Raw genomic sequence first — 72,089 nt, 5'->3', positions numbered from 1 at the left:
AACTGCATGCGAATCTAGGAAATAATGGAAAATGAGTAATTAAGTGACTTTAATTGCTAATTAATTATGTGACATACATGTTTATATGTTAAATGAGATTTTTATTGTCATCGTGCATAAAATTGTATTTTTAGGAATATTCAAGTGACGATCGAGGAACGGGGACCGAGGGCTGAAAAATGTTTTTATTAAATAATTATTTTTAATTATTTAAAATATGGTCGATTCTTTTTAGTATTTTTGAAAATAAAGGGTTTTGAGGTGATTTTATACGCCGGGACGAAAGTTTTATCGGTGTTGATTTTTTCCACTAAAATACGAGCTTCTTGGCAACCTGGCTGATAAATTCACATATTTAATTAAAGAAAAATTTTGATAATATTTTATTTATGTCCTAATTAGACTAATGGGCCTAATTTAAGGCTTAATAGGCCTAGCCTAATTAGCAAAGCCAATTAGTATTTAAAGTATTAATTAATCACAAAACCCTACACTTGTTACACAACCTCTCGGCCACTCAATTTTATTTTTGAAAAACACTCTCCACCCCTCTCACACACACACACACACACACACGGCACATATACAAAGCAACCTAGGAGATATTTTTCGAAGGGCAAGCAAGAACAAGCCAAAGTCGTCTCCCGTTCTTCGTCGTCAACGGATATTCGAGCGTATTTAACGCAAAGGCAATCCATACATCTCCTTTTCTCATCCATCATGTCATATTATTGTTTGGATAATTGTATGCATGAAGAACATGTAATATTTTTATGAATTTTCGGTTTACTGCATGTTTGCATGAGGAAGCATGGATTTCAAACCCAATATCTTCTTTATTGTTTAGTTAAGGGGCTGCAATGACGTGGGTAAGATCAAGGGTGGTTTATACATGTGTTAGAGCCACACACACGCACCCTAAGAACCAAAAATTCGGCAGGGACAAGAACAAACGGAAAACGTATGTTTTGCTATCAAGGGGCGCTGGGATGTTCGGGTTCCAGGGAAAGGGGATGGGCTTGGTCTTGGCTTGGGCCAGGGCACGGATAGGGCATGTCACGGGTCAGGGGGAGAGTCCTAGCCAAGCTAGTACTCACGATAATGGCTGGGGAGGAGTCCTAGCCACGCTAGGACTCTACCCGAGAAGCATGGCAGTTCGAGTACAGGGGGTGTGCGGCTGCGGGGAAGGGAAGGGCTCGTTCCAAGCTTGCTGGACAGGGTTAGGGCGAGTCCTCAGGGTCCTAGGTAAGTGCTAGGTACGCTGGTTTGTGTCTAGAGTGTCGGCTAGGGTCCTGATTGCATCAAACATAGAGTCCATGCAGGATATAACTCTCGGCCAGCATAGGGTCACTTGGGAGGGGCTCGTTTCTGTTGTTTGGGCTGGGTTCTTGGTGGTCTAAGGCTCCAATAGGTTAATTTAGGACGTTGGTCAAGTTTTGGACCAACATGGTTTGGGAATAACTCGTGAAAATCGGATGTTGGCTCGGGGTCGAAATTTAGTTGTCAATTAAAGTTTTTAAATAAAGAAAAAATTGGAAAACGGCTCGCGGGGGTCAAGTCGTGCTCCATAAGGGCTAAAAAAAATATAAAAAGACTAAATTTAGAATTTAGGAATTTTATATTAAAGTTTGGGATTTTTTGGGATTAAAACACCGTCAAAATAGTTAATTAAAGATAAATAAAAAGGTCTAATACTTAAGCTAAATAAAATTATGGAAAAATTTATGTAAGCTTAAATAATTATTTGGGACATGTTAGAGTCATGAAATGAAGAAAAAAGGTCGAAATCGAAAAATGTCGAGTCCAGGGGTAAAACAGTCTTTTTACACCAAAAAATTAGTAAACGTCATGGCAGTGAATGTTCATGATTAAATCACGATTTTTAAATGTCTAAGGGATTTTTATGATTTAAGGAAGACATTTAAAATACATGTTGCATGCTTGATTTCAAAAAGGAAAATGTAATGTTATTCATGATTTTTCTAAAGTAATGAGAATGAAAATTGTTGAAGGACGTGAAGTGATTGTGACTACTTCGTTAATGTTGGCGACGTCGTGACGGTGATGGTCCCTGTGGAAGCCCGATGATCGTGTTTCCATCATTGCGAATATGTGGTAACGGTTATGTGGTAACGATTTGGTGGTAACGATAAGAATGGGAATGTCATGAGGGGAAAAAGCCCAGAGGGAGCCCATTTATGGGAAAAGTGTGACACCTCGGATGGGCTTTAATAAAATCACAGCGGAATTTAAAATTTTTCTTGAAGGAAAGAAGGATTCAAAAATTAACTACCATAGAACATTTACAATAAAAAGTAAATAAATGATCATTCAAATGACATAACAAAATACAAAATATCATTTCTAGGATCATGTCCAAAATGTTTGCAAAATGGCCTTCTTCCTTCCAACTATATGCATATGACTCCGGCCCCAATCAACGTCCCGGCCCATCCCTCTTATCTGCATCACATGAAATAACTGAAATGAGTATAAAACTCAGCAAGTGGAACTCTTACATATCAATGTACATATCATACTCTGAAAACATAGCTTTGAAATCAATAAATACCATCAACTCTTGGATCATGAATAACATAGCAATAAAACAATAAGATGGTATTTCTCTTTTCTCTGTTGGATTGATATCTATATAGTATCTCTGTCTCTGTACCTATATCCCATCGATATAAATCGATAACTCTGAGGGATATAAGCCTATGGTCGTTGATCAACTAATTGCATGCAATCTCTGACTATGTATCTATCAATCCATAAAACATTTGAACTCTCTCTTGGGCATTTTATCAAACACTTTGCATACTCTTTCTCTTGTATTCCCTTTTTCACAATTGAGACATAAAATGCCTCCAATATATATAACAAGTGTATCAATACATAATCATGAATCAAATGAAGGGAATAGCACATTAAAACCATTGAAATACCATGCATATATTATCATGTGAGTACAATAAATGAGATTCCACTTACTACCAACAAGAACACCTTCAACCTAAACCCTTGGTTGAATTCCTACAACAATAAACCATAAATAACACCATCAATAACCCAATAATAAAAAACCCACATCAATTAATCCATTACACCAACACACCAACAAACCCATAACAATTCTCACCCCAAAACCAAAGAATAACTATACCAAAATGCTTACCTTAGCTCCTAGAATCCAAGAGAACCTTGCTCTCACAACAATAATCCAACTAAGAGCTTGAATCAAAGGCACAAAATGAAAGATATGAGAACCCTAGGTCTCCCTTAGCTGAATAAATCGAGAATGAGGGGAAAGAATGAGGAAAATGAAGCCAATCCATGAATTATATCACTTAAAAACTCGAAACACGCTTCTACTGTTCATGCACCGCGGGTGCGCTCCAACATGAACCGCGGGTGCGGTGTGCCCTCGGCAACACAACCAAAAAATCTGAAAATTACGCCCGTAGGTGCGGTACAAAACTCACCGCGGGTGCGGTGCCTCCACCGCGGGTGCGGTACCTACCACACCGCGGGTGCGGTGTCTGTTTGGCAATCCTCCTAAAAATGCTGCAATATAGACCGCGGGTGCGCTGCTCAAAATACCGCGGGTGTGGTCTGGTCTCTGCCAAAACAAACTCTTATGCAACTAAAATCGACTCACAACGCTGATACAATACAACTACCATCAATTAATATCAACAATGCCACAAAACAATAATAACCAACAATACTATGACCCATAATCACAACTCTTAACATCTAAACTAAATAATCCATAAACATACGAAAACTTAAACCGTCCCTTACACCAGGCTTGGCTATTACAAAAAGGCCCCAGAGGGAGCCCCGACGATCGTATTTCTATTCGAAAAATGATAGGTTAGGGCCCAGTTGACCAGTGAGAGTGTTGTTGGTGTCCCCCGCCACCCAGTACTGTGGTTACATGTAGATGGATCCATCGACTCTTGAGGTTTATGATCATGATCAGGAAATTCACAATTATCGATCTGAATTCAACAAAAGAAAAGGAAAAGGAAATTTTATTATCATGTTAAAATGTTTTTATTTCATGATAAGGAAAAAGGGTTAAGGTTATTTATGCATGCCATGAAATGTTATTTTTAGCTAAAAGTATTTTCACTGTTGCATGCGATTTTATACGTATTACTTGTTATAAAGATTATAGTGTGTTGAATCTTTAGACTCACTAGGTGTTATTGATGCATGTGAGGTTGAGGGAGGCTTGGCGGATGATCCTACTGGACTATCGGTGCACACAACCGAGGACCAGCGTTACTATTTTCCGCATTATATTTTATGATTACTGATTTAAGATAAGATTTTTAAGACTATTTATTTATGCTTTTGAGAGATTTTTGAGAGGTCTAGTATGGGCTTTACTTTTCAAATTATTGCTTTTTAGGTTTGGTAAACAGTAGACGATTTCAGTTTTTTGACTATTTCACTTGATTTTTAAGATGCTAGTTGGTTGATGATTTATTTTTAAGGGGCAAAATATTTTATAAAAATATTTTAGTGAAAGCCGAAAATTTTAGAGGAAAAAAATTTTCTAGTACTTTTAAAGCAATAAAAAGGGCAGAAGTTTCAGTTGGTATCAGAGCAAAGTTCCTGTAAAGGGTTGTGCCACCATCAGCACCAGGAAGAATAGTCGTCAAGCCTCAGAGTTGTAAGTTTTACATGCTTTATGTGATTTAATATGTTGTTACCTGCATGATGATATGAATATTATGTGTATGATACATGTTTATTAGCTTTTTGAGCATTTATGCTTTGCATGCTTAAATTGCTAAAAAGAATTAGGACATGTCACATGATTAGAGAACTTAGATTTAACTGCATGTTGGTTACGTTAGAATTTGAAAACCGTTCGGATAAAATGCCTCCTAGACGTGCACCCGTTATCGAGAATCAAGAAAAGAACAGTGTTAATCGTCGAGGGAATAGTCAAAGAAATGCACCACCACCACCTCCTCCGCCAGGGGATCCTGCTACTCGTGCATTAGAGGGTATGGCTCATCTCTTCGAGCAACAAATACAGCAGCAGCAATTACAACAGCAGCAGTTAAAACTGCAGTTACAGCAGATACAGTAACAGCATCTACAGCAGCCACCCAGGCCACAACAGGATATTTATTTGTAGTTCCGGAAGCTAGGGCCGAAGGAATTTTCTGGCACCACCGATCCATTTGCTGCTGAGAGTTGGATCCGTTCACTCGAGGTACATTTTCGCTATCTGGACATGGGAGACGCCGACCGTGTGAGGTGTACTACTTATCTGCTTAGGGACGATGCTTCTTTATGGTGGGAAGGAGCCGAGCATGGTGTTGACCTTGCTACACTCACTTGGGCACAGTTCAAGACAAAATTCTATGAGAAATACTTTACTACTGATGTCAGAAGCCGGATAAAGAGAGAATTTATGACTCTCCGTCAGGGAGACATATCTGTTGCTGATTTTGTGAAAAAGTTTGATAGGGGTTGCCACTTCGTACCCCTTATTGCTAGGCATGCGGAAGAAAAGCTTAGACATTTCATGGATGGCTTACAACCTACCATTCGGGATAAAGTTATGATGATGCGTCAGGGGAATTATGCTATGGCAGTTACTTACGCATATCAGGTTGAGCAGTCCTTGAAGGACATTGATTTTGAGATTCAGCACAAGAGGCGGCACTACCAGAATAACAATCAGCTGAATAAGAAGCCATATACGGGTCCTACTAGACCTCAAGGGCCTCAAAAGCCCCAAGGTCCAGTCAACAAGCCAGCTCCACCAAAGCCACAAAATCCTGCAGCACCAAAGCCTACTGAAAGGAAACCATGCAAGGAGTGCAACCGTCTACATCTTGGCAAATGCGAGTTGGGATCATTTAAATGTTTTTACTGCAAGGAGGCTGGTCACAAAGCTATTGATTGCCCAAAGAGGAAGGCGGGTACTACGGCCCGAGCTTATGTTATGAATGTCGAGGAAGCTGAGGAAGAGGCAGACACTACACTCATCATGGGTAACCTAGTAATTTAACATTTTTATATTGCTTATTATTGCTTGAAGTGTTAAATTGGTTATTAGAATTTATTGGGAATCAAGATTCAACCTAGTGAAAAATTAGGTTGCATTTTCTACTTAGTTGGACTTAAGTTATGATTTTAGAAACCATGGAAAATGATTTGCATTTCGTGCCTTATTTTATGTGAAGGATGAAATGATTCCAAATAAAAATTTTTAGGGCCAAAATTAAAGGAAATCATAATTAAGGGGTTTAGGAAGGATTTCGAATTTTTGGAGGGGTTAACATGCAATTTCGAAAATTTAAGGGACCAAATTCCAATATTTCAAAATATAAGGGACCTGAGTGCAATTTCAGAATTCTTAAGGATCAAAGTGCAATTCTCGAAACATAAAGGACTAAAACAGAATTTCGAAATAGTATAAGGACTTAATTGCAATAATTCGAAAATTTGGGGTCAATAATGCAAATTTCAAAAAAAATTGACTAAAGTGCAATTTGTTTCAAGAAATGTTTAAGTTCAACACGAAATTTTCATATAACCTTGGGAATTAATGATAGTAAATCCTTAAGATTCAACGCGAAAAAATTTAATTGACATCTTCACCGCAGGGAGGATCATCATTCTAGGTGTAGCTACCTATGCTTTGCTAGATTTAGGAGCTGTATACATTCATTCATATCTGAAACCTTCATCAAAAGACTGAAAATTACTCCTCAAGATATGGGTTTGGGTTTCAAAGTTACTATCCCTTCTGGTGAACAAATGCTCACGACTAAGATTGTTAAGAATCTGGAGCTTCGTTTACTCAAAGATGTTGTCCGGGCAGATCTTATTGTCCTTCCTATGCCCGAATTCGATATTATACTTGGGATGCATTGGTTATCAGCGAATGGAGCTTCGATTGATTTTCGTCAGCGATCAGTATCTATTAGGCCGCCTAGTGGTAAATCTTTTGTCTTTGAGGCGGCGAGAAACAAGCAAATGCCGCACATCATCTCTTGTCTATGTGCGAGGAAGCTTATTAAGCATGGATGCCAAGCTTATCTAGCATGTGTCACTACTACACATGCATCTACCAGTCAGAAGTTAGAAGATGTTGATGTTGTGAGAGATTTTCCTAGCGTCTTTCCCAAGGACGTTTCTTGCATTCCGCACAATCGTGAAGTGGAATTTTCTATTGATCTTATGTCGGGCACTGTTCCTATATCAAAAGCACCATATCTTCTAGCACCTGTCGAAATGAAAGAATTGAAAGATCAAATTCAAGAATTGCTAGACAAGGGTTTCATTCGCCCTAGTTACTCTCCATGGGGCGCTCCAGTATTGTTTGTGAAAAGAAGATGGTAGCATGCGTCTTTGTATCGATTATCGTGAGCTTAATCGGGTTACCATCAAAAATAAGTATCCACTACCTAGAATCGAAGATTTATTTTATAAGTTGCAAGGAGCATGAATATTTTCTAATATTGATCTACGATCTGGATACCATCAATTGAAATACAAAGAGTCTGATGTTCACAAGACAGTGTGTCGCACGAGATATGGGCACTATGAGTTTATGGTCATGCCATTCGGGTTGACCAATGCGCCAGCGATCTTCATGGATCTCATGAATCGCGTATTTCAGCCGTATCTGGATCAGTTTATTATTGTCTTCATTAATGACATATTGTTCTATTCCAAGAGCAGAGAGGAGCATAGTCGCCATCTGAGGACAGCACTTCAAGTACCGCAAGTTAGAAAACTCCATGCAAAGTTCAGTAAGTGCGAGTTTTGGCTTGATAAATTGGCATTCTTAGGCCACATCATTTGCAGTAGTGGAGTGGAAGTCGATCCAAGCAAAGTGGAAGCAGTGAAAGAGTGGCCAGTACCGAAAAGTGTCACCGAGATTCGCAGTTTCTTGGGACTAGATGGATATTATCGCAAGTTTATTCAAGGTTTCTCATCTATAGCGGTACCTATGACCGCCTTGACGAAGAAAAATGCAAAATTTATTTGGGGACCGAGTGCCAAGACAGTTTTGACAAGTTGAAGCAAGCCTTGATATAAGCACCAGTATTACCTATGCCATCAGGGCAAGAGGAGTATGTTCTTTATACCGACGCTTCTAAACTTGGTTTGGGCGCAATTCTGATGTAAAACAATCGAGTTATCGCCTATGCATCAAGACAGTTGAAAATTCATGAAAAGAACTACCCTACTCATGACCTTGAGCTTGCAGCAGTAGTCTTTGCACTAAAAATTTGGAGACACTACCTTTATGGGGAGATGTACAAAAAATTCACCGATCATAAAAGTTTGATATACTTCTTCATCCAAAAAGAGTTGAATATGAGACAACGCAGATGGCTTGAATTGGTAAAGGACTATGATTGTGACATTAGCGGGGAAAGATAATGTAGTGGCAGATGCATTGAGTAAAAAAGCAACAGTTATCACTCATTTATCACTCCAAAGACCGTTGCAGTCCGAGATACAGCGGTTTGAGCTTACATTGTATGCTAGGGGCGAGGCCCCTAATCTTGCCACATTATCATTGCAGTCGACTTTAAGAGACAGAATTCGTGATGGACAGTCTACTGATGAGCAGTTGTAAAAGTGGAGAGCAAGAGATGAGGCCAAGGGCCGGAGTTTATATTCAGCAGTGGATGGTTTAGTCCGTTATCGAGACCGTCTATGGGTTCCTAGTGACGATTCTTTGAGAGATCTTATTATGAAGGAAAGAGATCTTATTATGAAGGAAGCCCATGACTCACCATATTCCATTCATCTGAGCAGTACAAAGATGTATAAAGATTTGCAGTTGTTATATTGGTGGCCAGGCATGAAGAGGAACATTCTGAGATATGTATCCGAGTGTTTGACTTGTCAGCAAGTCAAAGCAGAGCATCAGAGACCAGCGGGAAAATTGAAGCCACTCCCTATTCCCGAGTGGAAATGGGAGAATATCACTATGGACTTCGTAGTGGGATTGCCAAAAACCGTCAAAGGATCGAATGCCATTTGGGTGATTGTGGATCTTCTTACGAAATCAGCCCATTTTCTACCTATTAAGACAACATTCACCATGATTCAGTATGCAGAGTTATATATTCGGGAGATAGTTCGTCTGCATGGGATTCCAGTGGCTATTGTTTCTGACAGAGATCCGTGATTTACGTCATCTTTTTGGAAAAGTCTGCATGCAGCGATGGGGACTGTAATGCCCGAGATTTAATTACTGTAATCAGATGTTGATTAATTGGTAGACTTGAGGTTATAGGAGCTCACGTGGAAAGGCCGGGCGTAGGTGCAAGAAAAACAAGATTTTGTACAGAACTCGTGACGCCCGAGCGGTAGAAAGAGACCGCCCGAGCGCCAATGCACCATAAAAATGATACTCGAACAGAAAGTTCGGCGCCCGAGCGGTAATATGAGCGCCAATGCACCATAAAAATGATACTCGAACAGAAAGTTCGGCGCCCGAGCGGTGGAATATTACCGCCCGAGCGCCAATGTGTGATAAGCCAAGCATCCGGGCAGAAAGTGCCGCGCCCGAGCGGTACTTTCTTACCGCCCGAGCGCGAGTCATGCAGAAGGTAAGTTTGCGACTTGGTTTTGGGGTGCAACGTGGCTATATATATATACATATATGAACAAGCCAATTCCCTCAGAATCGAGAAAAGAAATACGAGGAAGCTTCGCGTTGGATTGGAGACTTACGAAGGAGTTATCCGTCTGATTTTGAATCTGAACACAGCCTCGTGTTTCTATTGACGTAGGCTACAACTGGACGTAAGTTTTGCTACGTTTTGATATGATTTCAAATTATGGTATTGTCAGAATCTGATATGATTCATATATGATGTTCTTGGTATGTTAGACATCGTATAATTGGAACTGGATTGAGGAACATATACCATATGAAATTGTTATGATTTTTAGAGTTGAGTTGATTGAGAATTGATATCAGAATTGAGTTGTTATTAATTATGAGATGTTGGGATTGATATCTGACTGATATGATTGTGCTGGATATATTAAAATTATAACGTTATGTTGTTGAAACATAATTTGATTAAATTCTGATTATATCCAATATTGATTGAGTGATGTATTGATACCGTACACTCGATATCGTTATTGTCAGACTGAGTATTGACAGGCTTGGGGTTCGAGACTTCGACAGAGTCAGAGTATCAGAAAGAAAGGTATAAATTAATGTTGAGTTGGGATTGCACAACTCGAGTGAAGTTTGACTCGAGTTTCCCTAAATCACATACTTAGTTTATTACATTGATATTTGTAATTGATGAGATTGATGTTTGTAGGCTATTGATTCATAGCCACTGCATGTATTGATTACTGAGTCGTTTAGTCATGGGCTGATTCGCCTAGTCACCGGTTGATTCGTCTGGTTATTTGCTGATTCACCTAATTGTTGACTGATTCGTCTAAACTTAAGCTGATTCGCTTAATTACAGGCTGATTCGTCTGGTTATTGGCTGATTCACCTAATTATTGACTGAGTCGTCAATTCTGCGGCTGTTTCGCCCAGATACTGATATATGAATTATATCGATGCCGTTTAGGGATTGATTCATTCCTATCGACTGAGATTCGATATAATTACCTATATCCAGACATCGGGATCCCTAGGTTAGAGTTGAGTCGAGTCTGAGACGACGCGTCAATGGAGTCGAGTCTGAGACGACGCGTCGTTTGAGTTGAATCTGATATGACATGTTGATTTACAGTTTTATATATCATTCATGTTTGTTGAATTGCTACATGTTAATGATAACTGATATATGCTTTTGTATATGTTTCTATATAATTGCATGTTTACATTGTTTATACTGGGATATTTATATCTCACCGGAGTTATCCGGCTGTTGTCTTGTTATGTATGTGTGCATGACAACAGGTGGGGCTGGATCAGGGTCAAGAAGAGGATGAGAGAAGATTAGATAGCGTGGAGATCCGGGCTTCGAAGCAACATAGGATTCAGCACTGATATGTAGTTGAACCTAGTTGAATTCTTGTAGAAAACACAAGATTTGTATGTTCATGTTTTATATGTAATTTGAGTAAATTACATTACGTTTCCGCTTTGTATTTTGAAAAAAAAAATTTAGACCCTATTTTATAATTGATTAATTAGTCCCAATAATGATTTAGCACTTGATTAGCGTCCGGGTCCTCACAATAGGTGTTATCAGAGCCGTAGGTACTAGAACTGTAGATTTTTGAGACTGAGATAGAAGTTAGTGAGTGGGGTAGATTGAACTTTCTTTCCTTGCTTGTGATTTCTAGCATGATTTACTGCTTTGACATACATGTTACTTGATTTATCTGATTTGATTGGTAATATGTATTATTGAGAAGGATTCAGAACCGATTCTCGATCAGCAGTAAGATGATCGGAAGAGGGGATTGAAGTGAAACAGGTTTATTGGATTGGATTACTAATCCATTTGAATTATCAGATATGCCTCCGAGAAGAGTACCTGAACAGGGTAGTACCTCGAATCCTCCAATGGATGTAGCACCGACTCCAATGGAAACCTTGCTGAAGAGGTTTCAGTCGTTCAAACCACCGACTCTTAAGGGTACTGAGACATCAGTTGAGTGTGAGAGTTGGTTAGGTAACATTGAGATGCTGTTTGATTCACTAGAGTACAGTGATGAGCGCCAAATTAAATTGATTGGGCACCAGTTGCTTGATGTTGCAAAAAGCTGGTGGATTACGATGAAGAGGGCCTTGGAGCAACGAGGTACGATTATTACTTGGGATGTATTTAAAACTGAGTTTTATCAGAGATTTTTCCCAGTATCGTACAGGAAAGACAAGGGGGCGGAGTTTGCCAATTTGAGACAGGGTCAGCTGAACATTGAAGAATATGTGACCAAGTTCTCTACCTTGTTGAAGTTTGCTCCACATGTGTCTGAAAATGACGAAGCCGTTGCCGATCAGTTCATCAATGGCCTGAACCCCGATATTTTTACATTGGTGAACACAGGGCGACCGAATAACTTTGCTGATGCCATGAATAGAGCAAAGGGTGCTGAAGCGGGCCTGATAAGGCAGAGAGGAGCTGAATTTGTTCCTCCAGTATAGAGACCACCGCAACCACCTCCCCGATTCGAGAGTGGCAGTAGCAGTGGTGGAAGGAAAGATTTTCTGAAGGTTAGAGGAAAGCAGTTTAAGAAGTCTGGCGGCAGTTTTTCTAGCTCCAGTGGTCCCCAACAGAGTTATACCGGGGCTTACTGCGGAAATTGTGGAGGGAGACATGCCACTGAACAATTCCAAGGAGTACTTGGTAGCTGCCACTTCTGCAAACAACAAGGACATTTTGCCAGAGTATGTCCACGGAGGGGTTCCCAAAGATCCCAGGGAGCCGAATCATCTGGATCAGCAGCATAGTGGAGTAGACGATCAGCTACTGGTCTTTCATTTCAGCCAGCACCATCTCAGTCACAGCAGAGGCCAGGAGGAAGCCAGACAGTTGGCCAGCCTCCTAGACAGCAGGCCAGAGTATTTGCTTTGACCGAGGAGCAGGCTCAGGAAGCACCAGATGATGATGTTGCAGGTAACTGATTTGTTTGATTTTCATGCATAGGTATTGAGGGATACCGGTGCTTCACAAATTTTGATGTCTGAAAGATTTGTATTGATTCATGCATTATCTGTTGAGTCCCTATTTACTGTAGTATTTGTTCGGTTCCTTTGGGAAAAGATCTTGTATCAGCGATTTCTGTTAGATCTTTTATACTACAGTAGGACAAGAATGAGATCGAGTTAGATTGTGTGGTAGATGGTATTATACTGGTGTTCTATGATTTTGGAACTGCATTATTGATATTTATATGATGATCAAGTACAGAGCTACCATAGATTAATTCCAGAAGATGGTGAGAATTGGACCTGAGATGGCCAAGGAATGAATATTGTACGATAAAAATTCTAGATTGAGAATTCCTTTGATATTCATACTAGCTATGACTCAATTATTACAGAAAGGAGCAGAGTGACTCCTTATGTATTCAGTTGATTTACTGAAGTTGAGTTTATCCTTGGCTGATTTACCAATGATAAGAACGTTATTAATGTTCTCCTCAGATAAGACTTCAGATCTGATTCCAATCAGACAGATTGATTTTAGCCTTGAGTAGATATTAGAAACTGTTGATATGGTAAATCCTGATTGAGCCAGATTATGTTCAGGGATTTTTATATCTGAAAATGATGTATCTGTTGATTTTAGCAGAGTTAAACCATGATTAGTCAGCCGAGGTTGACATCGGTGTCAGACATTTGCGGTTGTATGAGTTTAGCAGATCAGTACCGATGAGCGATGTTTTGAATCGGAGTGAATATTGCTGTTGTTCTGAATTCGTGTATGAATCAGGTAAGCAATACTGTATTGTATGTTAATAACTGACTTGTTGGTACACGATATTTCGAATTTGAAATGCCAGAGATTGTCAGAAGGGTGCAATACTTGATTTCGTAGGCATCCTGATAGCAGCAAATGTTTTGATAGAAACAGATGAGATTAGATATGGCAAAGTTTGGACTGAAATGTCTGAACGACAGACAGATAAAGATAGAAAGAAAGAAACCAAGAGATTGGTTATGTAACTTGTCGGTTCCTGAATGGAAATGAGATTACATTTCCAAGGATATCGTGATGAAGTTACTACATTCCTTCCGAAATTGAGTATTGATTGAGTTAGGAATGACTGACTGACCCAGTCTGCGAGTGCTAAACCGTACATGAAGATGTATAAATATGATATATTACTGAGATTCTATCAGAAAAGTGATTAGATTACACGGAGTGTGGAGAGTTAAGTATATTAAACCGTGATTTTAGTTGATTTTGCACGTTTGACAGAATGTACAGTAAGAGTTGGATACTAGATAATATCTGAATACTGAATAGTATTCACTACCTGACAGACAGTCAGAGGGGATTATCCGGATTTCAGAACATATTCTTAGAGTTATAGTGCTTGGTTTAACACTAATTGGCAGGATTTCTTGCCATGTTGTGAGTTTTCATACCACAACAGCTATCAGATGAGTATGAGAATGGTACCATTGGAGACGTGGTACGTTAAGAAGTACAAATTTCCTCTTTATTGACATGATATCTCTGAGATTCCTGAGATCAGACCTGACATGATCAGAGATATGATTGAAAAAGGGAAGCTAATTCAGAAGAAAATGAAACCAGCTCATGATAAACAGATTGAATATGCCAACGTCGGACGATGACTGTTGGTATTTGAGATCAAAGATCGAATATATCTTTGATTTGGGATAGCATATTCGGTAACAGCTGATGGTGTTGAGTTGTTACGGACTGTTAATTGGTATATACGGATATTGTAAGGCTAGTATTGTGAGATTGATTCTATCAGCAGTTATTCAAGTGGTATTATGCGATTATACTTCTTGAAGCATTATTCCAGATTAAAATTAGAAATCTGTGACAGACAGATAACTCAGAACAAAGACTATTCCACTTGTAAAAGTTCAGTGGAGTCATTATGGCATCGAAGAAACTACTTGGGAAACAGAATCAGACATGAGACAAAGATTTCCCGAGTTACTTAATTGATGTGATACCTTCTTATTGATATGATTGATTGCCTGTGATTTCGAGGACGAAATCATATCTAAGGGGGGGAGAAATGTAATGTCCGAGATTTAATTACTGTAATCAGATGTTGATTAATTGGTAGACTTGAGGTTATAGGAGCTCACGTGGAAAGGCCGGGCGTAGGTGCAAGAAAAACAAGATTTTGTACAGAACTCGTGGCGCCCGAGCGGTAGAAAGAGACCGCCCGAGCGCCAATGCACCATAAAAATGATACTCGAACAGAAAGTTCGGCGCCCGAGCGGTAGAATATTACCGCCCGAGCGCCAATGTGTGATAAGCCAAGCATCCGGGCAGAAAGTGCCACGCCCGAGCGGTACTTTCTTACCGCCCGAGCGCGAGTCATGCAGAAGGTAAGTTTGCCACTTAGTTTTGGGGTGCAACGTGGCTATATATTTATATATATATATATATATATATATATATATATATATATATATATATATATATATATATATATATATATATATATATGAACAAGCCAATTCCCTCAGAATCGAGAAAGGAAATACGAGGAAGCTTGGCGTTGGATTGGAGACTTATGAAGGAGTTATCCGTCTGATTTTGAATCTGAACACAGCCTCGTGTTTCTATTGACGTAGGCTACAACTGGACGTAAGTTTTGCTACGTTTTGATATGATTTGAAATTATGGTATTGTCAGAATCTGATATGATTCATATATGATGTTCTTGGTATGTTAGACATCGTATAATTGGAACTGGATTGAGGAACAGATACCATATGAAATTGTTATGATTTTTAGAGTTGAGTTGATTGAGAATTGATATCAGAATTGAGTTGTTATTAATTATGAGATGTTGGGATTAATATCTGACTGATATGATTGTGCTGGATATATTAAAATTATAATGTTATGTTGTTGAAACAGAATTTGATTAAATTCTGATTATATCCAGTATTGATTGAGTGATGTATTGATACCGTACCCTCGATATCGTTATTGTCAGACTGAGTATTGATAGGCTTGGGGTTCGAGACTTCGACAGAGTTAGAGTATCAGAAAGAAAGGTATAAATTAATGTTGAGTTGGGATTGCACAACTCGAGTGAAGTTTGACTCGAGTTTCCCTAAATCACATACTTAGTTTATTACATTGATATTTGTAATTGATGAGATTGATGTTTGTAGGCTATTGATTCATAGCCACTGCATGTATTGATTACTGAGTCGTTTAGTCATGGGCTGATTCGCCTAGTCACAGGCTGATTCGTCTGGTTATTGGCTGATTCGCCTAATTGTTGACTGATTCGTCTAAACTTAAGCTGATTCGCTTAATTACAGGCTGATTCGTCTGGTTATTGGCTGATTCGCCTAATTATTGAATGAGTCGTCAATTCTGCGGCTGTTTCGCCCAGATACTGATATATGAATTATATCGATGCCGTTTAGGGATTGATTCATTCCTATCGACTGAGATTCGATATAATTACCTATATCCAGACATCGGGATCCCTAGGTTAGAGTTGAGTCGAGTCTGAGACGACGCGTCAGTGAAGTCGAGTCTGAGACGACGCGTCGGTTGAGTTGAATCTGATATGACATGTTGATTTACAGTTTTATATATCATTCATGTTTGTTGAATTGCTACATGTTAATGATAACTGATATATGTTTTTGTATATGTTTCTATATAATTGCATGTTTACATTGTTTATACTGGGATATTTATATCTCACCGGAGTTATCCGGTTGTTGTCTTGTTTTGTATGTGTGCATGACAACAGGTGGGGCTGGATCAGGGTCAAGAAGAGGATGAGAGAAGATTAGATAGCGTGGAGATCCGGGCTTCGAAGCAACATAGGATTCAGCACTGATATGTAGTTGAACCTAGTTGAATTCTTGTAGAAAACACAAGATTTGTATGTTCATGTTTAAAATGTAATTTGAGTAAATTACATTACGTTTCCGCTTTGTATTTTAAAAAAAAAAATTTAGACCCTGTTTTATAATTGATTAATTAGTCTCAATAATGATTAAGCACTTGATTAGCGTCCGGGTCCTCACAGGGACCAAATTATTGTTCAGTACAGCATTCCATCCTCAAACCGATGGTCAGTCAGAGAGAGTTATACAGATTTTGGAAGATCTACTGCGAGCATGCGTTATTGATTTCCAAGGCAGTTGGGAACCAAAGTTACCTCTAGTTCGAGTTCACCTACAATAATAGTTTCCGATCTTTAATTGGGATGGCTCCTTTTCAGGCACTCTATGGAAGGAAGGGAAAGAAGAGATATTGGTCCCGATGTGATTGAAGAGACTGCCGCGCTTGTAGTCAAAATCCGTGATGGAATGAAGACTGCACAAAGCCGACAAAAGAGTTATGCAGAAAAAAGACGAAGGGACTTAGAGTTTGCAGTAGGCGACCATGTGTTTGTGAAAATAGCACCTATGAAGGGTGTTATGCATTTTGGCAAGAAAGGCAAGCTTAGTCCTAGATTTATAGGCTCGTTCGAGATTTTGGAGATGATTGGGACACTAGCTTACAGAGTGGCATTGCCACCAGCACTTGCAGGAGTTCACAATGTGTTCCGCATTTCAATGCTGCGGAAGTACATGTCGAATCCGTCACATGTTCTTAATTATGAGCCTCTTCAATTAACTCCAAATATGACATATGAAGAAAGTCCTGTCCAAATCCTAGCAAGGCAAGAAAGACGATTGCGGAACAAAGTCATTCCAATGGTCAAGTGGCTGAATCACTCGGAAGAGGAAGCTACTTGGGAAACCGAGAGAGACTTGAAGAGTCGCTATCCTGACCTATTCGGTAAGTTCTAATTTCGAGGACGAAATTTTATTTAAGGAGGGGAAGAATTGTAAAGTCCAAAAATTAAGACGGCGTAATCCAACTGCATGCGAATCTAGGAAATAATGGAAAATGAGTAATTAAGTGACTTTAATTGCTAATTAATTATGTGACATACATGTTTATATGTTAAATGAGATTCTTATTGTCAACATGCATAAAATTGTATTTTTAGGAATATTCAAGTGACGATCGAGGAACGAGGACCGAGGGCTGAAAAATGTTTTTATTAAATAATTATTTTTAATTATTTAAAATATGGTCGATGCTTTTTAGTATTTTTGAAAATAAAGGGTTTTGAGGTGATTTTATACGCCGGGACGTAAGTTTTATCGGTGTTGGTTTTTTCAGCTAAAATACGAGCTTCTTGGCAACCCGGCTAATAAATTCACATATTTAATAAAGAAAAACTTTGTTAATATTTTATTTATGTCCTAATTAGACTAATGGGCCTAATTTAAGGCTTAATAGGCCTAGACTAATTAGCAAAGCAAATTAGTATTTAAAGTATTAATTAATCACAAAACCCTACACTTTTTACACAACCTCTCGGACACTCAATTTTATTTCTGAAAAACACTCTCCACCCCTCTCACACACACACACACTGCACTTATACAAAGCAACCTAAGAGAGATTTTTCGAAGGGCAAGCAAGAACAAGCCAAAGTCTTCTCCCGTTCTTCTTTGTCAACAGATATTCAAGCGTATTTAACGCAAAGGCATGCCATACATCTCCTTTTCTCATCCATCATGTCATATTATTGTTTGGATAATTGTATGCATGTAGAACATGTAATATTTTTATGAATTTTTGGTTTACTGCATGTTTGCATGAGGAAGCATGGATTTCAAACCCAATATCTTGTTTATTGTTTAGTTAAGGGGTTGCCATGACGTAGGTAAGATAAAGGGTGGTTTATACATGTGTTAGAGCCACACACACGCACCCTAAGCACCACAAAATTCGGCAGGGACAAGAACAAACGGAAAACTTATGTTTTGCTGTCAAGGGGCGTTGGGGTGTTCGGGTTCCAGGGAAAGGGGATGGGCTTGGTCTTAGCTTGGGCCAGGGCACGGCTAGGGAATGTCACGGGTCAGGGGGGAGTCCTATCCAAGCTAGGACTCACGGTAAGGGCTGGGGAAGAGTCCTAGCCACGCTAGTACTCTACCCGAGAAGCATGGCAGTTCGCGTGCAGGGGGTGCGCGGCTGCGGGGAAGGGAAGGGCTCGTTCCAAGATTCCTAGGCAGGGTTAGGGCGAGTCCTCAGGGTCCTAGGTAAGTGCTAGGTACCCTGGTTCGTGGCTAGAGTGTCGGCTAGGGTCCTGATTGCATCAAACATAGAGTCCATGCAGGATGTAACTCTCGGCCAGCATATGGTCACTTGGGAGGTGCTCGTTTTTGTGGTTTGGGCTAGGTTCTTGGTGGTCTAAGGGTACAGTAGGTTAATTTAGGACGTTGGTCAAGTTTTGTACCAACATGGTTTGGGGGTAACTCGTGAAAATCGGAAGTTGGCTCGAGGTCGAAGTTTAGGAGTCAATTTAATTTAGGGTACAGTAGGTTAATTTAGGACGTTGAAAAACGTCTCACGGTGGTCGAGTCATGGTCCATAATGGCTAAAATAATATAAAAAGATTAAATTTAGAATTTGGGAATTTTATATTAATGTTTGGGAATTTTCGGGATTAAAACACCGTCAAAACAGGTAATTAAAGATAAATGAAAAGGTCTAATACTTAAGCTAAATAAAATTATGGAAAAATTCATGTAAGCTTAAATAATTATTTGGGACATGTTAGAGTCATGAAATCAAGAAAAAAGGTCGAAATCGAAAAATGTCGAGTCCAGGGGTAAAACGGTCTTTTTACACCAAAACAATTAGTAAACGTCGTGGCAGTTCCTTAAATGTTGTTTTTATGATATTATGATTATTTTTAAATGTTTATGAAATGTTCATGATTAAATCACGATTTTTAAATGTCTAAGGGATTTTTATGATTTAAGGAAGATATTTAAAATACATGTTACATGCTTGGTTTCAAAAAGGAAAATGTAATGTTATTCATGATTTTTCTAAAGTAATGAGAATAAAAAATGTTTAAGGATGTGAAATGATTGTGACTAATTCGTTAATGTTGGCGACGTCGTGAGGGTGATGGTCCAAGTGGGAGCACGACAATAGTGTTTCTATCATTGCGAATATGTGGTAACGGTTATGTGGTAACGGTTTGATGGTAATGGTAAGAATGGTAATGTCGTGAGGGGAAAAAACCCCAGAGGGAGCCCATTTATGGGAAAAGGCCTCAGAGTGAGCCTCGAAGATCGTATTTCTATTCGAAAAATGATAGGCCAGGGCCCAGTTGACCGGTGAGAGTGTTACTGGTGTCCCCCGTCGCCCAGTACTGTGGTTACATGTAGATGGATACATCGACTCTTGAGGTTTATGATCATGATCAGGAAAGTCACAATTATCGATCTGAATTCAACAAAGGAAAAGGAAAAGGAAAAGGAAAAGGAAAATGCTTATGATCATGTTAAAATGTTTTTATTTCATGATAAGGAAAAAGGGTTAAGGTTATTTATGCATGCCATGAAATGTTATTTTTACCTAAAAGTATTTTCACTGTTGCATGCGATTTTATACGTATTACTTGTTATAAATATTATGGTGTGTTGAGTCTTTAGACTCACTAGGTGTGATGGATGCAGATGAGGTTGAGGGAGGCCTTGACGGATGATCCTACTGGACTGTCGATGCACACAACCCGAGGACCAGCACTACTATTTTCCGTATTATGTTTTATGATTACTGATTTAAGATAAAGATTTTTAAGACTATTTACTTATGCCTTTGAGAGATTTTTGAGAGGTTTAGTATGAGCTTTACTTTTCAAATTATTGCTTTTTAGGTTTGGTAAACAGTAGACGATTTCAGTTTTATGACTATTTCACTTGATTTTAAGATGCTAGTTGGTTGATGATTTATTTTAAGGGGCAAAATATTTTATAAAAATATTTTAGTGAAATCCGAAAATTTTAGGGAAAAAAAATTTAGTACTTTTAAAGCAATAAAAATGGCAGAAGTTTCAGCTTCACTCCTTCCCACCATAAGGAAGCGTTGTATTTCAACAGATAGATGGTAGAAAGAACTCGGTCAGCGTCCGCCATATCCATATACCTACATATCACATCTAAAAATCTAATCCATCCCTCAGCCACTAATGGATCAGTAGTGCCAGAAAAATATGCGGGCTCCATTCTCTTAAATCGCTCATAGACAGTTTAGGGTCGGACAGTAAACGAGCCATACCGACTAGTACATGGGTACTAGCATCCTGATTAGTGAAGTCTGTGGAATCTCCTCCTCTTGCCTATCCTCATTATCCCTACGAAGAATCTGTCTAGGAGGCATCTTTGTACAAATCGTCCATACCACGTAACCAACATGCATTTAATCAATTTTTAAATGAAACATGCATCTAACCTCCAATATCATGTATCATGAAAGCATTTAAAATTTAGTTTATAAAATCTAAAGCAGTAAAAACTCAGAGACTTGAGGCGTGACCTCTTGAGCTTCTCGAAGTGGCAATAACACAACTCTTTAGGGATCCCTCGCTCTAATACCAACTGAAACGTCCACTACTTTTAAACCTTAAATTCCTACTAAATTTTTTTTCTTTATAAAATTTGAAACCTTTAATTAAAAACCACACAACTTATAAAAAATCGTAAATGCATAAAAATTAATTTAATATTTGAAATCTCGCGTGCATAAAATCTCTAAATTGACAAATAACAAAATCTTACATCAACCGTTAACATGATCAACACCAAATTAAAAAAAAACATAAAAATCTCTAATTAAATCATTAACAAAATCGTTAAAAGTTTGATTATCAAGCTAATGCAGAAAATAATGTCTCTCGGGAGTGTACTGTCGAACTCGATCCACTCAAACGTCAGTGCCCCCTCAATATCATCCTCACCTGCAACATTCAAACCTAGTAAGTCTAATGACTCAGCACGTTCTAAACATGAGTAACAAATAATACACATACAAGAACATGCATTAGAAATCATACTTTTATTAAAAATAAGTTAGCATAAATTTGTAAGCATCATAAATCTTCAATCATAAAGCTTTTCATCATTTATCGTTTTAGGTGAAGTTTGATCCTTGAAAGTGACTAGATGTATCATTTGATCGAATAATCAGTCTTAGCTCACCATTTCTCATGGGGATGGGCACTAGGCACCGACATCGGTGGGCTCCCTCTATGACTTTTCCCGTAAACGGGCTCCCTTTAGGGCTTTCTCCCTCACGATATTCTCAATAATCATATATCATATCCTTTTTGTCATAGACAATTCACATCTTTCAAAATATTTTTCTTTTCTTTTTAATCATAAAATATCGCGTTCTTTCCAAACTCGTAAAATAACATTTTAACAGTAAAAATTGCACAGTTTTATCATAAATAATAAAATCCCATATTTTCATCATAAAAGATTTAAAATATCATTAGCATGCGTTATGATTCTTTGGGTCACTGCTAAGCCTTTCATACTACCCGAGATGTAAAATGATCATTTTGCCATTGGGCTCTAAAATTCCCGATTTTTCACTTTTTCTCACTTTTATTGAGTTGAGACTATTCCAAATACTTATTTAAGCTTAAATCTGACTTTTAATATTTTTATTTGACGTAAAATCGTGCTTTTTTATTTAATTCCTTAATTACTAAACCGTGAAGCATTTAAATCCTGAAATAATTCAAAACTCAATATTTTCTTTCAAAACTTGAACATAAACTTTTTATACCTAAGATACCCCCGTGAGCCACGAACCAGCCCCCGTGCACCCATAGTTCAAACCATCTCCTTTGACCCTAGCCAATTCGAACCCTATGCTCTAAGTCAAGCCATGGCTCCCTCTAACACCGAGCCACCCTCGAGCCACCTAGGACCAGACCTTCACCAATTCCTCTTGTACCCTTCCTGCCCTAGCCTAGCCTAGCGCACCAACCCGTAGCCCATATCCAAGCCGTGCGCTCCCCTCTTTCGTTTTCACTTGCGACCCTCACCAACCGAACCACCATGGACCACGGCTGTACCAGACCTATCCTCGACCCTGAACCATCTTCCCTTGACCCTAATGGACCAGCCTATACCCATAGACCGGCTGCGAGACTCTGCCCTCTTGAACCTAGCCGTGCACGTGCATGGGGAGAATACTAGGGTTTGTGGACTCCCCCATCTCTTGCGGCAGCCTCGTCCAGCCCTCCATGGACCCTCCCACGACAGCACTGGACCCTGATGAGCCAGCCTCGACCATCCCTAGCCCTTACATGCAACCCCTCGCTCGAACTCCCCCATGGCCAAGCCTTGTATCCCAAGGAAACCCTAGGTTCGTTTCTTCCTAGCCAATTTCGACTCCAACCCTCGTGTTGTCTCGTAACGACTCTTTTCCTAGTCCTTAAACACATACTATTGGCAGTGTGTCCTTGGAATTCATAGCGTTTTTCAAACAAGTGTAAAATCATCAAAACTTTGAAAATATTTGTTATATCGTTAAATGGTTCATGGTTCAATATTTTACAAGCATAATACGATTTGAATGTTGCGTCAAAGAAGTTTAGAAGCGTTCCTTTCCGTTTAAAACGCTCGAATACGCGATTGTTGGCGTGGGTTGCGAAGGGTGACGAACGGGCGACAAAAACTTCTTGATTTTTCCTCTTGAAATTTTCACATTTTTTGTGTGTGAAGTGTGTGAAATTTCGGTTGCTATGGAGGCTTAGAACCCTAGGTTTTCTTTTTATAAATTTCAAAAATTTAATGTTAATGGGTTAAGGTTTTGGGCATTTGTGTTTAGGAGCACTTGGACCTACTAATCTTGGTTAAATTAGGCCCAATAATACTTATGTAATTGAAAAATAAAAGTTTACAAAAATTAGTATTCAAAAATAATATTTTGGTCCTTTAAAAGTCCCTTCTTTAATTTTCCTAAAATCGGCTTCCTGGATAAAATCGAGCTCGTCTAGTAAAATAATTTGGGCTCCAGCATTTTTTAAAAAAATTTAATCATATTATTAAGCCTCAAAAAAAATTATCGAAAAATATTTTATATTGGTCATTCCCGGTCTCCTTTCTCTAGCCTATTATCGCGTATTCGGATAAAATGTTCCATTCTCATGAAATCATGCAATCTAATCATTGAATCATGCAATTAGACCTTCAATCATATAATATAAATCAAGTAATCATTTAAAATCAATTAAATAAAGTTATTAAGCAATTTAAAACATTTGCATGTATGTGGTTTACGTGGATTGGTTTTTTGGACGTTACATACACATGATTTATTATATCTTATCGTTGAAGATCATTTTTTAATATTATTTCTTTGAGAGATTTTTGGAATTGACTTTAATAGCCTTACTGATCATTTTGTTTAAATTTGTGAGAATTATAGAGGTTTCAATATGCAAGAAATAAACCCAACTGAAGTGAGTTGTTGTAAATTGTTTGTAATCACTAAATTCTTCTAGTGAATTTTTCTTGATATGAAGAAAGGGTGACATGTGAGTTATTCAAATATCCGAACATTCAAAAACATCTCCGGATTTGTTTTACTTTATGTTATATCAGTTTGATAGCCCAAATTTTTCGAAATTTATCTATTTTTTTATGTTCAAACCATTTCGGTGAATTTTTTTCCATACAGTATCCAACTGCTAGTTTATCGTTACCTAACCGACAGAATTATAACTTAGCAACCCAACCGGGTTAATTTGAAAAATTTTGGAGATATTTTATTCATCCCTTCTAACAATCTCCTGATCCTAACAACTATGGTACTTCACAAATTTTTATAATTGTGATATTAACTCAATTTTAATAGAAATCATACAACATACTTTTGAAAAATATAGTATAAGAACGCAACACATGTATGTAAATATTAAGTCACATCTTCTTATTGTTATGGTCAAATTACACTAAAGTAATATTACTATTATATCCACAATAACAAATAATTTTTAAAAATCATAATATTTTTTTAATATATTGTACATATAGGTAGGTAACACATGCATACAAAACTAGTAAATATATAATATTAGTGTAATGCCTGAAAATCAATCTATGTAAACCGCATACATGAAATTTTTTTAAATTGTTTATTAATTTTATTTAATTAATTTTAAATGCTTAAATGATATATATTATGAGATTAAATTTTTAATTGCATGATTTGAAATGAGTTCATCAAATTAAAGATTTTATTCAAAAATTCGATATTAGGTCGGAGAAAAGAGACCGATGACGACCAATATCAAAAAAAATTTTGATAAATGTTTTTAAGTCTTGATAATATGATTAAATAGAATTAAAATTTTCTAAAAATGCTAGAGTCCAAATTATTTCACGAGTAGAGCTTTATTTTATCCAAGAAGCCGATTTTAGTCAAACGAATGACTTTTAAGGACTCGAAAGTTTTTATTTTTAAAATTTTCTTTCATAAATTTTTTTTAATAATTAAATTAGTCTTGATGAGGCTAATTAACCTAGAATTAATGGAACTATTTATTCATAAACCAAAAACATAAAAAACCCTAACTTCAAAAACCTTTTCGAAAATTATAAAACCTAAACTAGGTTTCTAAGACTTCCAGCAGCAGCCAACTTGCACACACAGGCACACTTAAATTTTCAAAAATTTCAAGGTAAAAAAAATCAAAGGCTTGTCGCTTCACGTTCGCTATTCTTCGGAACCCCGTCAAAGACACGCTTCTAAACTTTCTTTTTGCACCATTCAAATCATAATATGTTTGTTTTATGTTTTGAAGCATGAAAATTATATTGATCAAATTATATAATGTTTCGGCGATTATTTTCAAAGCTCTTGACGTTTTTACGTTGTTTGAGTCGGGTTATGATTCCTAAAAGTTACGCTGCCAATATGAGACATTTAAGTGACGGGTAAAGTGTAGATTAAGGGTAGGATGATGGTTGGTCATACGAAAAACGAGTTGTGCTTCGGTGAGGCTAGAACCTAGGGTTTTCAAGAGTTTCTTGGGGATTATAGGATGGCTAGGGGGACGGATGGACTAGAGGCTCGATCAGACATGGTCAAGACCCTGTGAGGCTGCGTCCTAGGGCTAGGAAGAGTCCTAGCATGGCTGGACTCGCTGATGAATGGATCAAAGGAGCCGAGGCCACCATGGATGGAGTAGGGCTCGGTTTTGGCGCGGCTAGGTTGTAGGGTGCGTGGGACTGATGCGAGCAGTTTGGGCTGGTCGGTTAGGGTCTAGGAGGGTAGGTTATGGGCTTTATGGAATTTGGTAAATGTGGCTTGAGGGTGGCTCGAGATTTGGAGGGGCGTGGCTTGGCATGGGGAAAAAGGGTTTGAATATGGCTAGGAAAAGATAAGGTGCTCGAACCGTGGTCCATGGGGGTTTGCCATGGTTCACGGGGGTATTTTAGAGATGAAAAGTCCAAATTTAAAATTTGAGAAGAAAATATTAAGTTTTGAATTGATTCGACCATTCGGCTTTAAAATGCTTCACAGTTTAGCTATTAAGTAATTGAATCGAGAGGATCGGGCTTACGTTTATGAAAATTAGTAAAAGTCAAAAATAAGTTTATATGATGGTTCGGGTTAGGCTCGAGTCAAGAAAAGTAAGAAAAAGTCAAAGACGGGAAGTTCGGGGTCCAGGGGTAAAATGGTCATTTTACGTCTCGGGTAATTCGAAAGATCTTAAAGTGTCCCGGGGAATAATAATACATGATAAATGATATTTTAAAATGTTTATGATGAAAATATGATATTTTTACGATATATGTTGAGGCTAAACGATTTTCCCGAAAAATATTATTTTACGATTTTTGAAGGATACGACATTTTATAAATAAAAGAAAAAAGAAAAATATTTTTAAAGATGTGAATTTACTGTGACATGGATGATATGTGAGGAATCCGTTTTAAGAAGGAACAATGAATTTACAAATGGGAATATCGTGAGGGAAGCTCCAGAGGGAGGCTGTTTACAAGAGAAGGCTCCAGAGGGAGGCCAACGATCGTATTTCCATATTTGGGCGTGACGAGAGTTGTTGATGCTCTGCCCCCATGTACTTGGTGTATAGATTGATCAATTGACCGGAGGATGAATAATAAAGGATAGTCACTTTCAAGGATCAAACTTCACCCAAAATTATGTATGATGAGGAAATGATTTATAATGTTATATGCTAAAATGATTTACGTTGAGGAAGTTGAATAATATTACATGTTTAAATGATTTGCGACAATGACATATGCTTAGGAGTTTTTACGACAATTTATTTTATTAAAAAATTTATTTTAAAGTTACATGTGCATGTATATGTATTATTTGTTACGTATGGTTAGAACGTGATTAGTCATTAGACTCACTTGGTTTGAATGATTTTCGGGGGGATAATGTTGAGGGAGGCGCAGATGATTGAGTGGATCGGATCCGACAGTACACTCTCGAGGAACATTGTTTCCGTATTAGCTTTCAATTTAAAGTTTTAAATGAAAGTTTTGAGAAATATGTTAGGAAAGATTTTATTCTATTGTTTCAAGTTTTAATGCTGAGTTTCTTTTAAAATGACGTACGATTTTATGGTTGACGATTTATGGATTTTTATGCATTTAAGATTTTTAATTGTTAATTTATATATATTTTGGATGGTTTTGAAGTTTAGAAGAAAATGTTTATTAAAAAAAATCTTTAGTATTTATTTAAATTTTGAATTTAAAATTAAGAAACGTTTCAATCAGAGAATCAAGCGATCCAGCTAAAAAATTGTTTAATTCCAAATCGATCTTTCATTGAGACTGCACAATAATTGATTTTAAAACCAGAACCATTGGTTTTGAAACGTGGGATAGAATTTGAGTGTAACATTTGATTTTATCTCTTTCACGTGCGAGAGATTTTTCTTTAATAATATCTTATCTGTAGGAAGAATTCGATCGGTCATTATAAGTTCATACAATTTTTTTGTTATGATATGATAGAGTTTTAGTATGTTTGAGTCTCCATTTTGGCAAAAACTTATGTGAGACGGTCTCACTGTTCGTATTTGTGAGACGGATCTCTTATTTGGGTCACCCATGAAAAAGTATTACTTTTCATGCTAAGAGTATTATTTTTTATTGTGAATATGGGTAGATTTGACCCGTCTCACGGATTATGATCCGTGAGACGGTCTCACATGAGACTCACTCCTCGATTTTGATATGTTGCTCAAATTTCGGACCTTAATGTAAAGTGAGAGTTATAAGTTGTTTCTTTTCTATTTCGAAATTGTTCGAACTTCGGACCTCAATATATAATTCAATTATAAGTAGTCTCTTTTCTATGTATTAAAATAAGACAAAAACTTGTGTGAAAATCGTATTTTATGATACATATCTCTTATTTAGGTCATCCAAGAAAAAGTACTAATATTTATGATAAAAGTATTACTTTTTATTGTAAATATCGGTAAGTTTGACACGTCTCACAGATAAAGATTCATGAGATCGTCTCACAATAGACTTAGTCTTAAAAAAAAAACACACACACAAATAAATGACCTTATTTAAAAAAATGTCAAGATTTTTTTTTTAATATTCCTAAAGGTGTAAATTAAAAAAAACGTTTAACATATTTTTGTTTGTTCCACTGTCACACGTCTTCGATCATTGACTCGTTTCCACGTTTTATTTTGACTTCAAACGCGATGATTGCTTTAATTCATATATTTGTTTTTTTTTATTTAAAGAAAAAATGCACAATTATACCGACAGCCCTTTAATTTATAATTATTTCCATTATTATTTTGTAGCTTTTAAATTAATTTTTTTATAAGTCAATAATCCATGGTACATTGCCCAAGTTTTAGTACAATTTTTTTTCGTTTTACTTTTTTAGATAAATAATTCTTCGTTTTTAAAAGAAAATAAAATAATATATATATATATATATATATATGGCATTATATTTAATTTAATTAATTTATAGCAAAAGCGAATGTTCGTCTGAAACGGATAATATACATCATCTAAACAATAATTAAAAATTATAATACAATAAATACAAATATTTTCAATATAAGTGTTCATATATAATTTTATATAAAATTCAACATTCTTCGAAAATAATTACTAACAAAAAATCAGTTGTACAAGAGATATATTATAAATAATAGAATCAAACAAGAATACCTCCAACTAAAGATGTCGACGGCTGTGTTATAAATTCCGTCGCTAAAGTCCGTCGCAATTACCATCCGCGCTTCGTAAGCACGGACGCTGCTCCACGTTTGCAGGGTCCGCGCTTACGGAGCACGGACGCTGCTCCACGTGGGCAGTGTCCGCGCTTCGTAAGCGCGGATTAGGGTATTTTTGAAAAGTTTTTTTTTTTAAATTACTTTTGAAATTAATTTTAAAATTTGAATTATTTTTAAAAAAAACCCATGGGTCCAGGTATAAAGAGTACCAAAATTTGTACCCGTGTTCAACCCAAAAATACCATTTTGTACATATGGATCAGCTAAAATGGGTATGGGGTTGGTATGTGCATTAAATCTTGTACTCGTATGGATACAGGTGGAGCAGATCATATATGACTCGATCAATTATCCGACCTATCACTCCCCTAGATCGAAGCGTCGGTTACATCCGGTATTGTTTAACAATTACTTGAAAATAATAAGCCTCGTATCAAAACAAACCAGTCTTTTTCATAAATAAAGATTGTATTTACAATAACAATGGAAAATTACATCAGAGTTGCGGAAGCGAAATAAATACAGAGGAAATACAACTTTTAATCTTGGATTTCTCGATGCGTTCACCAACCCCAGAATGCTTCTTCCTCTTCATCATTCACTTGTTCCTCAGTGTTATCTAGGAAAAGATGTAAGGGATGAGCGTTTTGGGAAAACTCAGCAAGTGAGGATCGATTTTCACAGATATATATAGAACTTAATTTTTTTTAAACATATTTTTAAAAACTTTCAAAATTATTTATTTTAACTTATCATAACAGAACCAAATCAAATATGAGATAAAGGTTATCAAACGAGTCAGGGCAGTTCAGAAGCAAATCAGAATAAACGCAACGCTTACTCTTCTCATTTTCTATGGTCAAATTGTACTCAATATGCTAGTCCTCTAAGGGGTGAGGTCAGAACAAGGTTTTATACCCATCGATGGGGGCTAGAACAGAACACGGTTTTATACCCACCGATGGGAGCTAGAACAGAATTACAATTATCGTTCCATATCTAACTCGAATTGTAACAGTGTAACACAAACTCAGATTAATTGGACAGAACTTTTCATAATTTTGACAGAAATCGGCAGGGTCAAAGAATATCAAATTTTAGAATAAACTTAACAGTCATCGATCGAAATTTTAGATTATGTAATCACCAAATTTCGAAAATCATAACACACAAATAAGCATGTCATGTTATTTCATAAATACAATAAACTACCTAAAAAAAACCCACTTACAGTGTTTTGAAGTTACGGTTTGAATGTGCAGAACTTGGCCGAACGAACTTGCTGGATTCGGCCCAAGTGATGACCGAATTTTTGGCAGAGTTTTCCTACAGTGTTGACAATATCCTCCAGTACGAAACTCGGGGACGAACCTCCTTTCTCCTTGCTAAGTGATGGCCGAAATTTTTGTAGAGAGGGAGGGCCGAAAATTTGAGAGACTTTGGAGGATTTTTGAAGTGTAATTTTTGTGAGATATGAGATGGTATTTATAGAAAAATGTTGGCTTTTAACCTCCCATTCAGCCGATCCCCTTGTTGCCCAAGCAAGGATTAATTGTGGTCAAGGTTAACTCAAGCACCAAGGGTCACACAGATTTTCTAAAGGGTCATTTCTTACATAATTAATTTGTTCAATCCTTTAGCTCCTCCTTTAGCTCCCTTTTTTATCCTTTTAGAACAAGCATAGTGGAGCTTCATTGAGCAGAAAGATTGAGTCCTTGAGCTGGGGGTTTACTTCTCCGATGACGATTCTTTGATTGATGCGATTTTCTATAGCATAGTTTCCCGTTGAGCTAATACCCAAGCTTCAGAGCTACTTCCTCGAGTCAAGTTAGCTGAACATTTAAGTTAATATTTGAGTTTTATATTTAGAATGAAAGTTTTGAGCTTAGTTTCGAGTTTTTATTTCTTACATGATTTGCTCTGGAAATTCCGGGTTCTCACACGACCTGTTTATATTTTAAATATAAGTATGTCTCTTGTTAGATGATTTCACGAATCTTTATTCGTGAGACGAGTCAATCGTCCACATATTTTCAATAAAAAATACTATTTTTGTTAGAGAATGTCCAGCGAGCCAACTTGTGGGTTGAGTTTTATTAATTCTAATGTAAAAACAATATTATTATAAGGTACCATGAGATTTGCCTCTCAACATAAGATCGTGAAACTCGTTAGGAAGCATACTACATATTCTAAAAGGTCCTTAGTCAAATCAGCCGCCAAAAATAAAGATAAATATCGCTTGAGCTGAGACTAATATATTTGATGTAAACATTATATTTCATTGATAAAGGTATTGAGATGTCGATTTGTACAAGTGAGTAATCATTTGATGATTCGCTGAACAACCCTCCCTCGGTCTGTCCAAGTGGTAATCATTTATTGAGTTGAATACTTCGCGGTTATGGTTGTACACCATTAATCCTTTGACCCGGGATAACATATAGGTTCTACGTATTAGCATTCACTTTGATCCGTTTAACAACTCCATTGAGAGTCATTAGTTGGCGAGGTTGGGTATATTTTAAAAATACATTGTAGTCAAAGATTCACCGTTTTCCTACGGTTGAAGATATCATATGTGATCTAATGAGTTGATAGTACAAGGAATCTCTGTCTAGAGTAAGACATGTGCATTTTAGATAGGTGTTTTCTCGATTGCACATACCATGTCATTATTATTACTCAAAGATACATTATATCGTTATCGAATTCATATGCAACTCTCGATATGCCAATGTCTATTGATTCGATCTGGATATATGAGTTGAATGGACAGTAATGTACACTAACTATAACTTAAAATTCTTGTAGGTACTATCAGCGATACATAGAGGATCATGAGAAGATGCTACTAGACGCTCTTACCATAATCCGATCGGTGCAATCAGAAACGAGTTCTGACATTCTTAATCAAGGGCTAATTAGAGTAAGCCAGAATAAGAATAAATGTTATTTTGAATCATATGGATGTGTGAACCTACAACTAGTTGTATCCATGAACCATTGAAGGTTACACAAGTATTAGATTTTGTGTTCCCGTCGAGATATTCAAAGTTCAAGGAGTTGAATTTGGCGACTGTGGTTTGATGGAGATCAAACAAAATGCTTATAAAAGAGTGTATAAATTGATTCAATATGATGAAAGAAATGGAATTTAGTTTAACTACTAATCGAGTAAAAATAGTTGAATTGTCTGTCTTGGTGAAAGAGTTCACAAAACAATCAACTGCAAAAAATGGATCAGTGAAAATTTTGATCTTCGAAATTTTGAATTTTCAATATTATATGAACAAGATTTGTATCCTTGATAAATTTGCGCTGTCAGATCGTCGATGAGAATTATAATGAGTTCACAATTATTCATTTAATGAATTTTAAATTTACTTATTAAATAATAGTATTAGTAATAGTGACTACTAATATGTACAATATTCTAATAAACTATTTTAAAGAGATCTAGAATAATTTACTAATAAGTTAATTAAGACAATTAAAAATTAATTTTTAATTTTAATTAATGTGTCCATGCATATAGCAAATGTATATATGTAGATGTATTAATATATATACACACATACTTTATATGGAAATATAAATATGCGTATATAAAAATATATCATGCATTATCAAAATTTGATTAATACATTATGTAATTTAATTAATGAAAAGTAAGAGTCCTAAAGACACTAAGACTATGAATCTTAGTCACATAGGACTTGTGTATTTTTAATAAATATGTTATGAAAATTGATAACACAACACACAACATAAGGCATAAAAATACACAAAAAAATTCCTCCTCTCCTATCCTCCTGAAAGTATCGGCCATTACGGAAATTTTTCTTCAAAATTTTCGGCCTTGTGCTTCCACAGTCGTCGGACAGATTCCAGATTTCTGAAATTTGTGAGTCTCCACCTTAACACATTTGAGATTTCTACTGCGATCCAAACAAAGAATATAGCCTCCAATCGTGGAATTGATTAGGCGATCAAAATGAGTGAGATTCGTTCGAAGAAATATACAAGAATGACTATATAAATATACAAGAATGACTATATAAGCTTAAAATTCGAAATAGTTTGGAGCTAGTGTTAAATATGTAAAGATAACAATTCTAAATATCCTATAGATCTTTAAATTCATATGACGCCCGAGAAGCATTTCGAACGTCGAAACAAATTTTTAAAACTTCCGATGCGTTTTGGTTGCGAGAAAACTGTACTCCAAATTTTTTTCATGAATGACACAAACATTATATATGTATCACAAAATTGACTCATAAGACTGTTGTGGGGACCCGGACGCTAATCATGTTCTTAATCATCATTGGGACTAATTAATCAATTATAATAAACAGGGTCTAAATTTTTTTTAAAATAATGCGGAACGTAGTGACATAAAAACATATATACATCTCAGTATATAAAAGTACAAATCCTGTATCACATACATTTATTCAACTAAGGTTTAACAGCTAATATCAAGTGTCCAACCCTATCTCTAATCAGAGTCCGGAATCTCCACTCTAATCACGATCTCTCTTCATCTCCTCAACCCTGAACTTGTCCCACATGTTGTCATGTACACATACAGACAAGACGACAGCCGGATAATTCCGGTGAGAATAAATCCCAGTATAAATCAACGAAACATGCAATCATATAAACAAATATAAAGCATGTAACAGTTAATAGCAATATGTATCAAAATCTGAAACATAACTAATATCAAACTGTCGACAATACTCGTAGCTACTCAATTTAGACTAGACTCAATCCTAGTCTAGGGATCCCGATTTTCCAGAAGTTGGCATTCCTATATCGACCAACAGTTATAGAAAAGACTCCAGTTCTATCCACGTCGATAAGGTATCGATCACCAGAAATAGAAAAAGGTCTGATTCTATCCACATCGATATGGTATCGATCACCAGTAATAGAAGGAACTCTAATTCTATCCACACCGATATAATATCGATCACCAGTAATAGAAGAAGCTCCAATTCTATCCACACCGATACGATACCGATCAACATTAATAGAAGAAACCCAAATTCTATCCACATCGATAACCAATCCTCCGGTGACAGACTTTGAATCTATCGCCAATAGACATGTAACATCGTGCAATGTGCCCGTGGCGATCCCACCACTATCAGGCACTTCTGTTACAAGATTAATCGACTAATACCTGTTGTCTATATATCAAGAGAACAAGTAATCTGATACCTTCTATCTATATATCAAGAGAACAAGTATATCAATCAAATACATGCAAATATCGATGCAATAAAGTAAAGTATGTGATTTAGGGAAACTCAAGTCTCAACCGACTCAAGTCGATCTCCTAATACCACATTGACTTATACCTTCCGTTTGTAGTCCCGGTCTGAAGCAATCTCTGTTCTGAACTCAAGACTGTCTCTGTAAATCTGAAATGACATATTGATAATCATAATATCAATGTTCCATTCTCACTTCAACACTGAATATGATTAATCTGGATTTAATTCAAAATCAACGGTATAACGGTACAATCTCAGTATCTCCGTCAATACAACATCACCAAATAACAGTTACAATCCATAACACATATCCAATACAATCGAAAATCAATCAACAATCCAAATCTTTCCAATATCAACCGATATATTCTGAAAATTCATAATAATTCTATAATCAAGCTATTTCTTAATCTGACTTCGATTCTACGATGTCTAACATATCAAGAACATCATATATGAATCCTAATCAATTCTGAAAATGACATAATTTCAAAGCATGTCAAAACGTAGCAAAACTTACGTCAAGTTGTAGCCTACGTTGATAGGATTACAGTACTGAAGTCAGATTACAATTCGGACAGACGGATTTCTCACAAAAGGCGTAAGGATTTTCTATAACTTTCCCCTGACCCTTTCTCGGTTTTCTTCTGAAGGAAATGAAGGGACTTACCATATATATACATCTGTTTGCGAGGTCAAGACAAGTGGCTTGCTCTTCATGTTTATCCAGCGGCGCTCGGGCGGTCGCACATTACCGCTCGAGCGCGGAACCCTCTGTCCGAGACTTATATTTGATATCCACTGGCGCTCGGACGGTAATATTCTACCGCTCGGGCGCTATACTTTCTGTCCGAGCACTTTTCTTGTTAAACACTGGCGCTCGGGCGGTCATTTCCTACCGCTCGGGCGCCAACAGTTCTGTCTAAAACTTGCACCCTTCATAAGTTTTGGTCAATCTGATCTCGTCATAGCCCGTCTATAATTATATCTATTTAAATTCAATAATCTCATATTAATAGAATCAAAATCTCGGGCATTACAACTGTCTCACAAATGTTCTTGTGTTTCAATATATATGCTATACTATATGTTTATGTTTCTAGTCATATCATTCTCGTCATTTGTTGTGGAATAATGCAAATTAATAATATAGAAAGTTATATCATTTGATAAATTTTATGTCATTGTTTGTTTGTAGGTAAATTGTTCAAGCACCAAAAATATATCAGCTTATATCCTATTATGTTTGACTAGTTAATTTGATTAATTAATTTTGTAACAAGATCCTTATTGAAATAGTTTGTTTAATTTTTCTTATAACCATGCTAATAAAAAAATTGCCAAAAAAATTATAAATATAATAGTTTAATTGATACAATACATTAAACTTTGGATATAAGTCAAATCGGATCTAAAAACCTAACGAATCCGACCCATTTTCATTTCTACTCAAAATTTGAGTGTGCCTGTTTAATATTTTTAGTTAATTTAAGCCGAAAAGGAAAGATGTCGGAAAGAGTCCAAACCAAGAAGATAGAAAGCAAAGGATTCCTCTCTATAAATAGCCTCTGTCCATTATTCTCCATCATCACGAAACTCAAATACACCAAATCTCTCCGTCTTCTTCATCAATTATTCTACCATTCACATTCATTTCACTCTCCTCTTTCGAATTTTTCATGGGTAACCAGAATCGATGCTCGGTTATCATCGTCGGAGCCGGAATTTCAGGTACATATTTTAATTTATTGCAGTCCAATTCCTTGATGATGCCCGAAAGTCCTTCAAACATGACGAGAATCTTTAATTTCTTTGAGTTCTTTTGGTTGAATTGATTTGATTCTGACGAATGATTTGCATGTGCTTGTGATTTCACGTAGGGATGACGGCGGCGAAGGTTCTGGCGGAGAATGGCGTGGAGGACGTGGTTATACTGGAGGCGTCGGACAGGATAGGCGGGAGGATGAAGAAGGAGGAGTTCGGAGGCGTGACGGTGGAGCTCGGCGCCGGATGGATCGCCGGAGTCGGCGGGAAAAAATCGAATCCCGTTTGGGATCTCGCCCGCCAACACAACCTCCGCACCTGCTTCTCCGATTACAGCCACGCTCGATACAATATCTACGATAACAGGTAATTATTTTTAACTTAATTAATTCCAAATTCTTAATTATATATTTTTAAAAGATTATATATATAATAACATTTGGTGACTTATAAATTTTGAAATTAATGGTGATTTTAATTTCGATAATTTCCAGCTTTTCATATGCGTACCCATACATATATACACAATTTTTTTATTTTTTTTACGAAACGAGTTATATTATAATTATTGTTTACCGATATTCCACTTAATATTTACTAATATCAATCGATGCATGCACATACGTTAGCATATATAATTTTGATATACTGTTCATTTCTGATATATTTATATATATTTACTGTGTAGACGTATAGATTACTACGATTAATCAAAATTGTTAATATATATATATATATATATATATATATATATATATATATATATATATATATATATATATATATATATATTAAATGTCTTTTTTAACTATATATATTGATACTTTTAGAAACCAAATACAGTTAATCTAAAAATTTACCCATCTTAATCAATTTATTTTTAATCATAATTTATGGTTATCTTATAATTATTACTTGTTCTTGATAATGAAACTGGTCAAGGATAGGATAATAATTAAATATAATAATTTTTTTATTTGTTTAGTGGGAAAATATTTCCAAGCAGTGTAGCCGCAGACTCATACAAGAAGGCCGTGGATGCCGCAATTGTGAAGCTAAGCTACGAACAAGCCATTCAAGAATATAATGACGAAACGGCATCGTAAGCCTTAATTAATGAGTCATTTTTCTAATAAACAGAATATAATTTTACAGGATTTTATATTATATATATAATATATTCATTGGTTGGTCCTAATTCTGATAAAATGTAATGTGACAGAGTTCCAAAGACTCCATTAGAGCTGGCGATTGACTTCATTCTGCATGACTTTGAAATGGCAGGTCAAAATTTTACTTATATTTTTAAAAATATATTTAGTCAATAATATAAATATTATTTTTTAAATTATATTTTGAATATATAGAGGTGGAACCAATTTCGACGTACGTAGCTTTTGGTGAGAGGGAATTTCTGGTGGCAGATGAAAGAGGATACGAGTCCTTGCTTTATAAAATGGCGGAGACCTTTCTTTTTACCTCCGAGGGTCAAATCTTGGACAATCGTTTAAAACTCAACAAGGTTAGTTTATGTTATTTTCTCGTATTATATATGTACAATTTTGATATGATATCTATTAATCGTATCTACGTCTGCGTATATCGCTGAGTGTTACGTATCAAATTATATATATGTGTGTGAAATTAGATTTTTAATTATTTTCTATAAAAGTAGGAGTAAATATATACTTTGATGGAGACCGTGGTTGTAGCTCAGTGATCTCACCCGACTAGATTAGCTGGTTCCTCTCTCCGGGTTCAATTCGATCATCTTTCCCCGCGTGTTGTAATAAAAAAATATCTATATGGTTTGATGTGATTGTTGAGGACAACTTTGTTTTTATGAATCTTGAAGAGAAGATTATTTTATGATTTCCCAGAAATTTCTTTTTCTTATAAAATTGATGGATAGAAAATAGAAAACGTGTTGCAATAAAATTTAGAAAAATCTCTTCAATAATTCACAAGGTGTACGTTTGTGTGGAGAGAAATGGGAGTTGGAGCTAATGCTTAGTTCATCTACAATTCTTAGGGGTCCCCAATTAATTAAATTTTTTATTTAATTTTCTTTGTGCAACATGATGCTTCTTAGGTAGGCCGTCATATCAAATATTTAAGAAAACAGAAAAATTAGGCAGCCGATTCCCTCTTTATAATTAATTCTTGAATTTATCCCAAAATCTCAAAATTTGTCTTTTACTAATTTGTTTTAATATGTTGACATTTCTTGGATTTGCACACATCAACAAAATACTACTGTTTTTCCATGTCAATCTGAATATAAATACAAAATACTATATATGAATGAACCTTTGATTCGACGAAATTCGGTTCAGGTAGTACGGGAGTTGCATAATTCGAGAAACATGGTCGTGTTGAAAACCGAGGATGGTTCCGTTTACGAAGCCGACTACGCGATCTTGTCCGTGAGCATTGGTGTTCTCCAAAGCCAACTCATCAAAATCTTACCACCTCTCCCAGTAAGCTCCTTTCTCTCCTGGAAATCTTTTTTTAAAAAAAATTACATTTTATAATTGATTATTCATAACTTTACTAACAAAAATGCATGTAATTACACGAGCTGAGTTTAAGCTTAATATCATTCCACTCGACTCGTTTTAGATATGTAGTTGAGTTTCGTGTAATATCTATGTGCTGTCCCTCAATGGATCCAGAAGTTTTTTTTCCCTCTTTCAATATTAAACTAAAAGCAATGTTTACGTGTAATCAAACGTTGTCAGCAGTTGGTCGCCAGATAATGTTTATTTAAATGGTAAACTATTTGTTTAGTGTAATTCAATGATGCTTTTGTCTTATCTGTATAGGTGACAGATGCAAAACGTGAATACACATTAAATTTTAATATAAGATATGATAATAATGTATAACAAACATTTATATAAGATATATATATATATATATATATAATATAATATAATTAAACAATGTGACAGAAATGGAAAACAGAAGCCATAGCAAGTTGTGATATTACGGTGTACACAAAGGTATTCCTCAAATTTCCAAGCAAATTTTGGCCCACTGGTCCTGGCAAAGAATTTTTTATCTACGCCCACGAACGAAGAGGATACTACACGTTTTGGCAGGTAAATTATTAGTATTTTCTTATTATATTATATTATTCTTTTTTTAAAAAATAATAAATTATATTATATAATTTTTATGTGCATTATTAGTTAGCGGTTGGCTCCTCTATCTGCTCAATATTGAATTCAACTATAAGAATGTTTCATATATAAAATCGTATATTTTTCGGTTGAATATGATTTTTAACGACTAGCTACCGTTATTTTATGATCAGAACATGGAGAATGCGTACCCGGGATGCAACATTCTCGTCGTGACTTTGACAAACGGAGAATCTAAACGAATCGAAGCGCAATCAGATCGAGCGACGATGGAAGAAGCCATGGAAGTGCTGAGAAACATGTTTGGTCCCGACATTCCGGACGCAACCGACATAATCGTCCCTCGCTGGTGGAACAATCGTTTTCAGAGAGGAAGCTATAGTAACTACCCGATTTACGTCGATACTCAACTTGTCGACGATATTAAGGTTTGTACCTTGCTTTTTTTTTTCTTTACTTATCAGTTTTAAGATCTTATGTCATAGTTGAATCTGATGCTCTATCAATTGTTCATGGATTAAATTCCTCAATTCCGGATTCCTCTTTAGGATTTGATTATATATATATATATATATAATTTGTATTAATGCATGTGATCTTGTTTCAGTGTCCGGTGGGTCGGATATTTTTCACCGGTGAACATACTAGCGAGAAGTTCAACGGCTACGTTCATGGGGCTCATCTCTCAGGTGAACTATTCATATATATATATATATATATATATATATATATATTATATATATATATATATATATACACACACAGCACACAAATACATACATAGACGTTGTAGATATAGATTATTACCTTAACTATGTTTCATATCTAGCAGGAATTGAAACGAGCAACGCTTTGCTAGAAGAAATAAGGACAGAAAAGAAGCGAAGAAGCGAAAATCGAGCTTTTTTATTAGAACCATTGTTAGCATTGACGGGATCTTTAACGTTGTCCCAACCTGAACCAAGATCAAGCTTACATACAATTGATATTCCTCAACAACTCTTCTTACAAGCTACCAAGATTCAAACCGCCAAGATTCGACTTCCGGAGGCTATCTTATGACTATATGGACCTATTTGTCCTGAAAATCTTAACAGTCTGACTGATGATGATAAAGAAAACGTTTGGAAAGATTCTGATGAGCAGCACAACTCGTTGATGCGTAAAAGCTGCAAAGGGTAAAGGATCGGGGACGAAAATACATCGCGGGTATTGAATTTGCTTCTGTTTTGTTGAAGATTTTGAAGAAAGATGAGTTGATTGGAGGAAAGGTTACATGTTTCTTTGGCAATGTACATAGTTTTTCTAAATCTGGTTTGGTCATTTGTTGTCTAAATGACTATAGTTTCTTCTTTTTATGAGTTGCATTGTTTGGAGATTTTTTTTTTTGTGATTTTATCGTTGTACAATTAGTTCTGAATTACCAAATTAGCTCGATGAAAATATATTCATGCAAGTTCATTATTATTTTTAAAAAATGAATTAAAGTTGATTATGTATTTCAGATATATTACCAAATCCGTTTTTAGTAGCTCCTTTGTATTAAATTAATAATTAAATAAATATTCTAGGAAAATAATTATGTATATATAAAAAGTGTATTAATTAAGTGAGAAAAAATGGGATATCAATATGTGACTCGAATATAATGATATCAATTATTTTTTAAATTAAATCAGAATTGCATATATGTGCATAATATGAGAAAATAATCCATTTAATCATCTATTTTGTTTTGTTTTCTTCCTTTACTTTCTTATAGGTTTGCTTTTTTTTGGTTTTCGGTCTTATTTCACTAGGATTCTAATTAAGAGCCGGGCATATCAACGGTTTTCCGCCACCAAATTAGCACCGCGACAACATATGATCGAATTGTGATTGTTGAACTTGAGTTGAATTTTGCAAGAGTTTTTGAAGACTTCTCAAGATCATCATTGACTTTGCACAGTTTAAGATAACATTTCACTCAATTTCGAGTCGAGACAAACTGCCTTTTAACTCATCATTTTCTTTTGAAAGAATCGAATTTGTCTAGTTTCTTTTAAGCCAATCATCATACAGCTCTTCATACATCATCTGGACAGTCTCTACAGTAAGCTCTTTTTGGTCATATTCTTGAATTTCTTAACAGTCCAAGTTCTCAAGAAATTTTGCATTAAGGCATAATGAATTTAAGATGGTGTTGTGGCCTAGTGTTGCAACACCAAGTGGATTGACCTACAGTTTGCATGTATTATTCAACATAGCGGACAATGATGTAAAATCATCTCCTTTATTAGATTTAAGTTATTCATCAGAATCTTCATCACTCAAGAAAAATGTCATGCTTTTAGTTTTGCGGAGTCGATTGGCACACTCATTAGCATAATGCTCACATCTAGAACACTATCTACACTATATAGAGTCCAATCTTTAAGTTTATGGTTGAGCCATCACTTCATTTCTCGGTTTAAAATACCCTTGAGCATGTGTAAGCAATATATTTCTGTCAGAAGGGCCAAAAGAAGGTTTCGGTGGTTGCATAAATTTCTTCTTGTCTCTCATTCTCTTCAAGTAATCACCAAATTTCTTAGTAATCAAAGAGATTAATTCCTCACCTAGATCAGATTCATTTGATTTCTGAATCAAATTGTTGAAGGAGTCATTAGAAGCTTGCAATGCAATGGCCTTCCCTTTATCTCTTTTCTGTATATCCAGATTCATCTCAAAAGTCCTTAAAGAGCTTATCAAATCTTCCAGATTCAAAGTAGATGTGTCCTCCTTCGATTCATCAATGGCACAGATCTTGATGTTAAATTGTTCATAAAGAGATCTTAATACCTTACTGACGATCCTTTCATTAGACATAGGATCATCGAGACTAAAGGCTTCATTGGCTATACTCGAAGTCTTCGATCATAATCAACAATTGTCTCATATCTTCCATTCTTATGCTCTTATATTTGAGGTCAACATCCTCAGTTTGGTTCTACGGAAAATTTCAGATCATTCGCAGTGTTTTTGGTGAATGTCTCATGCTTCTTTGGCAGATGTACAATTTGTGATAAGGCGGAATATATTGACATCAACAGAGGTAAAGATGACATTGAGTTCCTTTGAGTCGAAATTTGATGTCCGAACTTCATCATTAGACTATGCACTCTCAGGTTTAACTCGGTTATCACCATCAGCATCAACAATTCTAGGTGATGACCAACGTCTACAGCCCGCTTCCAAGCTTTTTCCTCGATGTATTTTATGACATCTTCATCTTGACTTTCCAAAACGCATAATTCGATCCATCCAAGACCGGTGGTTTGAAGGAAGCACTTGAAGCCAATGCTTCCATTGAGCTATATATTTCCTGTAAAAAAAACAATAAACCAGAATCAAAAACTTAGTATATCAAACGTAAGCTCTGATACCACTTGAAAGGATGTCGTTGATCATAAATATACATGAAATAAATATATTGTGTGCATCATATTTTTAGTGTTGTGACACAGTGTTGTCAACACGAGTGTACAACATGCAGCGGAAGTTAATTATAAACACAAAATATAATTTTATTAAATAAAGGACAAATTTAAATTATGTACAAGTATAAATACTTGTACAACGCCTCATGGAAAAAATTCACTAGAAAATTATGTAAATCGTTTACACAAAACAATACTAGTGAAAATAACAAAACCAAATTCATTGATACTCCAAGGAATTAAAATACATCAAAATAAACCAAACTAAAAAACTAGATGCATAAACCGAAGTTGCTTAAAACATATAAGAAACACTACTTGATCAACACTCTGCCTCAGTGTAGTTCTTCTAGTGTCTTCAACACCAATCAGCAACACGGTATAAACGTGAATCAATCACTCAAATTCTTCAACATGAAATTTATCTTCTATGCTTTCTCTGCAAAATTATGTGGTCCAAAACCCTCAAATGCACCACGTCCACAGCTGTAAGGCCCTCTATATTTATATCTCATGCTTGACCTAAAAATCATTCCATAAAAGAGTCCTAGAACATATAGAAACAAGATTTTCATTAGATATAAAACTCTTTTAAACGAGGATAAAATATTTTAGAGATAAAAATCATATTAAAACCAAACTCATAATATCTAAAGATAAATCAAGCAAGATCTTTTAATCTAGAAAGGGAAAATATTAAATTGATATTATAAATTTAACAAAAAATAAATAAGGAATAACATATTCCTTTCAAACTTTTTTCAACTAACTTGTCCCATTTTAGGTTAGGTCCATTAAATTTTTAAAGTTTGTTTTTTTACACAAACTTCTAATGTTTTGCTATTTAAGTTCAATTACTGATGATACATCAAATACGTAAGCAATTTACAATGACTTAGCATTTTTTGCCATGTCAGCATTTGTCGGTGCTAATAATTTTTTTTTTTAGTGTCACGTCAATATTCCAGCGAAATAGAACTGAGAGCTAAAAAAATTGAAAGTTAATTTTCCAAACCCAAACTTCGAAAATTTAATGGACCAAAATCAAAATGAAAATAATTAATAAACCAAAAAAGTTATTCCCTGTTTCTTAACACAAACTCACAAAATACAATGTGTAATCAAATTAAATGTGTGAAATTAATTATTTACGTAGGATTTTTTTATATCATTTTCAAATCTATGGTGATTTATTATAATTTCATGGATCGACATCGGAAAGATCTTTTTTGCCCCGACCGATATAAATCAAACGGGTGAGTGTTTTTTACACCACTCTTATATCATATGATGATTATAATAAAAGATTAAAGTTCTCATCACAACTTAATTATTGATCCATTATTTTTCATGAAAATTTCAGCGACGATGGCTAAAGAATTCGCTCACTCGAATGGAATTACATATCAAAATTAACTTGAAAAGACGCGACGCCGACACTAACTCTTACTATTATTTTCGTTCGGCGACGAATATATGTTTCGAAATTTTGTGCTGTAGTCTAGAGCACAATTAGTAGTCGAAGAGACCGCCAACAGGAGTCGCCATATTACTACAAAGTAATATCAGAAATTCAGTGCAGTCGCAAACGTGACGATAGAATGCGAGCCCACATGCAAGAAGTTGTGCCGGAAGGATTCCAATGCACGCTGCGTTCTGCCCGGCGTTGGGGCACTATTTTATCGCGCTTGTGAATTCCGATCACCCTATTTGCTCCAAATTCTATGTATGTTGACCCCTAGATTAATTATTTAATCATGCCAACAAGCCTATACAACATTTGTCGTTTATTAAATAATATTAAATTTTAGAACGGGATATATTTTATAAAATAAAACTTCATTTAATTCGGACTGAAATGGACACAACCATAAGTGACAACATGACGGTGGATCGAGTTCAACTTACCCTTAGGAAAGTGCGTATACTACAATCCACATTATAATATGTGAAGTCTATGATTTTTTTAGACCTTACACATGAGAATTAATAAGAACAATTGGACGCAAATGCAGCCTCAAGGTAACATCTATCCCATGGCTAAAATTCTTAACATAAAATCGAGTTATATGTTGCTTTAGAGAAATCAATATTATTTTGTGCTTGGATTCATGGATAAAAAATCCATTCAAATTCTCTGACTTGTTTCAATGAACTACATTCAAGGGAATTTCAAATTCAATATCCATAAAGTCAAGCATTTCATTAAAATTATGGTGAATTTCATATATCCAAATTCTGACTGCAAAGATATTTGAAATCCATTTCTCACATTTCATCCTCCAAATCAAATCCACATCAATCCAATAGGGACCTCACTTTTTTGGTTACTTTGATTACACTACTGTCTTTCTAACTAATGTATAGTTTATAATGTTGCTACATCATTGTGAACTCTTCCACTCTGTTTATTGACAACAATTTTTTATTTGTTGTGATGCAATGACATAAGATTCACGTCTCCATATCCAAATTCGACTGCAAAGATATTTTTATCCCAAGGTAAACAGCTCAGGGGGTGACGCCAAAAAAAATTGGAATCATATTTCAAAGCACCTCAAAACATGACATGAGAAATCTGTAACAAATTAAAATTCTCTTTTGCTGAAAGTGAAAATGTCTCTTCTCAGAACCATCCACAAAATCAAATTGCAAGAAATTACTTCTGCAAAAGACAGCCACCACATTTGCTTGTTGCTGCCAATTATTCCCTTATTCATAAAATGATAGGTGGTACAAGTAAAAGAGTAAGCATGGTTTCATCTTACAGAAACAAATATATACCTACCACTCACTAGGCAAGCCGCTGCTTATTTATTTTTTTCCGCAACGTCGTTCAATTTTTCCTTCAATTCACCAGTCTGCGTATGGGAAAACAAAAGGAAGAAGAAGGTTTTAGAGCTCTTTGACCAGAAAATTAAGACAAACAAGCATGCAGGGCTTCGATATCTACATGGAGCCAGACTAATCAGGCACCTAAAAGGGTTTCAAAGTAGAGTTGTGTGAATACCACAAACAACTTTGGTTCCTTTATTCGAGTAACAGAATTGATCCACCATTGTATCAAGAATAGGCAATTGGTGTCCCTAACACGGTCTCAACGGCTAATTGTATATTTTGTTCTGAATGTTACCACAAACAAATTCAGTCCTCCATTTGATTCATGTAGCAGGATTGATCCCTCATTATGGCATAAAAAATAGACAATATGTATCAATACCATCACTCACCTTCCTAACATTAACACACTCTTCAACCTGAATTTGAACATTTTTATAAGCGAACTATAGTTTCTTTTCAAATCAATTTTTGTCACAACTTCGCCAATATTCTTTTAGCAACTTGGCTCAATTTCTATTAATTTTCTCAATTAAAATGAGAGATTAATTTTGCCATTTGTGAAACAAAGGGGACCAAATACTTAGTGGTAAACATTAGGGATGAAAAGCAAGTGTATGAACCCCAAGTTTACATCACATGCAAACACCACCTGTAATGACCTGAATATTTATTTCGAATGAAGTACAAATTAAGATAATTAAAGAGTTGTTAATTAAACATAATTAAGGAATTGATAATTCAGGATCAAGCTGTTGGGATCCACCGAATTTTCTGAACTAATTCGGATGCAGCCAATAAATGGAAGCTGATTTCTTTTGTTTCTTACACCGCATTCTTCAGAGAGAGTTCTAGCCATATACCTTAAGTTTTTTAGCCAGTTTCTAGGGCACTTTGGTGTCGGGATTCGGAAAGTTTCGGAGCTAGTGTCGACTTGAGCAGGGGTCGATGAACTGAGATTTAGACATCATCAGCGGGCTGACGACGGCCGCAGGTATAATCCTAAAGTCTTAAATAGTGATTTAAGGATCATTAGGCGAACCTTGTAGTATGTTTGGTAATTCAAGATATATTTTGATAGTGATTTCATTGTGTTGATATTGTCTAGGTTTAGAGCTTTCTGTTAGTGAGGTACGTGATGTACTGACTGAGATATCCAAGCGCAATATACACACTTATATGCTGCATATTTATCTGTTGCATAATACATGTTTTACTGTTTTGGCATATTATGCATGGCATATCATGTTGAGCCTGATATCTTATGAGATATACCCAGTGTTCTAAAATGCGCCTTAGGCGCCCGCCTAAGCGCTAGGCGGAGGCCTGCCGCACCGATAAGGTGCTAGGCGGCCAGCCCAGGCGCTAGGTGGGCCTGGGCGCGCCTAGGCGGAGGCTGGGCGCCTAGGTGGGCTTGTTTTTTTTTTTTAAAAAAAATTTGGGCTTCAAAATTCAATGATCCGGTAAGAAGCCCATTTAAAAAAAAAAATTGGCCCACTAGGTATGATGCTTTTCTGTTTGGGCTGCTGCGTTTCTTTCTTATCGTTATTTCCCAAAGCACTTTTCATTCCAGTAGGCATCCTCGATCCAGAAACACTCCTCGTTCCAAAATGATTTTATATCTGAAAAAGAAGTGGAGTAAATTTGTGATGACACATTAGACTATTTTATTGTGAATTTTGGAAGAAGTCTGAATTCTTTTTTATTTTATTGAGATGACACATTAGACTATGTTGGGAATATTTTGAATATATTTTAAATTTGATGTTATTGTGTTAATGTTCTAGTATATGATTTATATTGTTTTGAATCTTTGATATCGTAGAATCCGATTAGCGGCGCCTAGTCCCCGCCTAGGCGGCCTAGGCGCTGGGCTGGCGCCCGACTAACGCCTAACGAATTTTGTAACCTTGGATATACCTCGTTTGTTGGGGTCGCTCAGCCATATTCTATATTGTGAATGATGGACATCGAGAGCTACAGTGTCCGACGGGACCCACGGGCTCTGATGACCTGGATATTGTAGGTCCAGGTCTTGATGAAAGAGTGTGGGAACCAAAACATGCCTAAGGCAGATCAGAGAATACACATTCAGGCGCCTCTAGACTGAGCATGAGATTCTTGACTTGATCCTTGATATCCGAGCATACTGCATTTCGAAATGCATCACATCAATTTGTATACTCATACATTCTCGTATTGGGCGATTGTCGCTCACGTCCTTGTTCTCATCTTGGACACCGCATTCCACGGGGAAGGTCTTAGGTTTGACGGTTCGGACGGCCAGGGCTGTGGCTAGAGCAGTTGGGTTTTCGGTGGTGATCCAGTTGAGGTTTTATGTGGTTTATCATTTTCTCGTTCAGAATTATGTCTTTCGATAAGGTTGTATTCATGTTTAAGACTGCTATTATTATTGTGTTTTCGTTTGGGTTGTAAGATGATTAAGTATTTGGTTTCCGCTGTTTCATTGTTATTAAGTGTAATGTTGCATGTTTATTAGTCTGTTTAGTAGTGGCTCGGATAAAGGCGCTACATTTGGTGGTATCAGAGCATGCAAAGATTTTTGGGACATTTCTAATTCTGTTTTGAGGATTAGAGGTTGATTTTGGTTTCCTTTCAAATGTCAGGAGATGGAAGCATTCACGGAAGTGTGGGACATGGCCGTTATGGCGACGATGAGGCTGGCCGAGATCATCGTCGTAGAGAACGTGACAGAAGGCGTCATTGAGATCATAATGAAAGAAGACGTAGGAACCCTGTCAGCATTATGGATTTCATGAAGATTGGACATCCACCGTTGACCGGAGATGAGAATGCTGATCTATGTTGCATGGATACGGGTACGAGTATCGTATCGAATACGATACGGATACGGCGACACCTCAAATTTTGAAAATATAAGACATGATACGGCTAGGATACGACAATCATTAAAATATATACAAATATTATATATATATATATATTTATATAAATTTAGTATTGAAAAGTAAGAATTATGGAGATAGATGTAATATTTCATTAATTATGATATCTTAAGTACAAAATATTAAATACAAAATTCATCTTAAGCAATTAAAAATCAAACATCCATATCGGTTGAATTGAGAGCCGCTTGATCAGAAATGGAATGAAAGAGATGGACAAATATATTTAGGGATTTAAAAGTCCAGCTCAATTTATTTTAAATTATTTTCTTTTTTAGTACCTAGAAATTTTAATTTTTTTAATTAACCCCTAAAAACTTTTAAATATTTGCAATTTTGCCCCAAACGTATCCACTGTGTATCCATGGTGTATCCATGGTGTGTCCTCGCCGTGTCCAAAACGTATCCGGCTGGTCAACCCTAAACAAAGTCAACGATACGGATTTTGAGGTATCCGACACGCGTATCCGCGTGTCGTATCCGTATCCGTGTCGTATCCGTATCCGATACTTCAAAAAAAAATTTAAGGTATCCGTGCAACATAGATGCTGATGTTGCCGAAACTTTGGTCGATATCATGGAGCAGTGTTTTCGAGTGCTGCACTATGACGAGGATGAGAAGATGGAGGTAGCCGATTTTATGATCCAAGGAAAAACTCAGAAATGGTGGAAACCTGTTTCTACAATTCTAGTTCAGCAGCATGGGCGGATTCGTTGGGAACATTTCCGTCAGGTATTCATCAATCCTCACTTTTCGCCAGCTCTTCGTCAGGCGAAGGAGATGGAACTATTGACCATTAAGCAAGGAGATTCGAGCATTGAGGATTACCAAAAGCGTTTTACGGATCTGTTGTCGTACGCTCCTCACATCAGTAAGAATTATACAACAAAAAATTCTCACTTTTTGAATGGTTTGAACCAGGAGATTTTTTATCGGGTTTCTATCTGTGACAATCCTACTTCGTACGAAGAATTAGTGAATCGTTGTTGTCAAGCCGAGATCAGTATTGCTAGGATCCTAGCAAGATCGAAGCTGTGTTGAGTTGGGCACGACCGGAATCAGCTCAAGAGATAAGAAGTTTTCTAGGTTTGACAGGTTGTTATCGGAGATTCATCTCAGAATTTTCTCAAATTTCCAAACCATTGACACATCTGATGTGTAAGAATGTGCAGTTCGAATGGACACATGATCACGAAAATAGTTTCAACGAACTGCCTCACGTTTGACAATTGCACCAGTTTTAGCTCTGCCATCTAGATCAGGAGGGTACATTGTGTACATTGATGCATCACTTCAAGGACTTGGGTGTGTTTTAACCCCAATGGTCATGTGATTGCATATGCATCTAGATAGTTGAAGAAGCGTGAAGAGAATTATCCAGTTCACGATCTGGAATTGGCAGCGATTATGTTTGCTTTGAAGATCTGACGACATTATCTCTACAGAGAGAGATTTGAGATTTTTACAGATCACAAGAGTTTGAAATATATCTTCACTCAAGCAGAGTTGAATATGCGCCAAAGAAGATGGATGGATTTATTAAATGATTATGATTGCGAAATCAAGTATCATCGAAGATCAGCGAATCTTACAGTTGATACTCTTAGTCGCAAGGTGAGATTATCTGCACTTCAGACAAGTTTCATATCAAGTGTAATCCATGATTGTTGTTCTCAGGGATTTCACTTTTGTCGTAAGAAAGGAATGGAACACATTCGAGTAACGAGCATTTTATCTCAACCGACGTTGTATGCCAAAATTAGAAAAGCTCAATTTTCTGACCCGAAAGTGAAAAGGCTAGCAAGGTTAGCTAACGGAGACAACACATCTGGTTTTGCGTTCCAAACAGATGGAATTTTGTGTCTGTCAGGAAATATCGTAGTTCTAGAAGATTCTAAATTAAGAGACGAGATTTTATCTCGAGCCCATTGGAGTAAATTGATTATCCACCCTAGAAGCATGAAAATGCATAAGGATTTGAAGACCAAAAGTGATTATCATTTTGTAGCCAAATGTTTGGTTTGTCAGCAAGTGAAAGCTAAACATCATCGACCATGAGGATTATTTCAGAATCTTCTTATCCCTGAGCGGAAGTGGGAACATGTGACGATGGATTTTGTGACCCACTTGCCGTTGTCTTCTAAGAATGGTGATGTCATTTGGATTGTTTTGGACTGACTGACTAAGTCAGCACATTTCATTCCGTACAGTCGGGAATATAGTTTCGATCGCATGACAAGACTATACATCCAAAAGATTCTTAAATATCATGGAGTGCCAACAAGTATAGTCAGTGACAGAGATCCACGCTTTACCTCAAGGTTCTGAGGAAGTTTTCAAAAAGCGTTGAGAACGACATTGAGTCTGAGTACTGCTTATCATCCAGAGACTGATGGTCCGTCTGAGAGGACTATTCAGACACTCGAGGACATGTTGTGTGTTTGTGCTCTGGATTTTGGACCAGCATGGCATGATCATCTGTCGCTTGTAGAGTTTGCATATAACAATAGCTACCACAGCAGCATTGGTATGGCTCCGTTCGAAGCATTATATGGTAGACGTTGTCGTACTCCATTGTTTTGGGACGAAGTAGAAGAACGACAAGGGCAAATACCTGAATTAGTGCAACAAGCGATTGACGTAGTGGAATTGATCAAGAAGAGAAATAAAATTGCACAAGATCGTCAATCGAGTTACGCGAATATCAAGCGTAGACCTCTACAGTTCAGTCAGGGGGAAAAAATTTTAATTAAAGTTTCACCATTACGCAGGATGATGAGATTTGGATTCAAGGGAAAATTAACCCCATGATTCATCAAACCTTTTGAGATCTTGGAATGTGTTAGAAATTTGGCATATCGATTGGCTTTGCCGCCGTATTTGTCCAGCATTCATGATGTCTTTCATGTATTGTTGCTACGACGGTATGTCGTAGATGAATCGCACGTTCTTGGTCTGACAGATGTTTAACTTGAAGAAGACTTGACTTATGTCGAGCAGCCGCTTTTAATCCTGGGTAAGAAAGAGGAAAGGCTCAGAAACAAGACCATTCCACTTGTTCTAGTGCAATGGCAATGCCGAGGTACTGCAGAGGCGATTTGGGAGTTAGAAAGTTGTATGCGCTCGGAGTATCCACATTTGTTTTGAATTGTATCTTTGTAATCATGATTTGTATTTTATTCAGTTGTATTGTACTTCAGTCCTGATTTCGAGGACGAAATCTTTGTAAGGAGGAGAGGATGTAATGACCCGAATCTTTATTTTGAATGAAGTACAAATTAAGAGATAATTAAATAGTTGTTAATGAAGCATTATTAAGGAACTGATAATTCAGGATCAAGCAGTTGGGATTCACCGAATTTAAAATGGACAACCCGATCTACTTCAGATTACATTATCCCGAGAAATCCATCTAGACAAATGAGATTCTGACACGTGGCAGATAAGCTTGATTCGGATTTTCTGAACTACTTCGGATGCAGCCTATAAATGGAAGCTGATTCCTTTTGTTTCTTACACCGCATTCTTCAGAGAAAGTTCTAGCCATATACCTTAGGTTTTCTAGCCAGTTTCTAGGGCACTTTGGTGTCGGGAAGTTTCGGAGTTAGTGGTCATAAATTATGTCTCGATCTATGGAAGGAGGAGAGGATGTAATGACCCGAATCTTTATTTTGAATGAAGTACAAATTAAGAGATTATTAAATAGTTGTTAATTAAGGATTATTAAGGAATTGATAATTCAGGATCAAGCTGTTGGGATTCATCGAATTTAAAATGGACAACCCGATCTACTTTAGATTACATTATCCCGAGAAATCAATCTAGACAAATGAGATTCTGACACGTGGCAGATAAGCTTGATTCGGATTTCTGAACTACTTCGGATGCAGCCTATAAATGGAAGCTGATTCTTTTTGTTTCTTACACCGCATTCTTCAGAGAAAGTTCTAGCCATATACATTAGGTTTTCTAGCCAGTTTCTAGGGCACTTTGGTGTCGGGAAGTTTCGGAGTTAGTGTTGACTCGAGGAGGGGTCGGTGAACTGAGATCAAGACATCATCAGCAGGCTGACGACGGACGCAGGAATAATCCTAAAGCCTTAAGTAGCGATTTAAGGATCATTAGGGAGAACCTTGTAGTATGTTTGGTAATTCAGGATCTGGTTTGATAGTGATTTTATTATGTTAGTATTGTTTAGGTTCAGAGCTTTCTGTCATATTGTTTTAGTAAGGTACGTGATGTACTGACTGAGATATCCAAGTTTAGTATACACACTTATATGTTGCATATTTATCTGTTGCATGATACATGTTTTACTACTTTGGCATATTATGCGTGACATATCATGTTGAGCCTGATATATTTTAAGATATACCTCGTTTGTTGAGGCCGCTCAGCCTTATTATATATTGTGGATGATGGGGCATCGAGAGCTATAGTACCCGACGGGACCCGCGGGCTCTGATGACCTGGACATTGTAGGTCCACGTCTTGATGATGAGTGTGGGAGCCAAAACATGCATAAGACAGATCAAAGACTACACACTCAGGCGCCTCTAGACTGAGCATGAGATTCTTGACTAGATCCTTGATATCCGAGCATATTGCAGTTCGCATTCATCATATCAGTTTGTATACTCGTACGTTGTCGTATTGGGCGATTGTCGCTCACGTCCTTGTTTTCATGTTGGACACCCCATTCTACGAGGACAGGTCTTAGGTTGAACGGTTCGGACGGCCAGGGCAGTGGCTAGAGCAGTTAGGTTTTCGGTGGTGATCTAGTGGAGGTTTTATGTGATTTATCGTTTTCTCGTTCAGAATTATGTCTTTCGATATGGTAGTATTAATGTTTAAGACTGCTATTATTGTTCTGTTTTCGTTTGGCTTGTAAGATGATTAAGTATTTGGTTTCCGCTGTTTAATTCTGTTATTAAGTTTAATGTTTCATGTTTATTAGTTTGTTTTTAGTAGTGGCTCAGGTAAGGACGCTACATCACCTTAAGAAATTGGACTGAATATGATGGTAGGAATGTAAAATGTCCAATTTTGGCAACACCGGTGTCGTAAATGGTGGTATGCGGGCGGTCAACGACCCTTGCCGCCTCTACTGCCTAGGCGGTTGATTTTTTTTTTTTTTTTACTATTTTTATACATAATTATATATAATCATGCAATGCAAGTACAAATAATCATCATTTTTTTATGTAATATATTTAATTAAATGATGCTTAAGCATAAATAAGCTTATCGATTCAAGCTCTGATAAAAAAGATATATCTTGATTATATTTAATCTCTTCAACAAGTTTAGTAGGTGGCAGTGGGCGGTTAGCGGCAGCGATGGTGGGTGGTTCGAGGCAGAAGGAGGGGGAGTGTGGATGATTGGGTTGGTGGAGCTATTATGATTTAGAAGAGAAAGTGTACTGCATTAATAATCAATTTTTTTAAAAATATTTGTCTTTGATTGCCTTGCCGCCACTACTCATTTTCTACTGTCTACAAACCGCTTAAGGCAAAGGCGGGGTGGTCGATGGCCACCTTTTAGAACACTGGGCAACACTAAGGACCAAAGTTATCACATGGATGTAATGCAGCATCAAATACGTTTTGGTGGTAAAGTTTTTTGAACAAGAGTTGTAACTATCCTGGATTTGAAAATCTAAGAAGAAAAGGCGAACCTGATGCATGTTAAGAATGATATCAGATCCTCCAACGAAATCCCCATTGATGAATATTTGAGGGAATGTCGGCCAGTGGCTGCAATAAATTGTGGCATGTGTTATTATATAACATAATTTCTGAAATAATAAGACAAAGAACGCGTCTCTAATTTTTTTCCAAGAATATGTAATAGGTAAAGAGAACAAGATGGCATATGAGACTGTGCAAACTAGTGTAGAACCAAGTCTTGTGAACATAGTTGTCAAAAGCGCGAGGCGCAAAAAAGCGCTCAAGTTTCTTGGGGCTTCAAGCGCAAAGCGAAGCGCACGCTTTACGGAAAAAAGCGCAATAAACAAAATATTATCAAAAAACTCAAAATAAAATAAAGAGTCTTTGAAAATGTGATAGATAAATCAAATGTCATTATATTCGTCATCTTCTTCTTCCAAACGAAATATTATCAATAAAATAAAAAGTCTTTCAAATGGGCGGCGGCGGCGCGGCGGATCGGCGGCGGCGGCGGATCGGCGGCGACAAGGCAGAGGCAGAGAAGACTCACCCACAAAAGCAACAAGAAACAGTGGACTTCAGCAGAGAGACAACGTAATGATAGGGATTTTCATATAAATGGGCTGGGCTTACTTTGGAGCTGGACTAGGGCTAAATTTTGACTTGGAAAAAATTTAAAAAACAAAAGTGGGCTGAAGCGCAATTGGATCGCTCAGAATTTCTCAGGCCAAGCGCACTGAAGCGTGCGCTTGATCCACCTGCTGCGCTTCGGCACAATCCGAAGCGCAGCAAGGTCGCCTCGCCTCGCTTCGCGCTTAAGCGAGCGAGGCGAGCGCTTTTCACAACTATGCTTGTGAAGAACTTCGGAGGATACCCAGGAAAGTAATATATGCCATTATGTTGTGCCCGGTAAAGTTGCAATCAGAATCTCGCACAACCATTTCAACATGAGGCCCAAACACACGTAAAAAATATGTAATTTATCTTTCATTAAAAAAGTATATGCAATTTATTACAATTACAAATAAATGCTCATTTACTCTAAAAAAACATATATACACATCAGCGCACATCCAAGAGCGAGTACTTGAACTATTAACTATTAATAATAACTATATGGGTGAAGGGAAAATCAGGGAAGCCGCATAATGGTGGTGGTAAAATGTTTTTTTCAGTAGCCATAGTTTCTTTCAAAGTTGATATTGCATAAATTAAAAATTCTAGCCATTCAGTTATTCCCACTAATAAAAACATGAACCGTAATAAATTACCTGAAAGCTTTTACAGCATTCTTTAGTTCAAGGTCTTCTAATATATTTCTGGCACTTAATGGAACATCTGCAAAGCCCATTTCAACTGATAACAGGGTCGAGCATAAAAGTGTAGCAGAAACAATCATTCCACGTGAAGACAGTTTAAAACATAATGAGCATATCACTTTTGGTTTAGCAAATGAACCCAGTTCAGCTAAGTTACAAAAAATGATTAATAAAAAACCGTATGGCTAATAAATCAATCTCTTGCATATAATTCAAAGAAGAGATGATCAGCCATCATACGAAGATTTCAAATATATCATAACATTTCATTATGGAATCCACCGACCTCCAAGCAACGTTAAAATTCAGGATTAAAACTTTGATTTGATATCAAAAAAGAAAGAGCACTTTATTTCCGACGAAATCTGCCAAATCCAAGGCGGGATTTATGCAGAAACCCCTATTATATGTAAATTAAAATAAATAGCAGAAATTGCAAAAAAGAGTAGGATTAGGCTAAGAACCCTTTTGGATAACAAGATCGAGATGGATGAACGAATTAAAGAAAGACGAATGAAAACAACTATACAAAATTGCAATTAAACACAATAAATTGAGCATTTAAAAATTTCAAAAGTTTGCATTTCTTACTATATTCTTTCAAAACTCTCACTGCTAATGCACTAAATCCACATCGGGGAAGATCAGGCACCCCTTTCATGTATATCATCACAGGGTTTTCCTTCAAATCCTGTGAATCAAAGATAGCATAACCATACAGATGTCAACCCTTGTGCACATAAGGCAAGCTATTGAAAATGCCTAATTGGACAATAAGAAAAGAAAATAAAGGATAAAGAAATTGTGAACCAAGTACAAGTACTTTATTATATTAGGGATTGAATAAAAAAACATGACACAGTGTACCTGCTCGACTATGTCTTTTATAGAAAGGCCAGAACTCTCAGTTTTAATAGTGGGTCTAAAATCTTCATGCGTGTCATCAGGCACACCGGTAGAAAAACGAAGAATGCTCTGGTAGAAAGAACCAGATGCCTACAACAGGAATAAAACAACATTAGATGAAATTTGGCAGTCAGAAAGAGACTCATCCATACAAATAGATGATAAGAGTCTAAATAGCCTTTGTACCAGTAGCCAAGGCCCAAGAATCTAAATTTAAAAAGTTATGAAACACTTGAGAAATTTTGGAAGAGGGTGATCCAAGTGAAAAAACGTATACACTTACAGTCAAACCCGAGACTGGAAAAGGTGCAACACCTCTACGAATTATATTAGCCAATAACCTCACCATATTTGTGTGCTTAGTTCAGTGTCACCCTCTTATAGCTGCATAAAGTATCAAATAAATAAAAATGTTTCAGATACTAGGAAAATTTGCACCAAGACATAGCAATAGAAATTTACAATGGATAAGCCATAAACTTCAAGATTAGACAAAGTTACACATTTAATGTGCTACACAAGTTCAAGTTTCACGTTAATGGTTAAGATATCACATTTCATAATTAAATAAAGGCAATTCAAAGAATAAATAGCTCTTTCTTTTTAAGTCAGCAGCATACCTGAAAGCAACCGACAGCCGTCCCCTTCCTGTCCCAAGCCCAAATCAGAAAACTAATGACAGACTATTTTTTCAAAGTCCCAGTTAAGAATCAAGATGTCAATAAAGCATCACCATGTAGCACAGAATAGTATAAAAACACTAGTTACAGAATTAAAACAGTAACATCTTACAGCATACAGTGATAACAAACAAAAACAATACATGGTTACAAACAATAGCACAACAAACTGATATGTTTCCATGCGGTCTTTAACTATATGAAACAAAGTCATGTATCTATTCAAACTAATTATTTAAAAATCAACACATCCTTGGTTCCTAAAGAAACGCTTAAAATTTAAATTGTTACGAAGACATAGTAGAACCACCGCCTCCAGTACAGAGTTAAACAAAACAGAAGTTTCTTAAGTTCTAGGACTTACTTAATCTTAAAATGCAGGGAAACAACAAATTTGTTAAAAAAATTAATTGCCCTTTTAGGGCATAATATTGCAATTTTGATTCAAATGAACCAATTGCATCATCCAAACCATTCTTAAAAGAGTCACTCACAAAGTCACAATGAAAGTCGTAAGAACGAGAAATCATTTATTACAAAATGCAAACTCTACACTTTATTATTTCATACTTTATATTGATCATGAATCTTAACAGAGATTTGAAAAAACCATTAGTAATTCATAGAAAATCCTAGAACGAGAATGAAGATACACCCCAAAAAAATCCTTGCTTCATGTAGAAACGTAAAGATTTCCTTTTTCTCCCCCCCCCCCCCAAAAAAAAAAAAAAAAACGCAGCTGGAGCAACGCAACTACTACTCAGGAATATCAAACAGACCCTTATCCCCGAGAAAAAATTATTCATTGCAAGATCAGAAATCCACATGAAAAATCAAGCACCGGTAACGATCAACCCTAGTTCATCAAAGCCAACAAATTCATCACATGCAGAACACAGCACGATTCCAATTCGAAACACGAACAACAGAACAGTGAAAAAGGTAAATTGACTAAGAATTACAAATGTGAGAGCAAGATTCTAACCCAGAATATTGATTTGGATAGATTCGCTAAGGCCGAATATTTTCCACCGCATCAGCACTTCAGCAAAGATGGTGAAACACGAGGCAGTCAGAGCATTTCAGAAGGATTTCGTGTCACTTGTACCAAAAAGCCCTTGATATTTATTTACAAATTCATTCCGATATTTCCAATAATTTCAATTTAGTCCTTTCAAGTAATTTTAGGATTAGTTTTTTATAGTTAAAGTAAAAAATTTACAGTTAAAAATAAAATCTCAAACTCACAAAACATATTAAACTACACACTTTATAAAATTTTTTCCACTCACTTCTGCATCTACTTCACAAATTGAGAGACATGTTTATAGAATTTCTTTGAAAATAATCCAAAAATAATTTCATCATTACATACACCATCGCACATAATTTTCAATATTTTAATCACTCCCCTTGTAATGATGATCCTGATACAATGATTTCTTCATTACGTATTTTTATATTGGCTCGTTAAAAACCTTACTAGGAAAACTCATTGGGATAAAAAACATAGTAAAACCATATGATTAAAAAAAAATTGAGCGAAAGAAAAAGAGTAAAACAATGGATACTTTATTCTGATGTCCTCATGACAATGAATATGCGATGAATGTGTATTATTAAAATATTACTAAGAAAAACCAAGTGGGACAAATCCTAGTGAAGGAAAATAAAAGAGTACGAAATTCCTTGTTGCTTTATAACTGTCTAATTAAAACCTTGTTATGAAAAATCACATGGGGATTGACTCTTTTTCTTGTACACTGATTTGTCAAAAGTTAATGTAGGTGATAATTTTGTCAGAAGATTGATCTCATTATTTTCAATTTTTGTTATTCTTTTTATGTAAATCCATAAACTATTGCACTTTGTGAAATATGACGATGTATAAATTGCGCTTAGATGTGGTTCTTCAAAACCAAATTCTACTCTATCTTCAAATTCACGAAATGTAACGCCCGAAAAAAAATTAGCCCGCGTAAACCGCATGAATGAAAACTAGTTAAATTGTTTATTTATTTTATTGAAATGCATAAATGGTAAATTTTAATATGATTAGATGATTAATTGCATAATTTTACATGAATTCACGAAATTAAGGATTTTATGTCCGGACATTCGAAGTCAGTCCAATGGAGGAGATCGGAGACGACTAAGGTGCTAAGATTAAATGTTATATTTATTTTTAAGCCAAGAAAATTAGTAATTTAAATGATTTACGAATTTTACTATTTTAAGGTCTAATTTAATTATTAGACGATTTATAAGATTTTAAGTATTTTAAAATATTAATTTTTAAAAGTGAGGATTTAAATCTTGAAATTGTTGTGAAATATTTAATAATGATTTTTATGCCTTAATTTATTTATTTAATTAGTATTTAAGTGGAAATTTAAGAATTTTTTATGACAATTTTTGAAGCTAGAAATATCAATCATTTAAGTTGGAGTTTATCTTGATCTTGGTATTTAAATTTTTAAATAAAACTTGGGGGTTAACTTAATTATCTAATTAAAGTAAATTATTTATTAGAGTTTGTTTAAACCTAAACTATGTTTAAGTATTTATTAGTTGGCAACTCACACACCCAAACACAAGCCACGTGAATGACACCTAAAACACACACTAAATACACACTCAAACAGCTGAGAGTCTCTAGCCTACCATTTCGATTTTTTTTACTTGATTCCTTCGAACCAACAATCACAGATCCTTCATCAAACGTAGCGCTAGTGATTCACGCCACTTTTAAGCAAAGGATGTAACGCCCCGAAAATTTTAAGGTCCACGTAAACCACATGCATGCAATTATTAAATTCCCTTGTATTTTGATTAAATGTTTTAATTGCATTAATTAATTATGTTGTGCATAATTACATGTTTAAAATATATTTTTCTACATGATTGCACTAAAATGTATTTTTAAAGGTTATTCGAGTTGCGATCGAGGAACGGAGACCGAGGGCTGAAAAATAGAAAATGATTTTTATTAAATAGTTGTTTTTAATTATTTACAAATTTGGGGATGTTTTTGTATTATTTTTGAAAATAAGGGTTATGAGGTGATTTTATACGCCGGGACGTAAATTTTATCGGTGTTGGTTTTTCAACTAAAATACGAGCTTTTTGGCAACCCGGCTAATAAATTCACATATTTAATAAAAGAAAAACTTTGTTAGTATTTTAATAAATCCTAATTGGTACTAGTGGCTTAATTTAGGGGCTTAATAGGCCTAAAGCCTATTTAGTGGTTTAATTAGTATTCAAAGCTTAGAAACTCTTTTTCCCTTGCACCACTTGCACGACCACACAATTTAAAAATTCAGAAACACCCCACCCCCTCACGGCAGAGCACAGACACAAATTTCAGAAAGTTTCGAAGGGATTTTGGTAGGTTCAAGAGAGTTTAAGCCTTGGTTTCGATCCGTTCTTCGACATCAACGATATTCGAGCGTAAATTACGCAAAGGCATACCATACATCTCCTTTTTCTCATCCATCATATTATATTAATGTTTGAATTATTACATGCATGAAGAACATGAAAGATTTTTCAGAATTTTCGTAATCTCATGCTTATTGGTTCTAAAGTGGTCTTCTTAATCTCCAAAATCATGTTTATTGTGTGTTTAAGAGGCTGCCATGATTAGGACATGTTTAGGCAACGTTTTTCATGAATTACAGAGTCCTAAGAACACACATACACGCTGCAAGCACGAACCGATTATGTTGGAACCGAATTCGAATGTTTGAGTCTTAGGTGATCGGGTTTTATGAACTTCGATGCACGGCTTGGCTCGGTTGCATTCAGGGCTGGGCTAGAGTCATGATGGGTCAGGGGTTGATGTTAGAGTAGATGCCCTACAAGTCAACTGTTGACTAGGGATTTTATTGACTCAAGTGTAATAAACAATCTTTATTTTAAAATAATTCATTATTTCATGGTTTGTTAATTCTTTATCTGTATACCCATGTTATCAAACATAGATAAAGACCTTGATTATACTTTAATACAAATGAATCGTAATTCGATGTTGAAACTCGTTTGTAAATACTGTATGATCTAAATTCGTTCCTAGTCGATTCAGCCGCCTAAAACATGGATAAAGGTCTCTTGAGCTTGAGACTAGCATCTGTGATGTTGTGTACTGCGTTTCTTAGTAAGGGCATAGAGATGTCCAAACATGCAGATGGGTAGTCATAGGATGATTATACCGAACAACCCTCCCTCGGACTTTCCAAGTGGCTATCATTCATCGAGAGGATAAGTCTGTGGTTATGATTGTACAACATTAGTCCTTACGACCCGGGACAACACTGAGGCTCTATATGCTAGGGCTGTGCTTTGACTCGTTTACCGACTCCAGGAGAGTCATCAGGTGGCGAGGTTGGGTACAGTTGCGACACATATAGGAGCCAGTGCATTGTAGTCGGGGATTCACCGCTCACCTACGAGTGTGGATATCCTATGTGATCTAATGAAATAATAGTGCATGGAATCTCTGGCCAGAGTACGAGATGTACGTTGGAGAAGGAGTTCTCCAAATAGTACACGCGATGCCACTATTATAGTTATCACATAGTTATCGAATTAATATGCAACCCTCGATGAACCAATGGTTGCAGATTCGATCGGGATATATGAGATGAAGGGACCGTACTGTACGTTAATCATAATCGACTGGTTCTTGCAGGCACTATCAGTGATACCTAGGGGATCATGGGGCGATGCTACTAGACGCTCTTACCATGATCTGATGGGTGCTATCAGAAATGAGTTCTGACATTCTTGATCAAGGTGTTGATAGAAAGAATGGGGCTAACTAGGGTAAGCCCGAATAAAGGATTCTGTCCTGAATCACAAAGAGTTGTGAACCCACGGCTAGCTGTATCCCTGAACCATTGAGGGTCACACAAGTACTGGATTGTTTGTTCCCGTAGAGAGAATAAATTCAAGAAGTTGAATTTATATTATATAGAAAATTCAAGGAGTTGAATTTATGATAAATAAATTTTGAGAGAATAAATTCAAGTAGTTGAATTTATAAAATGTGATAATTTAATTTATTAAACTCAAATGTTGGGTTTATTAAATATTAAATTTTGGAGGTGATGAAAATTCAAGTAGTTGAATTTATAATTTAAATAATAAATTCAAATGTTGAATTTATACTGTATTTAATTTATTAAGCTCAAAAGTTGAGTTGATTAATTAATAAATTAAATATGGTGGGTATTATGTTTGATGGGCTTGTAGGAGTACAAGTCCAACATAATAAATAATTACAAGTTTAATGAGCTTTGATTAAATTAATTAAACTAGTTGGACTAGTTCAATTAATTAAATCAAGCTCATTAATATTAATTATGTAATTAGGATTTAATTAATTATAAATAAGTGTTTCCAAAGCACTAATCCCTAGCCACCAACCACTAAATTACGTGAGACCCATCTCCAATTGAAAAAGAAATCGGCCACCACCCTTTTGAAAGAAAAATTATTGTGCCGCCTCTCTCAATTATTTTCTCTCCTACGCTTCCATATTTTCTAGTGCAAATTGGAAGAGGAACACACTATCTAGTCGTGGACTTGATAGGAGGATTTCTTGAAGAAAGCTCGTAGGGATTCATCAAGAGCTATCTCCGCTAACCCCGGAATAGTTGGAGCCTCGTGATTTAATCACCAAAGGTATAAATTACTAAACATCCTATGCATGTTTAATTTGTTAAATCATACGAACGTCCAAAGAAATATTATTTTGTTTTTCAAAATAAAAATAAAAAATTTAAATCTTCCGCTGCATTTGGGCGTGTAGAAAACAAGATCCAACAGTGGTATCAGAGCCAGGTTTTCTGAATCGTATGATTTAAATTATATTGAATAATTTATTTCTAACCACACAAGAAAAATTTTCAGAAAATTTAGCACCACGAAAATTATTTTTTTTCAGAACAAAAAAAAAAAATTATATAATCTGCCCGGAACTGTTCCGGGCAGTCGTGTTCGCAGGGACGCGCACGGGCAGCGCTCTGCGCGCAGGCGGCGGCGCGCGGCGTGAGGACGCCAGCGCGCAGCGCCGCGCGCCCCGCCGCGCGCACCTGTGCGCTCCCTGAGCGCACAGGGGCTGCCGCCACTGCCCGAAACGTTCGGGCAGTGGGCGGGCAGCGAGGGCGGCTACCCGGGATCGTCTCGGGATGCGTGAAAAATGGTGGGCTTGAATTGTTTGGGCCAAGGGTGCGATTTTCTGAATTTTCAAAATTATGGGGAAAATTGATATTTTTGAAATTGATTCAATTTTTTTATTTTGGAAAATTAATTTTTGGAAAATCAATAATTTTCTTGTGAAATAAATAATTAGAATATGATTTTAATTATTTATGGTAAAAATGAGTTTTACAAGAAATCAATTATTATTGATTTAATTGGAAATTAAATAAAGGAGTTTATTTAATTTATTAAATTCTTTAATAATTGTGGTGGTTAGCGATAAATTATTAGATATATGATTTATCAATTAATTAAATTGTTTAATTGAATTGATGTTAATATTTGATATTAAATGCATGAAGGATGATCGAGAGCCTTGACCAATGTGTTAGGTGTATGTTAGGATATTTTACTTTTTTATTCGGTTTTTTATTAATATTTTATATTATTAAAGTGAGCCTGGTTTATGGCTCGTTCCCACCCCATGAGATGTATCCCTTATGTGCCATGGCTATTTAAATGTAATTATTAGAAATAGTGGGAGATCAAGACTGGAAGATGGTGGGCCCGATGATCAAGATGAAGACATGTAAAATATTGGAAGCTCTTGTAATTGTTGCATTTGCATCCCTGCATTCACCTAGGATTTGGACCTGGATCCATGTCTGGCTCACATGGATCTAATAGTGTTGGCGATCGATCATCCTTATTTATTTATTGTTGAATGTCATATTATGATATATATGCGATATATAGTAGTATGCATGTATGTATATTATTATATAATATAGTTGCATGAATCCGGCAAACATACAAACTCGTGGCACGCGATTTTTAAATTAAAATGATGAGACAATTTTAAAATTAAAATCCCTCATTTTGAATATGATTCAAAATTTATATCAAATCGAAAAAGTAAAAATTAAAAGAGTTTAATTTTTCATTGCCTTCCATCAACCGTGGTTGCATGTTGATCGCTACCCGCGGACAGTGTCTGGCTCATATTATTGGGGAGGCCTGTACGCCGGAAAGCTGTGACTTCCACCGGACATATGATGTGAATTGAGTGGAACTCCCATGACTTCGGCTCATATTATTGGGGGAACTCATGGCGACCGTCCACTACAATTCAATATTGATGGGTTGGTTTGACACGTGAAAATAAACGACGTCATATTATTGGGTCCTTATTAAACGTGAGGCAAAACACGCGGAGGTTGCATAGGGATGCAATTGGACTCTACCTTTTAGAAATTATAATTGGCTGATATTATTCGGGATTATAATTGGCTAATTGGACTCTACGTGCCTACTAAGGAAATACGATTTCCCTTTTTCATCAGAGGGTGGTGGAAATGTCAAAATAGTGGGATGGTAATTTATAAAATGAAATCCATATTTTATATCTTAGAATTATTTTAAAATTATCAGTAACATTTATCTGTTTTCATTTTCAGTATATATACGATGTCTACTCGTAACCCGCTTTCAATCATTCTCGATCAAAACAAATTGACTGGCCCTAACTATAATGACTGGTTTCGAAATTTAAAGATTGTTCTGAACTCGGAAAAGATTCTGTATGTGCTTGATAAGAAGCCACCGAAGGAAGCACCTTCAAATGTCACTCCGACTAAATTGGCTGAGCTTGAAAAATGGTGGGACCATGACATTCAAGCTAAGAGCTACATGTTGGCTTCTATGTCGAATGAACTGCAGAAGCGGTTCGAGGAGGCTGCGAATGCTGCTGACATTCACTTCCATCTGAAAGAATTGTATGCTGTACAAACTCGTTCAGAGAGATATGCTGTTGTTAAAGAACTCATGACTACACGCTTGCGAGATGGGGCTTCGGTCCATGAGCATGGTGTTAGGATGATTGGGTTCATCGAGAAGTTGGTGGGACTCGACTTGGTTATCCTTAGTGAGCTCTCGACTGATATTCTCTTGCTGTCTCTGCCCTCTTCGTTCGATGGATTTGTGGTTAACTTTAATATGAATAAGCTTGAGGCCACCCTTGAAGAGTTGGTCAATATGCTTACTAGTTATGAGGCCACAATCAAAAAGGATAAGCCTGTTTTTCTAGTGGTTTCTTCGTCCGGCACGAAAAAGGGAGCCCCATACAAAGGCAAGAAGTGTTCTGCCCCTCCAAAGAAGAACAAGCCTAACAAAAAGCCATACAAGAAACCTAATCCGGGGCCCACAAAGCCTGACAAGTCAGAACAAATCTGTTTCCACTGCAACAAGCCTGGACACTGGAGGCGTAATTGCGCGGAGTATCTTGCCCAGAAGCGTTCTGGCCATGGTATGTTTTATATTGAAGTTAATGTTTCTATTAATTCCTCTTCTTGGGTATTGGATACCGGATGTGGTTCTCATCTATGCAATGATTTGCAGGTGATGGGAAGAAGCAAGAGGCTTAGAGATGGTGAGACCTTTCTAAGACTAGGAAATGGAGCAAGGGTTGCTGCTACTGCCATTGGAGACATTACTTTAATTTTGGACAATAATTTTAAGTTATTTTTGAGAGATGTTTTATTTGTTCCTGAATTGGTTAAAAACATTATTTCTATTTCTATGCTTGATAGGGATGATTATTCTTGTGTTTTTGCTAAAGGTGTTTGCAATTTATACAAGAATGAATGTTTGATTGGAACTGGAGAATTAACAAATGATCTCTATAACTTAAAATTGAAAGAGATTCCTTTAAACAATGTCCAAGTGCATACGAAAACAACAACAAACAAAAGAAAAATAGAAAATCCAAATCCGCACAAATGTGGCACGCTAGACTAGGTCATATTTCTCAAAGAAGGATGCACAAGCTAGTGGGAGAAGGCATGTTTGACTTGTCAGACATAAATTCTCTACCTACTTGTGAGTCCTGTCTAAAAGGAAAAATGACTAAGACTCCATTTAATGGAAAAGTAGAACGTGCACGTGGTCTATTGGATTTGATCCATACAGACGTTTGTGGCCCGCTAAGTGTTAGCACAAAATTTGGGCATTCCTACTTCATTACCTTTACTGATGACCATTCGAGGTATGGGTATGTTTATTTGATGAAACATAAATCTGAAGCATTTGAAAGGTTCAAAGAGTTCAGATCTGAAGTAGAAAATCAGCTAGAAAGAAGTATTAAGGCACTTCGATCTGATCGAGGTGGAGAATACTTGAGTGCTGAATTTTTGGGTTATCTAAAAGAGAATGGGATTCTCTCACAGTGGACTCCACCAGCAACACCACAATTGAATGGTGTTTCTGAACGTCGTAATCGAACATTGATGGACATGGTTCGATCTATGATGGGATTCACTGAATTGCCTACAATGTTTTGGGGTTTTGCGCTTGAAACTGCGGCAATGTTGTTGAATAATGTCCATACTAAAGCAGTGGATAAAACACCATATGAGATATGGATGGGGAAACCTCCCAAGTATTCTTACTTGAGAATATGGGGATGTCCTGCTTATGTGAAGCAGACAGTGGGAGACAAATTGGATAGTAGATCCACTTTGTGCTACTTTGTAGGATATCCAAAGAATTCTATTGGATATTATTTTTATCATCCTAATGAAGCAAAAGTGTTTGTTTCAAGAAATGCCACCTTTTTGGATAGGGAGTTTCTATTAGATAGAAAAGGCAAGATGATAGAACTTGAAGAAATTCAAGATACTCCCTCAACTTTAGAAGTTGAACCTAATCCCTAGAACCAGTAGTTGAAGTACAAGCTCCTAGAAGGTCTGATAGAGTTATTAGACCACCTGCCAGATATACACTTCTTCATGAACAAGGCCATGATGAGCCTTGTGTTGGATGTGATCCAATGAATTTCAAAGAAGCAATATCTGATACTGATTCAACCAAATGGCTTGAAGCCATGCAGTCAGAAATGGACTCTATGTATTCAAACCAAGTCTGGACATTAGTGGATCCACCTGAGGGAATCGTTCCCATAGGATGCAAATGGATCTACGAAAGAAAGCTTGGGGCGGATGGGAAGGTAGCGACCTTCAAAGCAAGACTGGTTGCAAAAGGTTATACTCAAAGGCAAGGAATTGACTATGAGGAAACTTTTTCACCAGTAGCTATGTTTAAGTCCATTAGAATACTACTAGCCATAGCAGCATGGTATGACTATGAGATATGGCAAATGGATGTAAAGACTGCATTCCTCAATGGAGACATCAAAGAAGAAATTTATATGTCTCAACCTGAGGGATACACATCAGTAGGAAGTGAGCATAAGGTATGCAAACTTCAGAGATCAATATATGGTCTCAAGCAGGCATCAAGGAGTTGGAACCTCAGATTTGACAGCACTATCAAAGAGTTTGGTTTTGCTAAAAATCCTGAGGAACCATGTGTGTACAAGAAAGTTAGTGGGAGTGCAGTGACATTCCTGGTACTTTATGTTGATGATATCCTGCTCATTGGGAATGATATAGGATTACTGCAATCAACTAAAGTATGGTTAGCCAGTAAATTCTCCATGAAGGACATGGGTGAAGCATCCTATGTATTAGGAATACAAATCTATAGAGATAGATCAAAAAGGATGTTGGGGCTCACCCAAGCCACATATATCGATACCATTATAAAACGATTCTCTATGGAAGAGTCCAAGAGAGGATACTTACCAATGTGTCATGGTATTACTCTATCTAAAGCTATGTGTCCCAAAACTGATGAAGAGATAGAGATGATGACACGTATTCCATATGAGTCAGCCATTGGTAGTATCATGTATGGTATGATATCGACACGTCCTGATGTTGCTTACGCTTTGAGTGTTACAAGCAGATATCAGGCGAACCCTGGTCCAATGCATTGGAAGGCCGTGAAAGATATTCTTAAGTACTTGAGAAGGACTAAGAACTTGTTCATGGTCTATGGGGGTGGAGAATTAAAATTGGAAGGCTACACTGATTCTAGCTTCCAATGTGATGTAGATGATTCGAAATCGACCTCTGGTTTTGTATTCATGCTTAATGGTGCGGCTGTCTCTTGGAAAAGTTCCAAGCAAGACACCGTTGCGGATTCCACCACTGAAGCTGAGTACATTGCTGCATCTGCTGCAGCGAAAGAGGCAGTTTGGATGAGGAATTTTGTCCAAGAATTGGGCGTTATTCCTAATGGAGTTGATCCAATCCCGGTGTATTGCGACAACACTGGTGCCGTTGCGCAAGCAAAGGAACCAAGGTCTCATCAGTGATCCAAACATGTACTGAGGAAATTCCACATCATCCGGGAGATTGTGGGAAGGGGAGACATACCAGTCGAAAGAGTCCCCTCTGCAGATAACGTTGCCGATCCACTTACTAAGCCCTTGCCAGGACCATTGTTTGAGAAGCATCGCGAAGCAATGGGATTAAAGTTTATGGGTAGTTGCCTCTAGGGCAAGTGGGAGATTGTTAGAATAGATGCCCTACAAGTCAACTGTTGACTAGGGATTTTATTGACTCAAGTGTAATAAACAATCTTTATTTTAATATAATTCATTATTTCATGGTTTGTTAATTCTTTATCTGTATACCCATGTTATCAAACATAGATAAAGACCTTGATTATACTTTAATACAAATGAATCGTAATTCGATGTTGAAACTCGTTTGTAAATACTGTATGATCTAAATTCGTTCCTAGTCGATTCAGCCGCCTAAAACATGGATAAAGGTCTCTTGAGCTTGAGACTAGCATCTGTGATGTTGTGTACTGCGTTTCTTAGTAAGGGCATAGAGATGTCCAAACATGCAGATGGGTAGTCATAGGATGATTATACCGAACAACCCTCCCTCGGACTTTCCAAGTGGTTATCATTCATCGAGAGGATAAGTCTGTGGTTATGATTGTACAACATTAGTCCTTACGACCCGGGACAACACTGAGGCTCTATATGCTAGGGCTGTGCTTTGACTCGTTTACCGGCTCCAGGAGAGTCATCAGGTGGCGAGGTTGGGTACAGTTGCGACACATATAGGAGCCAGTGCATTGTAGTCGGGGATTCACCGCTCACCTACGAGTGTGGATATCCTATGTGATCTAATGAAATAATAGTGCATGGAATCTCTGGCCAGAGTACGAGATGTACGTTGGAGAAGGAGTTCTCCAAATAGTACACGCGATGCCACTATTATAGTTATCACATAGTTATCGAATTAATATGCAACCCTCGATGAACCAATGGTTGCAGATTCGATCGGGATATATGAGATGAAGGGACCGTACTGTACGTTAATCATAATCGACTGGTTCTTGCAGGCACTATCAGTGATACCTAGGGGATCATGGGGCGATGCTACTAGACGCTCTTACCATGATCCGATGGGTGCTATCAGAAATGAGTTCTGACATTCTTGATCAAGGTGTTGATAGAAAGAATGGGGCTAACTAGGGTAAGCCCGAATAAAGGATTCTGTCCTGAATCACAAAGAGTTGTGAACCCACGGCTAGCTGTATCCCTGAACCATTGAGGGTCACACAAGTACTGGATTGTTTGTTCCCGTAGAGAGAATAAATTCAAGAAGTTGAATTTATATTATATAGAAAATTCAAGGAGTTGAATTTATGATAAATAAATTTTGAGAGAATAAATTCAAGTAGTTGAATTTATAAAATGTGATAATTTAATTTATTAAACTCAAATGTTGGGTTTATTAAATATTAAATTTTGGAGGTGATGAAAATTCAAGTAGTTGAATTTATAATTTAAATAATAAATTCAAATGTTGAATTTATACTGTATTTAATTTATTAAGCTCAAAAGTTGAGTTGATTAATTAATAAATTAAATATGGTGGGTATTATGTTTAATGGGCTTGTAGGAGTACAAGTCCAACATAATAAATAATTACAAGTTTAATGAGCTTTGATTAAATTAATTAAACTAGTTGGACTAGTTCAATTAATTAAATCAAGCCCATTAATGTTAATTATGTAATTAGGGTTTAATTAATTATAAATAAGTGTTTCCAAAGCACTAAACCCTAGCCACCAACCACTAAATTACGTGAGACCCATCTCCAATTGAAAAAGAAATCGGCCACCACCCTTTTGAAAGAAAAATTATTGTGCCGCCTCTCTCAATTATTTTCTCTCCTACGCAAATATCTTCCATATTTTCTAGTGCAAATTGGAAGAGGAACACACTATCTAGTCGTGGACTTGATAGGAGGATTTCTTGAAGAAAGCTCGTAGGAATTCATCAAGAGCTATCTCCGCTAACCCCGGAATAGTTGGAGCCTCGTGATTTAATCACCAAAGGTATAAATTACTAAACATCCTATGCATGTTTAATTTGTTAAATCATACGAACGTCCAAAGAAATATTATTTTGTTTTTCAAAATAAAAATAAAAATTTTAAATCTTCCGCTGCATTTGGGCGTGTAGAAAACCAGATCCAACAGTTGAGTCCTAGCCAGCTTAGGACTCAAGGGTCACGGTTGGGGAGGAGTCCTAGCAAGCTAGGACTCCACCCAAGATCACCCGTGAGTTTTAGGGGGAAGCATGCACAGGCTTCAGAAGTTGTGGCAAGGGAGGAGGGGCTCGGCCAGGGGGCTGGGCTGGGTGAAACTAGGTCCTATAGGGTCCTGAGGAAGGGGGGTAAGGGCTGGGCTGTGGGCTGGAGCGGCTTGGATGCTGGCTGGCTCGAGCAAAGCAAGGAAACGAGAAGAGAAGCAAGTCGCGCAGCTGATGTTCTTTGATTCAGGGGCTTCGGGCTTGGGGTCCTGGTGGCTGGGCTGGTCTGGGCAGGGTCTAGGTGTGGTCCAGGGATGGTAAGGGTCGTGTGGGTTTGATGGTTAAGGGTTGGGGGAAGTCCTAGACTAGATAGAAGTTCACTTGTTCAAGGCACTAACTCACGCTCACATGCAGATTTTTGGGGTCTGTTTCAGTAGGTGTTTGAGCGGGTTATGGTCATGTTTTGGGGCTGGGCTTGCACAGTGGGGTCCCTAGATGGGTTATCTAGGTTTTGGCTCGAGGCTGCTCGGGCGTGGCTCGAGTAAATTAAGAGATGGCTCGGTGGGTTCGATAAGGTGTCAAAAACGAAATTTATAAAGCTAAAAATTGATCCAAGGGTCCATGGGGGTGGCTAATGACTTGGGAGGGTAGAATAAATACTAAAAATGCTATGTTTAAAATCTGGGATCAAAATAACGAGTTTTGAGTTTATTCGGAATTTAATCGCCGCACGAAACGCTAACTAACGAGTTAATTGAAAAGTCAAGTTTTAAGCTTTATAAAATTATGAAAAATTAAGTTTAAGCTTAAATAATTATTATAAGTCTAAGTTTTTAATTTGGGAATTTTATATTAAGGTTTGGTTTAATTCGGGATTAAAACGTGTTAATACGTCTTATTTAAAGATTAATTTAAACGTCCTCGATTTAAGCTAAACAAAAATATGGGAAAATTCATGTAGGCTTAAATATTTATTTGGGACATGTTAGAGTCATGAAATCACGAAAAAAATCGAAATCGTAAAATGTCGAGTCTAGGGGTAAAACAGTCTTTTTACACCTAGAAATTAGTAAAGGTCATGGCAGTGCCCGAAATGCTGTTTTTATGATATTATGATTATTTTTAAATGTTTATAAAATGTTCATGATTAAATTATGATTTTTAAATGTCTATTTGATATTTATGATTGAGGGAAGACATTTAAAATACATGTTGCATGCTTGGTTTCAAAATGAAAATGTAAATATTATTCACGATTTTTATAAAGTGATGTGAATGAAAAATGTTGAAGGAAGTGAAGTGATTGTGACTAATTCGTTAATAATGGCGACGTCGTGAGGGTTATGGTCCCAGTGGGAGCCCGACGATCGTGTTTCCATTATTGCGAATATGAGGTTATGAGGTTTGAGGTAAGAATGAGAATGTCGTGAGGGGAGAAGGCCCCAGAGGGAGCCCATTTATGGGAAAAGGCTCCAGAGGGAGCCCCGACGATCGTATTTCTATTCGATAATGCTTGGCCAGAGCCCAGTTGACCGGTGAGAGTGTTGCTGGTGTCCCCCGCCGCCCAGTACTGTGGTTTTATGTAGATGGATCCATCGTCATGTCATGTCATGT

The 72,089-nt window shown here is 36.5% G+C and overlaps 3 protein-coding genes and 1 long non-coding RNA gene across 7 annotated transcripts; 2 read left to right on the top strand and 2 right to left on the bottom strand.

Annotated features, from left to right (window-relative positions):
* The first annotated feature begins 5,260 nt into the window (after nt 1–5,260).
* Nucleotides 5,261–6,043, top strand: LOC140811138 (uncharacterized). The gene has a single exon (XM_073169011.1). The coding sequence runs from the start codon at nt 5,261–5,263 to the stop codon at nt 6,041–6,043; it is 783 nt and encodes a 260-aa protein (XP_073025112.1).
* Nucleotides 6,044–35,672: 29,629 nt separating this feature from the next.
* LOC140812862 (polyamine oxidase 1-like) lies at nt 35,673–40,467 on the top strand. Its single transcript, XM_073171228.1, has 10 exons — nt 35,673–35,832; nt 35,982–36,231; nt 36,851–36,967; nt 37,088–37,149; nt 37,233–37,387; nt 38,202–38,345; nt 38,820–38,969; nt 39,185–39,439; nt 39,619–39,700; nt 39,844–40,467. The coding sequence occupies exons 1-10, from the start codon at nt 35,781–35,783 to the stop codon at nt 40,071–40,073; spliced, it is 1,497 nt and encodes a 498-aa protein (XP_073027329.1). The 5' UTR covers nt 35,673–35,780; the 3' UTR covers nt 40,074–40,467.
* A 4,581-nt stretch (nt 40,468–45,048) lies between these two features.
* LOC140811901 (monothiol glutaredoxin-S15, mitochondrial-like) lies at nt 45,049–57,922 on the bottom strand. 4 transcript variants are annotated; one of them, XM_073170025.1, is made up of 9 exons: nt 57,795–57,909; nt 56,750–56,812; nt 56,413–56,513; nt 56,091–56,219; nt 55,815–55,914; nt 55,176–55,242; nt 53,913–53,991; nt 45,258–45,330; nt 45,049–45,134 (listed from the first exon to the last, which is right to left on the bottom strand). In XM_073170025.1, exons 3-8 carry the CDS (start codon nt 56,476–56,478, stop codon nt 45,280–45,282), a joined length of 492 nt encoding a protein of 163 aa, XP_073026126.1. In that variant the 5' UTR covers nt 56,479–56,513; nt 56,750–56,812; nt 57,795–57,909; the 3' UTR covers nt 45,049–45,134; nt 45,258–45,279. The 4 variants fall into 4 exon arrangements, with proteins under 4 accessions (XP_073026126.1, XP_073026125.1, XP_073026123.1 ...); XM_073170024.1 differs by having other exon boundaries at nt 45,049–45,330; nt 56,750–56,777; nt 57,795–57,922; XM_073170022.1 differs by having other exon boundaries at nt 45,049–45,330.
* Nucleotides 51,478–53,903, bottom strand: LOC140811903 (uncharacterized). Its single transcript, XR_012113566.1, has 2 exons — nt 52,368–53,903; nt 51,478–52,326 (listed from the first exon to the last, which is right to left on the bottom strand). It is a non-coding gene; the product is annotated as an uncharacterized lncRNA (long non-coding RNA).
* Nucleotides 57,923–72,089: the final 14,167 nt, after the last annotated feature.

The sequence above is a fragment of the Primulina eburnea genome, chromosome 14, assembly GCF_022965805.1.
Source record: "Primulina eburnea isolate SZY01 chromosome 14, ASM2296580v1, whole genome shotgun sequence".
NCBI lineage: Eukaryota > Viridiplantae > Streptophyta > Magnoliopsida > Lamiales > Gesneriaceae > Primulina > Primulina eburnea.
This window is presented reverse-complemented; position numbering and strand designations above follow the sequence as displayed.

Excerpts from the sequence above, each read along its gene's own strand:
- LOC140811138 (XM_073169011.1), top strand. The coding sequence starts at position 5,261 with ATGGGAGACGCCGACCGTGTGAGGTGTACTACTTATCTGCTTAGGGAC.
- LOC140812862 (XM_073171228.1), top strand. The coding sequence starts at position 35,781 with ATGGGTAACCAGAATCGATGCTCGGTTATCATCGTCGGAGCCGGAATT. Across the intron at positions 35,833-35,981 it reads CGTCGGAGCCGGAATTTCAG|GGATGACGGCGGCGAAGGTT; the intron begins GTACATATTTTA and ends GATTTCACGTAG. Across the intron at positions 38,346-38,819 it reads AAATCTTACCACCTCTCCCA|AAATGGAAAACAGAAGCCAT; the intron begins GTAAGCTCCTTT and ends ACAATGTGACAG.
- LOC140811901 (XM_073170024.1), bottom strand. The coding sequence starts at position 56,478 with ATGGTGAGGTTATTGGCTAATATAATTCGTAGAGGTGTTGCACCTTTT. Across the intron at positions 56,220-56,412 it reads TTCCAGTCTCGGGTTTGACT|GCATCTGGTTCTTTCTACCA; the intron begins GTAAGTGTATAC and ends TTCCTGTTGTAG. Across the intron at positions 55,915-56,090 it reads TAAAAGACATAGTCGAGCAG|GATTTGAAGGAAAACCCTGT; the intron begins GTACACTGTGTC and ends TTTGATTCACAG.